The following is a 72,089-nucleotide window of genomic DNA, read 5'->3' as shown; positions in this document are numbered from 1 at the left end:
CCTGAGATCCTTCCTATAACATGAGATGTGATATCCAACTCCTTCCCATTCCAATCCTGAGACACTTCCTATAGCATGAGATGTGATATCTCACTGCTTATACCAAACCTGAGACCCTTCCCATAGCAGGAGATGTGATATCCAACTCCTTCCCATTCCAATCCTCAGACCCTTCCTATAGCATGAGATGTGATATCTCAATGCTTCTAATGTCAAACTTGAGACCCTACCTATAGCATGAGATGTGATATCCAAGTCCTTCCCATTCCAATCCTAAGACACTTCCTATAGCATGAGATGTGATATCTCAATGCTTCTAATACCAAACTTGAGACTCTTCCTATAACATGAGATGGGATATCCAACTCCTTCCCATTCCAATCCTGAGACCCTTTTGATAGCAGAGATGTGATATCTCAATGTTTATACCAAACCTGAGACCCTTCCTACGGCATGAGATGTCATATTCAACTCCTTCCCATTCCAATCCTGAGACCCTTCCTATAGCATGAGATTTGATATCCAACTCCTTCCCATTCCAATCCTGAGACCCTTCCTATAGCATGAGATGTGATGTCTCAATGCTTCTAATACCAAACCTGAGATCCTTCCTATAACATGAGATGTGATATCCAACTCCTTCCATTCCAATCCTGAGACCCTTCCTATAGCATGAGATGTGATATATCAATGCTTATACCAAACCTGAGACACTTCCTATAGCATGAGATGTGATATCCAACTCCTTCCCATTCCAATCCTGAGACCCTTCCTATAGCATGAGATGTGATATCTCAATGCTTCTAATACCAAACCTGAGATCCTTCCTCTAACATGAAATGTGAGATCCAACTCCTTCCCTTTCCAAACCTAAGAGCCTATCTATAGCATGAGATGTGATATCCAAGTCCTTCACATTCCAACCCTTAGACCCTTTCTACAGCATGCAATATGATATCTCAATGATTCCAATAACAAACCTGAGACCCGTCCTATAACATGAGATGGGATATCCAACTCCTTCCCATTCCAATCCTGAGACACTTCCGATAGCAGAGATGTGATATCTCAATGTTTATACCAAACCTGAGACCCTTCCTATAACATGAGATGTGATATCCAACTCCTTCCCGTTCCAAACCTGAGACCCTTCCTTTAGCATGAGATGTGATATCCAGCTCCTTCCCATTCCAATCCTGAGACACTTCCGATAGCATGAGATGTGATATCTCAATGCTTCTAATATCAAAACTGAGACCCTCCCTATAGCATGATATGTGATATCTAAGTCCTTCCCATTCCAATCCTGAGACCCTTCCTATATCATGAGATGTGATATCTCAATGCTTCTACCAAACCTGAGACCCTTCCTTTAGCATGAGATGTGATATCCAACTCCTTCCCATTCCAATCCTGAGACCCTTCCTATAGCATGAGATGTGATATCTCAATACTTCTAATACCAAACCTGAGATCCTTCCGATAACATGAGATGTGATATCTCAATACTTCTAATACCAAACCTGAGATCCATACTATAACATGAGATGTGATATCCAACTCCTTCCCTTTCCAAACCTGAGAGCCGTTCTATAGCATGAGATGTGATATCCAGGTCCTTCCCATTCCAATCCTTAGACCCTTCCTACAGCATGCAATATGATATCTCAATGCTTATACCAAACCTGAGAACCTTCCTATGGCCTGAGATGTCATGGCCTGAGATGTCATATACAACTCCTTCCCATTCCAATCCTGAGACCCTTCCTTTAGCATGAGATGTGATATCTCAATGCTTATACCAAATCTGAGACCCTTACTATAGCATGAGATGTGATATCCAATTCCTTCCCATTCCAATCCTGAGACCCTTCCTATAGCATGAGATGTGATATCTCAATGCTTATACCAAACCTGAGAGCCTACCTATAACATGAGATGTGATATCCAAGTCCATCCCATTCCAATCCTTAGACCCTTCCTACAGCATGCGATGTGATATCTCAATGATTCTAATACCAAACCAGAGACTCTTCCTATAACATGAGATGGGATATCCAACTCCTTCCCATTCCAATCCTGAGCCGCTTCCGATAGCAGAGATGTGATATCTCAATGCTTATACCAAACCTGAGACCCTTCCTATAACATGAGATGTGATATCCAACTCCTTCCCGTTCCAAACCTGAGACACTAACTATAGCATATGTGATATCCAACTCCTTCCCATTCCAAACATGAGACCCTTCCTATAGCAAGAAAGTAATATCCAACTCCTACCCATTCCAATCCTGAGACCCTTCCTATAGCAAGAGATGTGATATCCAAATCCTTCCCATTCCAATCCTGAGACCCTTCCTATAACATGAGATGTGATATCCAACTCCTTCCCATTCCAACCTGAGACACTTCCTATAGCATGAGAAGGGATATCCAACTCCTTCCCAATCCAATCCTGAGACCCTTCCGATAGCAGAGATGTGATATCTCAATGCTTATACCAAACCTGAGACCCTTCCTATGGCATGAGATGTGATATCCAACTCCTTGCCATTCAAATCCTGAGACCCTTCCTATAGCATGAGATGTGATATCTCAATGCTTCTAATACCAAACCTGAGATCCTTCCTATAACATGAGATGTGATATCCAATTCCTTCCCATTCCAAACCTGAGACCCTTCCTATTGGATGAGATGTGATATCCAACTCCTTCCCATTCCAACCCTGAGACCCTTCCTATAGCATGAGATGTGATGTCTCAATGCGTCTAATACCAAACCTGAGATCCTTCCTATAACATGAGATGTGATATCCAACTCCTTCCATTCCAATCCTGAGACCCGTCCTATAGCATGAGATGTGATATCTCAATGCTTATACCAAACCTGAGACCCTTCCTATAGCATGAGATGTGATATCCAACTGCTTCCCATTCCAATCCTGAGACCCTTCCTATAGCATGAGATGTGATATCTCAATGCTTCTAATACCAAACCTGAGATCCTTCCTCTAACATGAAATGTGATATCCAACTCCTTCCCTTTCCAAACCTAAGAGCCTATCTATAGCATGAGATGTGATATCCAAGTCCTTCACATTCCAACCCTTAGACCCTTCCTACAGCATGCAATATGATATCTCAATGATTCTAATAACAAACCTGAGACCCGTCCTATAACATGAGATGGGATATCCAACTCCTTCCCATTCCAATCCTGAGACACTTCCGATAGCAGAGATGTGATATCTCAATGCTTATACCAAACCTGAGACCCTTCCTATAACATGAGATGTGATATCCAAATCCTTCCCGTTCCAAACCTGAGACCCTTCCTTTAGCATGAGATGTGATATCCAGCTCCTTCCCATTCCAATCCTGAGACACTTCGGATAGCATGAGATTTGATATCTCAATGCTTCTAATATCAAAACTGAGACCCTCCCTATAGCATGATATGTGATATCTAAGTCCTTCCCATTCCAATCCTGAGACCCTCCCTATAGCATGAGATGTGATATCCAACTCCTTCCCATTCCAATCCTGAGACCCTTCCTATAGCATGAGATATGATATCTCAATACTTCTAATACCAAACGTGAGATCCTTCCGATAACATGAGATGTGATATCCAAATCCTTCCCCTTCCAAACCTGAGACCCTCCCTTTAGCATGAAATGTGATATCCAACTCCTTCCTATTCCAATCCTGAGACTCTTCTGATAGCATGAGATGTGATATCTCAATGCTTCTAATACCAAACCTGAGATCCTTCCGATAGCATGAGATGTGATATCTCAATGCTTCTAATACCAAACCTGAGATCCTTCCTATAACATGAGATGTGATATCCAAATCCTTCCCCTTCCAAACCTGAGACCCTCCCTTTAGCATGAGATGTGATATCTCAATGCCTCTAATACCAAACCTGAGATCCTTCAGATAGCATGAGATGTGATATCTCAATGCTTCTAATACCAAACCTGAGATCCTTCCTATAACATGAGATGTGATATCCAAATCCTTCCCATTCCATTCCTGAGACCCTTCTGATAGCATGAGATGTGATATCTCAATGCCTCTAATACCAAACCTGAGATCCTACCTCTAACATGAAATGAGATATCCAACTCTTTCCCCTTCCAAACCTGAGAGCCTTCCTATAGCATGAGATGTGATATCCAAGTCCTTCCCATTCCAATACTGAGACCCTTCCTATAGCTTGAGATGTGATATCCAACTCCTTCCCATTCCAATTCTGAGACCCTTCCTATAGCATGAGATGTGATATCTCAATGCTTATACCAAACCTGAGAGCCTACCTATAGCATGAGATGTGATATCCAAGTCCATCCCATTCCAATCCTTAGACCCTTCCTACAGCATGCGATGTGATATCTCAATGATTCTAATACCAAACCAGAGACTCTTCCTATAACATGAGATGGGATATTCAACTCCTTCCCATTCCAATTCTGAGACCCTTCCTATACTATGAGACTTGATATCTCAATGCTTCTAATACCAAACCTGAGACCCGTAATATAACATGAGATGTGATATCCAAATCCTTCCCCTTCCAAACCTTAGACCCTTCCTTTATCATGAGATGTGATATCCAACTCCTTCCCATTCCAATCCTGAGACCCTTCCGATATCATGAGATGTGATATCTCAAAGCTTCTAATATCAAACTTGAGACCCTCCCTATAGCATGAGATGTGATATCCAAGTCCTTCCCATTCCAATCCTGAGACCCTTCCTATAGCATGAGATGTGATATCTCAATGCTTCTAATACCAAACCTGAGACCCTTCCTATAACATGAGATGGGAATATCCAACTCCTTCCCATTCCAATCTTGAGACCCTTCCGATGGTAGAGATGTGATATCTCAATGCTTATACCAAACCTGAGATCCTTCCTATAACATGAGATGTGATATCCAACTCCTTCCCATTCCAATCCTGAGACACTTCCTATAGCATGAGATGTGATATCTCACTGCTTATACCAAACCTGAGACCCTTCCCATAGCAGGAGATGTGATATCCAACTCCTTCCCATTCCAACCTGAGACACTTCCTATAGCATGAGAAGGGATATCCAACTCCTTCCCAATCCAATCCTGAGACCCTTCCGATAGCAGAGATGTGATATCTCAATGCTTATACCAAACCTGAGACCCTTCCTATGGCATGAGATGTGATATCCAACTCCTTGCCATTCAAATCCTGAGACCCTTCCTATAGCATGAGAAGGGATATCCAACTCCTTCCCAATCCAATCCTGAGACCCTTCCGATAGCAGCGACGTGATATCTCAATGCTTCTACCAAACCTGAGACCCTTCCTTTAGCATGAGATGTGATATCCAAATCCTTCACATTCCAATCCTGAGACCCTTCCTATAGCATGAGATGTGATATCTCAATGCTTCTAATACCAAACTTGAGATCCTTCCTATAACATGAGATGTGATATCCAATTCCTTCCCATTCCAAACCTGAGACCCTTCCTATTGGATGAGATGTGATATCCAACTCCTTCCCATTCCAACCCTGAGACCCTTCCTATAGCATGAGATGTGATGTCTCAATGCGTCTAATACCAAACCTGAGATCCTTCCTATAACATGAGATGTGATATCCAACTCCTTCCATTCCAATCCTGAGACCCGTCCTATAGCATGAGATGTGATATCTCAATGCTTATACCAAACCTGAGACCCTTCCTATAGCATGAGATGTGATATCCAACTGCTTCCCATTCCAATCCTGAGACCCTTCCTATAGCATGAGATGTGATATCGCAATGCTTCTAATACCAAACCTGAGATCCTTCCTCTAACATGAAATGTGATATCCAACTCCTTCCCTTTCCAAACCTAAGAGCCTATCTATAGCATGAGATGTGATATCCAAGTCCTTCACATTCCAACCCTTAGACCCTTCCTACAGCATGCAATATGATATCTCAATGATTCTAATAACAAACCTGAGACCCGTCCTATAACATGAGATGGGATATCCAACTCCTTCCCATTCCAATCCTGAGACACTTCCGATAGCAGAGATGTGATATCTCAATGCTTATACCAAACCTGAGACCCTTCCTATGACATGAGATGTGATATCCAAATCCTTCCCGTTCCAAACCTGAGACCCTTCCTTTAGCATGAGATGTGATATCCAGCTCCTTCCCATTCCAATCCTGAGACACTTCCGATAGCATGAGATGTGATATCTCAATGCTTCTAATATCAAAACTGAGACCCTCCCTATAGCATGATATGTGATATCTAAGTCCTTCCCATTCAATCCTGAGACCCTTCCTATAGCATGAGATGTGATATCCAACTCCTTCCCATTCCAATCCTGAGACCCTTCCTATAGCATGAGATATGATATCTCAATACTTCTAATACCAAACGTGAGATCCTTCCGATAACATGAGATGTGATATCCAAATCCTTCCCCTTCCAAACCTGAGACCCTCCCTTTAGCATGAAATGTGATATCCAACTCCTTCCTATTCCAATCCTGAGACTCTTCTGATAGCATGAGATGTGATATCTCAATGCTTCTAATACCAAACCTGAGATCCTTCCGATAGCATGAGATGTGATATCTCAATGCTTCTAATACCAAACCTGAGATCCTTCCTATAACATGAGATGTGATATCCAAATCCTTCCCCTTCCAAACCTGAGACCCTCCCTTTAGCATGAGATGTGATATCTAACTCCTTCCCATTCCATTCCTGAGACCCTTCTGATAGCATGAGATGTGATATCTCAATGCCTCTAATACCAAACCTGAGATCCTACCTCTAACATGAAATGAGATATCCAACTCTTTCCCCTTCCAAACCTGAGAGCCTTCCTATAGCATGAGATGTGATATCCAAGTCCTTCCCATTCCAATACTGAGACCCTTCCTATAGCTTGAGATGTGATATCCAACTCCTTCCCATTCCAATTCTGAGACCCTTCCTATAGCATGAGATGTGATATCTCAATGCTTATACCAAACCTGAGAGCCTACCTATAGCATGAGATGTGATATCCAAGTCCATCCCATTCCAATCCTTAGACCCTTCCTACAGCATGCGATGTGATATCTCAATGATTCTAATACCAAACCAGAGACTCTTCCTATAACATGAGATGGGATATCCAACTCCTTCCCATTCCAATTCTGAGACCCTTCCTATACTATGAGACTTGATATCTCAATGCTTCTAATACCAAACCTGAGACCGGTAATATAACATGAGATGTGATATCCAAATCCTTCCCCTTCCAAACCTTAGACCCTTCCTTTATCATGAGATGTGATATCCAACTCCTTCCCATTCCAATCCTGAGACCCTTCCGATATCATGAGATGTGATATCTCAAAGCTTCTAATATCAAACTTGAGACCCTCCCTATAGCATGAGATGTGATATCCAAGTCCTTCCCATTCCAATCCTGAGACCCTTCCTATAGCATGAGATGTGATATCTCAATGCTTCTAATACCAAACCTGAGACCCTTCCTATAACATGAGATGGGAATATCCAACTCCTTCCCATTCCAATCTTGAGACCCTTCCGATAGCAGAGATGTGATATCTCAATGCTTATACCAAACCTGAGATCCTTCTTATAACATGAGATGTGATATCCAACTCCTTCCCATTCCAATCCTCAGACCCTTCCTATAGCATGAGATGTGATATCTCAATGCTTCTAATGTCAAACTTGAGACCCTACCTATAGCATGAGATGTGATATCCAAGTCCTTCCCATTCCAATCCTAAGACACTTCCTATAGCATGAGATGTGATATCTCAATGCTTCTAATACCAAACTTGAGACTCTTCCTATAACATGAGATGGGATATCCAACTCCTTCCCATTCCAATCCTGAGACCCTTTTGATAGCAGAGATGTGATATCTCAATGTTTATACCAAACCTGAGACCCTTCCTACGGCATGAGATGTCATATTCAACTCCTTCCCATTCCAATCCTGAGACCCTTCCTATAGCATGAGATTTGATATCCAACTCCTTCCCATTCCAATCCTGAGACCCTTCCTATAGCATGAGATGTGATGTCTCAATGCTTCTAATACCAAACCTGAGATCCTTCCTATAACATGAGATGTGATATCCAACTCCTTCCATTCCAATCCTGAGACCCTTCCTATAGCATGAGATGTGATATCTCAATGCTTATACCAAACCTGAGACCCTTCCTATAGCATGAGATGTGATATCCAACTCCTTCCCATTCCAATCCTGAGACCCTTCCTATAGCATGAGATGTGATATCTCAATGCTTCTAATACCAATCCTGAGATCCTTCCTCTAACATGAAATGTGAGATCCAACTCCTTCCCTTTCCAAACCTAAGAGCCTATCTATAGCATGAGATGTGATATCCAAGTCCTTCACATTCCAACCCTTAGACCCTTCCTACAGCATGCAATATGATATCTCAATGATTCCAATAACAAACCTGAGACCCGTCCTATAACATGAGATGGGATATCCAACTCCTTCCCATTCCAATCCTGAGACACTTCCGATAGCAGAGATGTGATATCTCAATGTTTATACCAAACCTGAGACCCTTCCTATAACATGAGATGTGATATCCAACTCCTTCCCGTTCCAAACCTGAGACCCTTCCTTTAGCATGAGATGTGATATCCAGCTCCTTCCCATTCCAATCCTGAGACACTTCCGATAGCATGAGATGTGATATCTCAATGCTTCTAATATCAAAACTGAGACCCTCCCTATAGCATGATATGTGATATCTAAGTCCTTCCCATTCCAATCCTGAGACCCTTCCTATAGCATGAGATGTGATATCTCAATGCTTCTACCAAACCTGAGACCCTTCCTTTAGCATGAGATGTGATATCCAACTCCTTCCCATTCCAATCCTGAGACCCTTCCTATAGCATGAGATGTGATATCTCAATACTTCTAATACCAAACCTGAGATCCTTCCGATAACATGAGATGTGATATCTCAATACTTCTAATACCAAACCTGAGATCCATCCTATAACATGAGATGTGATATCCAACTCCTTCCCTTTCCAAACCTGAGAGCGTTCTATAGCATGAGATGTGATATCCAGGTCCTTCCCATTCCAATCCTTAGACCCTTCCTACAGCATGCAATATGATATCTCAATGCTTATACCAAACCTGAGAACCTTCCTATGGCCTGAGATGTCATGGCCTGAGATGTCATATACAACTCCTTCCCATTCCAATCCTGAGACCCTTCCTTTAGCATGAGATGTGATATCTCAATGCTTATACCAAATCTGAGACCCTTCCTATAGCATGAGATGTGATATCCAATTCCTTCCCATTCCAATCCTGAGACCCTCCCTATAGCATGAGATGTGATATCTCAATGCTTATACCAAACCTGAGAGCCTACCTATAACATGAGATGTGATATCCAAGTCCATCCCATTCCAATCCTTAGACCCTTCCTACAGCATGCGATGTGATATCTCAATGATTCTAATACCAAACCAGAGACTCTTCCTATAACATGAGATGGGATATCCAACTCCTTCCCATTCCAATCCTGAGCCGCTTCCGATAGCAGAGATGTGATATCTCAATGCTTATACCAAACCTGAGACCCTTCCTATAACATGAGATGTGATATCCAACTCCTTCCCGTTCCAAACCTGAGACACTAACTATAGCATATGTGATATCCAACTCCTTCCCATTCCAAACATGAGACCCTTCCTATAGCAAGAAAGTAATATCCAACTCCTACCCATTCCAATCCTGAGACCCTTCCTATAGCAAGAGATGTGATATCTTAATCCTTCCCATTCCAATCCTGAGACCCTTCCTATAACATGAGATGTGATATCCAACTCCTTCCCATTCCAACCTGAGACACTTCCTAAAGCATGAGAAGGGATATCCAACTCCTTCCCAATCCAATCCTGAGACCCTTCCGATAGCAGAGATGTGATATCTCAATGCTTATACCAAACCTGAGACCCTTCCTATGGCATGAGATGTGATATCCAACTCCTTGCCATTCAAATCCTGAGACCCTTCCTATAGCATGAGAAGGGATATCCAACTCCTTCCCAATCCAATCCTGAGACCCTTCCGATAGCAGCGACGTGATATCTCAATGCTTCTACCAAACCTGAGACCCTTCCTTTAGCATGAGATGTGATATCCAAATCCTTCACATTCCAATCCTGAGACCCTTCCTATAGCATGAGATGTGATATCTCAATGCTTCTAATACCAAACCTGAGATCCTTCCTATAACATGAGATGTGATATCCAATTCCTTCCCATTCCAAACCTGAGACCCTTCCTATTGGATGAGATGTGATATCCAACTCCTTCCCATTCCAACCCTGAGACCCTTCCTATAGCATGAGATGTGATGTCTCAATGCGTCTAATACCAAACCTGAGATCCTTCCTATAACATGAGATGTGATATCCAACTCCTTCCATTCCAATCCTGAGACCCGTCCTATAGCATGAGATGTGATATCTCAATGCTTATACCAAACCTGAGACCCTTCCTATAGCATGAGATGTGATATCCAACTGCTTCCCATTCCAATCCTGAGACCCTTCCTATAGCATGAGATGTGATATCTCAATGCTTCTAATACCAAACCTGAGATCCTTCCTCTAACATGAAATGTGATATCCAACTCCTTCCCTTTCCAAACCTAAGAGCCTATCTATAGCATGAGATGTGATATCCAAGTCCTTCACATTCCAACCCTTAGACCCTTCCTACAGCATGCAATATGATATCTCAATGATTCTAATAACAAACCTGAGACCCGTCCTATAACATGAGATGGGATATCCAACTCCTTCCCATTCCAATCCTGAGACCCTTCCTATAGCATGAGATGTGATATCTCAATACTTCTAATACCAAACCTGAGATCCTTCCGATAACATGAGATGTGATATCTCAATACTTCTAATACCAAACCTGAGATCCATCCTATAACATGAGATGTGATATCCAACTCCTTCCCTTTCCAAACCTGAGAGCCGTTCTATAGCATGAGATGTGATATCCAGGTCCTTCCCATTCCAATCCTTAGACCCTTCCTACAGCATGCAATATGATATCTCAATGCTTATACCAAACCTGAGAACCTTCCTATGGCCTGAGATGTCATGGCCTGAGATGTCATATACAACTCCTTCCCATTCCAATCCTGAGACCCTTCCTTTAGCATGAGATGTGATATCTCAATGCTTATACCAAATCTGAGACCCTTCCTATAGCATGAGATGTGATATCCAATTCCTTCCCATTCCAATCCTGAGACCCTCCCTATAGCATGAGATGTGATATCTCAATGCTTATACCAAACCTGAGAGCCTACCTATAACATGAGATGTGATATCCAAGTCCATCCCATTCCAATCCTTAGACCCTTCCTACAGCATGCGATGTGATATCTCAATGATTCTAATACCAAACCAGAGACTCTTCCTATAACATGAGATGGGATATCCAACTCCTTCCCATTCCAATCCTGAGCCGCTTACGATAGCAGAGATGTGATATCTCAATGCTTATACCAAACCTGAGACCCTTCCTATAACATGAGATGTGATATCCAACTCCTTCCCGTTCCAAACCTGAGACACTAACTATAGCATATGTGATATCCAACTCCTTCCCATTCCAAACATGAGACCCTTCCTATAGCAAGAAAGTAATATCCAACTCCTACCCATTCCAATCCTGAGACCCTTCCTATAGCAAGAGATGTGATATCCAAATCCTTCCCATTCCAATCCTGAGACCTTTCCTATAACATGAGATGTGATATCCAACTCCTTCCCATTCCAACCTGAGACACTTCCTAAAGCATGAGAAGGGATATCCAACTCCTTCCCAATCCAATCCTGAGACCCTTCCGATAGCAGAGATGTGATATCTCAATGCTTATACCAAACCTGAGACCCTTCCTATGGCATGAGATGTGATATCCAACTCCTTGCCATTCAAATCCTGAGACCCTTCCTATAGCATGAGAAGGGATATCCAACTCCTTCCCAATCCAATCCTGAGACCCTTCCGATAGCAGCGACGTGATATCTCAATGCTTCTACCAAACCTGAGATCCTTCCTTTAGCATGAGATGTGATATCCAAATCCTTCACATTCCAATCCTGAGACCCTTCCTATAGCATGAGATGTGATATCTCAATGCTTCTAATACCAAACCTGAGATCCTTCCTATAACATGAGATGTGATATCCAATTCCTTCCCATTCCAAACCTGAGACCCTTCCTATTGGATGAGATGTGATATCCAACTCCTTCCCATTCCAACCCTGAGACCCTTCCTATAGCATGAGATGTGATGTCTCAATGCGTCTAATACCAAACCTGAGATCCTTCCTATAACATGAGATGTGATATCCAACTCCTTCCATTCCAATCCTGAGACCCGTCCTATAGCATGAGATGTGATATCTCAATGCTTATACCAAACCTGAGACCCTTCCTATAGCATGAGATGTGATATCCAACTGCTTCCCATTCCAATCCTGAGACCCTTCCTATAGCATGAGATGTGATATCTCAATGCTTCTAATACCAAACCTGAGATCCTTCCTCTAACATGAAATGTGATATCCAACTCCTTCCCTTTCCAAACCTAAGAGCCTATCTATAGCATGAGATGTGATATCCAAGTCCTTCACATTCCAACCCTTAGACCCTTCCTACAGCATGCAATATGATATCTCAATGATTCTAATACCAAACCAGAGACTCTTCCTATAACATGAGATGGGATATCCAACTCCTTCCCATTCCAATTCTGAGACCCTTCCTATACTATGAGACTTGATATCTCAATGCTTCTAATACCAAACCTGAGACCCGTAATATAACATGAGATGTGATATCCAAATCCTTCCCCTTCCAAACCTTAGACCCTTCCTTTATCATGAGATGTGATATCCAACTCCTTCCCATTCCAATCCTGAGACCCTTCCGATATCATGAGATGTGATATCTCAAAGCTTCTAATATCAAACTTGAGACCCTCCCTATAGCATGAGATGTGATATCCAAGTCCTTCCCGTTCCAATCCTGAGACCCTTCCTATAGCATGAGATGTGATATCTCAATGCTTCTAATACCAAACCTGAGACCCTTCCTATAACATGAGATGGGAATATCCAACTCCTTCCCATTCCAATCTTGAGACCCTTCCGATAGCAGAGATGTGATATCTCAATGCTTATACCAAACCTGAGATCCTTCCTATAACATGAGATGTGATATCCAACTCCTTCCCATTCCAATCCTGAGACACTTCCTATAGCATGAGATGTGATATCTCACTGCTTATACCAAACCTGAGACCCTTCCCATAGCAGGAGATGTGATATCCAACTCCTTCCCATTCCAATCCTCAGACCCTTCCTATAGCATGAGATGTGATATCTCAATGCTTCTAATGTCAAACTTGAGACCCTACCTATAGCATGAGATGTGATATCCAAGTCCTTCCCATTCCAATCCTAAGACACTTCCTATAGCATGAGATGTGATATCTCAATGCTTCTAATACCAAACTTGAGACTCTTCCTATAACATGAGATGGGATATCCAACTCCTTCCCATTCCAATCCTGAGACCCTTTTGATAGCAGAGATGTGATATCTCAATGTTTATACCAAACCTGAGACCCTTCCTACAGCATGAGATGTCATATTCAACTCCTTCCCATTCCAATCCTGAGACCCTTCCTATAGCATGAGATTTGATATCCAACTCCTTCCCATTCCAATCCTGAGACCCTTCCTATAGCATGAGATGTGATGTCTCAATGCTTCTAATACCAAACCTGAGATCCTTCCTATAACATGAGATGTGATATCCAACTCCTTCCATTCCAATCCTGAGACACTTCCTATAGCATGAGATGTGATATCTCAATGCTTATACCAAACCGGAGACCCTTCCTATAGCATGAGATGTGATATCCAACTCCTTCCCATTCCAATCCTGAGACCCTTCCTATAGCATGAGATGTGATATCTCAATGCTTCTAATACCAAACCTGAGATCCTTCCTCTAACATGAAATGTGAGATCCAACTCCTTCCCTTTCCAAACCTAAGAGCCTATCTATAGCATGAGATGTGATATCCAAGTCCTTCACATTCCAACCCTTAGACCCTTCCTACAGCATGCAATATGATATCTCAATGATTCCAATAACAAACCTGAGACCCGTCCTATAACATGAGATGGGATATCCAACTCCTTCCCATTCCAATCCTGAGACACTTCCGATAGCAGAGATGTGATATCTCAATGTGTATACCAAACCTGAGACCCTTCCTATAACATGAGATGTGATATCCAACTCCTTCCCGTTCCAAACCTGAGACCCTTCCTTTAGCATGAGATGTGATATCCAGCTCCTTCCCATTCCAATCCTGAGACACTTCCGATAGCATGAGATGTGATATCTCAATGCTTCTAATATCAAAACTGAGACCCTCCCTATAGCATGATATGTGATATCTAAGTCCTTCCCATTCCAATCCTGAGACCCTTCCTATAGCATGAGATGTGATATCTCAATGCTTCTACCAAACCTGAGACCCTTCCTTTAGCATGAGATGTGATATCCAACTCCTTCCCATTCCAATCCTGAGACCCTTCCTATAGCATGAGATGTGATATCTCAATACTTCTAATACCAAACCTGAGATCCTTCCGATAACATGAGATGTGATATCTCAATACTTCTAATACCAAACCTGAGATCCATCCTATAACATGAGATGTGATATCCAACTCCTTCCCTTTCCAAACCTGAGAGCCGTTCTATAGCATGAGATGTGATATCCAGGTCCTTCCCATTCCAATCCTTAGACCCTTCCTACAGCATGCAATATGATATCTCAATGCTTATACCAAACCTGAGAACCTTCCTATGGCCTGAGATGTCATGGCCTGAGATGTCATATACAACTCCTTCCCATTCCAATCCTGAGACCCTTTCTTTAGCATGAGATGTGATATCTCAATGCTTATACCAAATCTGAGACCCTTCATATAGCATGAGATGTGATATCCAATTCCTTCCCATTCCAATCCTGAGACCCTCCCTATAGCATGAGATGTGATATCTCAATGCTTATACCAAACCTGAGAGCCTACCTATAACATGAGATGTGATATCCAAGTCCATCCCATTCCAATCCTTAGACCCTTCCTACAGCATGCGATGTGATATCTCAATGATTCTAATACCAAACCAGAGACTCTTCCTATAACATGAGATGGGATATCCAACTCCTTCCCATTCCAATCCTGAGCCGCTTCCGATAGCAGAGATGTGATATCTCAATGCTTATACCAAACCTGAGACCCTTCCTATAACATGAGATGTGATATCCAACTCCTTCCCGTTCCAAACCTGAGACACTAACTATAGCATATGTGATATCCAACTCCTTCCCATTCCAAACATGAGACCCTTCCTATAGCAAGAAAGTAATATCCAACTCCTACCCATTCCAATCCTGAGACCCTTCCTATAGCAAGAGATGTGATATCCAAATCCTTCCCATTCCAATCCTGAGACCCTTCCTATAACATGAGATGTGATATCCAACTCCTTCCCATTCCAACCTGAGACACTTCCTAAAGCATGAGAAGGGATATCCAACTCCTTCCCAATCCAATCCTGAGACCCTTCCGATAGCAGAGATGTGATATCTCAATGCTTATACCAAACCTGAGACCCTTCCTATGGCATGAGATGTGATATCCAACTCCTTGCCATTCAAATCCTGAGACCCTTCCTATAGCATGAGAAGGGATATCCAACTCCTTCCCAATCCAATCCTGAGACCCTTCCGATAGCAGCGACGTGATATCTCAATGCTTCTACTAAACCTGAGACCCTTCCTTTAGCATGAGATGTGATATCCAAATCCTTCACATTCCAATCCTGAGACCCTTCCTATAGCATGAGATGTGATATCTCAATGCTTCTAATACCAAACCTGAGATCCTTCCTATAACATGAGATGTGATATCCAATTCCTTCCCATTCCAAACCTGAGACCCTTCCTATTGGATGAGATGTGATATCCAACTCCTTCCCATTCCAACCCTGAGACCCTTCCTATAGCATGAGATGTGATGTCTCAATGCGTCTAATACCAAACCTGAGATCCTTCCTATAACATGAGATGTGATATCCAACTCCTTCCATTCCAATCCTGAGACCCGTCCTATAGCATGAGATGTGATATCTCAATGCTTATACCAAACCTGAGACCCTTCCTATAGCATGAGATGTGATATCCAACTGCTTCCCATTCCAATCCTGAGACCCTTCCTATAGCATGAGATGTGATATCTCAATGCTTCTAATACCAAACCTGAGATCCTTCCTCTAACATGAAATGTGATATCCAACTCCTTCCCTTTCCAAACCTAAGAGCCTATCTATAGCATGAGATGTGATATCCAAGTCCTTCACATTCCAACCCTTAGACCCTTCCTACAGCATGCAATATGATATCTCAATGATTCTAATAACAAACCTGAGACCCGTCCTATAACATGAGATGGGATATCCAACTCCTTCCCATTCCAATCCTGAGACACTTCCGATAGCAGAGATGTGATATCTCAATGCTTATACCAAACCTGTGACCCTTCCTATAACATGAGATGTGATATCCAAATCCTTCCCGTTCCAAACCTGAGACCCTTCCTTTAGCATGAGATGTGATATCCAGCTCCTTCCCATTCCAATCCTGAGACACTTCCGATAGCATGAGATGTGATATCTAAGTCCTTCCCATTCCAATCCTGAGACCCTCCCTATAGCATGAGATGTGATATCCAACTCCTTCCCATTCCAATCCTGAGACCCTTCCTATAGCATGAGATATGATATCTCAATACTTCTAATACCAAACGTGAGATCCTTCCGATAACATGAGATGTGATATCCAAATCCTTCCCCTTCCAAACCTGAGACCCTCCCTTTAGCATGAAATGTGATATCCAACTCCTTCCTATTCCAATCCTGAGACTCTTCTGATAGCATGAGATGTGATATCTCAATGCTTCTAATACCAAACCTGAGATCCTTCCGATAGCATGAGATGTGATATCTCAATGCTTCTAATACCAAACCTGAGATCCTTCCTATAACATGAGATGTGATATCCAAATCCTTCCCCTTCCAAACCTGAGACCCTCCCTTTAGCATGAGATGTGATATCTAACTCCTTCCCATTCCATTCCTGAGACCCTTCTGATAGCATGAGATGTGATATCTCAATGCCTCTAATACCAAACCTGAGATCCTACCTCTAACATGAAATGAGATATCCAACTCTTTCCCCTTCCAAACCTGAGAGCCTTCCTATAGCATGAGATGTGATATCCAAGTCCTTCCCATTCCAATACTGAGACCCTTCCTACAGCTTGAGATGTGATATCCAACTCCTTCCCATTCCAATTCTGAGACCCTTCCTATAGCATGAGATGTGATATCTCAATGCTTATACCAAACCTGAGAGCCTACCTATAGCATGAGATGTGATATCCAAGTCCATCCCATTCCAATCCTTAGACCCTTCCTACAGCATGCGATGTGATATCTCAATGATTCTAATACCAAACCAGAGACTCTTCCTATAACATGAGATGGGATATCCAACTCCTTCCCATTCCAATTCTGAGACCCTTCCTATACTATGAGACTTGATATCTCAATGCTTCTAATACCAAACCTGAGACCCGTAATATAACATGAGATGTGATATCCAAATCCTTCCCCTTCCAAACCTTAGACCCTTCCTTTATCATGAGATGTGATATCCAACTCCTTCCCATTCCAATCCTGAGACCCTTCCGATATCATGAGATGTGATATCTCAAAGCTTCTAATATCAAACTTGAGACCCTCCCTATAGCATGAGATGTGATATCCAAGTCCTTCCCATTCCAATCCTGAGACCCTTCCTATAGCATGAGATGTGATATCTCAATGCTTCTAATACCAAACCTGAGACCCTTCCTATAACATGAGATGGGAATATCCAACTCCTTCCCATTCCAATCTTGAGACCCTTCCGATAGCAGAGATGTGATATCTCAATGCTTATACCACACCTGAGATCCTTCCTATAACATGAGATGTGATATCCAACTCCTTCCCATTCCAATCCTGAGACACTTCCTATAGCATGAGATGTGATATCTCACTGCTTATACCAAACCTGAGACCCTTCCCATAGCAGGAGATGTGATATCCAACTCCTTCCAATTCCAATCCTGAGACCCTTTTGATAGCAGAGATGTGATATCTCAATGTTTATACCAAACCTGAGACCCTTCCTACGGCATGAGATGTCATATTCAACTCCTTCCCATTCCAATCCTGAGACCCTTCCTATAGCATGAGATTTGATATCCAACTCCTTCCCATTCCAATCCTGAGACCCTTCCTATAGCATGAGATGTGATGTCTCAATGCTTCTAATACCAAACCTGAGATCCTTCCTATAACATGAGATGTGATATCCAACTCCTTCCATTCCAATCCTGAGACCCTTCGTATAGCATGAGATGTGCTATCTCAATGCTTATACCAAACCTGAGACCCTTCCTATAGCATGAGATGTGATATCCAACTCCTTCCCATTCCAATCCTGAGACCCTTCCTATAGCCTGAGATGTGATATCTCAATGCCTCTAATACCAAACCTGAGATCCTTCCTCTAACATGAAATGTGATATCCAACTCCTTCACTTTCCAAACCTGAGAGCCTATCTATAGCATGAGATGTGATATCCAAGTCCTTCGCATTCCAATCCTTAGACCCTTCCTACAGCATGCAATATGATATCTCAATGATTCTAATAAAAAACCTGAGACCCGTCCTATAACATGAGATGGGATATCCAACTCCTTCCCATTCCAATCCTGAGACACTTCCGATAGCAGAGATGTGATATCTCAATGTTTATACCAAACCTGAGACCCTTCCTATAACATGAGATGTGATATCCAACTCCTTCCCGTTCCAAACCTGAGACCCTTCCTTTAGCATGAGATGTGATATCCAGCTCCTTCCCATTCCAATCCTGAGACACTTCCGATAGCATGAGATGTGATATCTCAATGCTTCTAATATCAAAACTGAGACCCTCCCTATAGCATGATATGTGATATCTAAGTCCTTCCCATTCCAATCCTGAGACCCTTCCTATAGCATGAGATGTGATATCTCAATGCTTCTACCAAACCTGGACCCTTCCTTTAGCATGAGATGTGATATCCAACTCCTTCCCATTCCAATCCTGAGACCCTTCCTATAGCATGAGATGTGATATCTAAATACTTCTAATACCAAACCTGAGATCCTTCCGATAACATGAGATGTGATATCTCAATACTTCTAATACCAAACCTGAGATCCATCCTATAACATGAGATGTGATATCCAAATCCTTCCCCTTCCAAACCTGAGACCCTCCCTTTAGCATGAGATGTGATATCCAACTCCTTCCCATTCCAATCCTGAGACCCTTCTGATAGCATAAGATATGATATCTCAATGCTTCTATACCAAACCTGAGATCCTTCCGATAGCATGAGATGTGATATCTCAATACTTCTAATACCAAACCTGAGATCCTTCCTATAACATGAGATGTGATATCCAAATCCTTATCTTCCAAACCTGAGACCCTCCCTTTACCATGAGATGTGATATCCAACTCCTTCCCATTCCAATCCTGAGACTCTTCTGATAGCATAAAATATGATATCTCAATGCTTCTATACCAAACCTGAGATCCTTCTGATAGCATGAGATGTGATATCTCAATGCTTCTAATACCAAACCTGAGATCCTACCTCTAACATGAAATGTGATATCCAACTCTTTCCCCTTGCAAACCTGAGAGCCTTCCTATAGCATGAGATGTGATATCCAACTCCTTCCCATTCCAATCCTGAGACTCTTCTGATAGCATAAAATATGATATCTCAATGCTTCTATACCAAACCTGAGATCCTTCTGATAGCATGAGATGTGATATCTCAATGCTTCTAATACCAAACCTGAGATCCTACCTCTAACATGAAATGTGATATCCAACTCTTTCCCCTTGCAAACCTGAGAGCCTTCCTATAGCATGAGATGTGATATCCAAGTCCTTCCCATTCCAATCCTGAGACCCTTCCTATAACATGAGATGTGATATCCAACTCCTTCCCATTCCAACCTGAGACCCTTCCTATAGCATGAGATGGGATATCTAACTCCTTCCAAATCCAATCCCGATACCCTTCCGATAGCATGAGATGTGATAACCCAATGCTTCTACCAAACCTGAGAGCCATATTATGGCATGAGATGTGATATCAAACTCCTTCCCATTCTAATCCTGAGACCCTTCCTATAGCTTGAAATGTGATATCCAACTCCTTCCCATTCCAATTCTGAGACCCTTCCTATACCATGAGACTTGATATCTCAATGCTTCTAATACCAAACCTGAGACCCGTCCTATAACATGAGATGTGATATCCAAATCCTTCCCCTTCCAAACCTTAGACCCTTCCTTTATCATGAGATGTGATATCCAACTCCTTCCCATTCCAATCTTGAGACCCTTCCGATATCATGAAATGTGATATCTCAATGCTTCTATCAAACTTGAGACCCTCCCTATAGCATGAGATGTGATATCCAACTCCTTCCCATTCCAATCCTGAGACCCTTCTGATAGCATAAGATATGATATCTCAATGCTTCTATACCAAACCTGAGATCCTTCCGATAGCATGAGATGTGATATCTCAATACTTCTAATACCAAACCTGAGATCCTTCCTATAACATGAGATGTGATATCCAAATCCTTATCTTCCAAACCTGAGACCCTCCCTTTACCATGAGATGTGATATCCAACTCCTTCCCATTCCAATCCTGAGACTCTTCTGATAGCATAAGATATGATATCTCAATGCTTCTATACCAAACCTGAGATCCTTCTGATAGCATGAGATGTGATATCTCAATGCTTCTAATACCAAACCTGAGATCCTACCTCTAACATGAAATGTGATATCCAACTCTTTCCCCTTGCAAACCTGAGAGCCTTCCTATAGCATGAAATGTGATATCCAAGTCCTTCCCATTCCAATCCTGAGACCCTTCCTATAACATGAGATGTGATATCCAACTCCTTCCCATTCCAACCTGAGACCCTTCCTATAGCATGAGATGGGATATCCAACTCCTTCCAAATCCAATCCCGATACCCTTCCGATAGCATGAGATGTGATAACCCAATGCTTCTACCAAACCTGAGACCCATATTATGGCATGAGATGTGATATCAAACTACTTCCCATTCTAATCCTGAGACCCTTCCTATAGCATGAGATGTGATATCTCAATGCTTCTAATACCAAACCTGAGACCCGTCCTATAACCTGAGATGTGATATCCAAATCCTTCCCCTTCCAAACCTTAGACCCTTCCTTTATCATGAGATGTGATATCCAACTCCTTCCCATTCCAATCTTGAGACCCTTCCGATATCATGAAATGTGATATCTCAATGCTTCTATCAAACTTGAGACCCTCCCTATAGCATGAGATGTGATATCCAAGTCCTTCCCATTCCAATCCTGAGACCCTTCCTATAGCATGAGATGTGATATCTCAATGCTTCTAATACCAAACCTGAGACCCTTCCTATAACATGAGATGGGAATATCCAACTCCTTCCCATTCCAATCCTTAGACCCTTCCTACAGCATGCAATATGATATCTCAATGATTTTAATAAAAAACCTGAGACCCGTCCTATAACATGAGATGGGATATCCAACTCCTTCCCATTCCAATCCTGAGACACTTCCGATAGCAGAGATGTGATATCTCAATGTTTATACCAAACCTGAGACCCTTCCTATAACATGAGATGTGATATCCAACTCCTTCCCATTCCAATCCTGAGACCCTTCCTATAGCATGAGATGTGATATCCAACTCCATCCCATTTCAATCCTGAGACCCTTCCTATAGCATGAGATGTGATGTCTCAATGCTTCTAATACCAAACCTGAGATCCTTCCTTTAACATGAGATGTGATATCCAACTCCTTCCATTCCAATCCTTAGACCCTTCCTACAGCATGCAATATGATATCTCAATGATTTTAATAAAAAACCTGAGACCCGTCCTATAACATGAGATGGGATATCCAACTCCTTCCCATTCCAATCCTGAGACACTTCCGATAGCAGAGATGTGATATCTCAATGTTTATACCAAACCTGAGACCCTTCCTATAACATGAGATGTGATATCCAACTCCTTCCCGTTCCAAACCTGAGACCCTTCCTTTAGCATGAGATGTGATATCCAGCTCCTTCCCATTCCAATCCTGAGACACTTCCGATAGCATGAGATGTGATATCTTAATGCTTCTAATATCAAAACTGAGACCCTCCCTATAGCATATGTGATATCTAAATCCTTCCCATTCCAATCCTGAGACCCTATAGCATGAGATGTGCTATCTCAATGCTTATCCTTGATTCCTGTAGTAAATTGATTTCCTTTGCAGGCCGACTCCTGTCACGAATGCCTTGTCTGCATGCATTCTCTCCTGGCCATTCGCTCACCGTGGCTATTTGCCTACCCCCTTCCTCTCTCAGTGGATGGACTTCTCCATCCTAGCCTCCTACCACTCAACTCCGCCTACTTGGAGAATTCAACATGAACCTGTATGCTTCCTGACCTGGACTTTTACGAGATCTGCAACTCTTCATGTCGCTGGCCCTACACACTGCAGGGAATACTCAGGATTTTCTGATCTCAGCCCTCCCCCTCTGTAACCCTCTCAACAATCCTCTCCCGTGGTGATCAAGTTCTCATCTCCAAAGAAGGCTAACTGCCAGCTATTCCTCCTCAGAGGAGTTCTCCCTTTCTGTCCCTGCTCCCTGCACAGTTTCGCGATGCAAACACTCGCTTTCCTGCTCTCTGGCTTAGACGCTTTTCCTTCTCAGAGGCCTTCTTCCTTTCTGCCCTTTTCGCGTTGCAAGTACTCGCTTCCCAGCTCTCTGGTTTAGACGCGTGTTCCCTGCCTTCTCTCCTCTTCCCGCTGCCTTCAAATCAAAAAATGAGCTCCAAAAGATACACAGTGCTCAGAATGCTCTATAACACCCATTATTCAACATAAAGCCGTAACCCGCTAGACGTATTGAAACGTGCTGTAAACTAGCAAAAACAGCTAGAAAATGTACTTTCCTCGCGTTTTTGTAAATGCTAATTCTGATGGGTTCCCATGTATGTACTGTCCGTGCGTTTGTTGTCGAATCCTGAAGTTTTTAACCACTGTTCTCCCATACAAGGGGGGGTCAACGTCTACTGCTGTTCACAGGCTGAATGTATACGGCTGAAATCTTCAAGGCATTATCAGCTTTCCTGACTGTTTTGGAACGTGTATTTGCCATCTGTTAATGCAGTCGCCCTTTGTTCATCGTTCCTTCTAGTTTACAGGCTGCACTCCCCTAGTGATCACATTCTTCTCTCCTATGCAGGCTAACTACCAGCTGCTCCTCCTCATAGGTGTTCATCTTTTCTGTCCCTGCTCCCTGCACCGTTTCGCGTTGCATGTACTCGCTTCCCAGCTCTCTGGTTGAGATGCGTGTTCCCTGCCTTCTCTCCTCTTGCTACAGCCTTCCAATTTGCTCCACAAGATACAGTGTTCAGAATGCTTTATAACACCCATTATTCAACATATAGCTGTAACCCGATAGACGTATTGAAACGTGCTAAAAACTAGCAAAAACAGCTAGAAAATGTACTTCCCTCGCGTTTTGGTAAATGCAGGGTACACACGTCTAAACCAGAGAGCAGGGAAGCGAGCATTTCAGCAGTATAAATTCAGCCTGTCAACAACACATTTTGACCCTCCCTTGTATGGGAGAAGAGTGGTTCAAAAGACCAGGATTCGACTGAACAAACGCACGAACAGAGTACAAAATGGGAATCCACCAGAATTCGCATTTACCAAAACGCGAGGAAAGTACATGTTCTAGCTGTTTCTGCTCGTTTTTAGCACGTTTCAATACGTCTAGCGGGTTACAGCTATATGTTGAATAATGGGTGTTATAAAGCATTCTGAACACTGTATCTTGTGGAGCTCATTGGAAGGCTGTAGGAAGAGGAGAGAAGGCAGGGAACACGCATCTAAACCAGAGAGCTGGGAAGCGAGTACATGCAACGCGAAACGGTGCAGGGAGCAGGGACAGAAAGGATGAACGCCTATGAGGAGGAGCAGCTGGTAGTCAACCTGCTCTGGAGAGGAGAATGTGATCACCAGGGGAGTGCAGCCTGTAAAGTAGAAGGGACTATGAACACAGGGCGACTGCATTAACAGATGGCAAATACACGTTCCAAAACAGTCAGGAAAGCTGATAATGCCTTGAAGATTTCAGCCGTATACATTCAGCCTATGAACAGCAGTAGACGTTGACCCCCCCCCCCCCCCTTGTATGGGAGAACAGTGGTTAAAAACTTCAGCATTCGACAACAAACGCACGGACAGTATACATGGGAACCCATCAGAATTAGCATTTACAAAAACGCGAGGAAAGTACATTTTCTAGCTGTTTTTGCTAGTTTACAGCACGTATCAATACGTCTAGCGGGTTACGGCTATATGTTGAATAATGGGTGTTATAGAGCATTCTGAGCACTGTGTATCTTTTGGAGCTCATTTTTTGATTTGAAGGCAGCGGGAAGAGGAGAGAAGGCAGGGAACACGCGTCTAAACCAGAGAGCTGGGAAGCGAGTACTTGCAACGCGAAAAGGGCAGAAAGCAAGAAGGCCTCTGAGAAGGAAAAGCGTCTAAACAAGAGAGCAGGGAAGCGAGTGTTTGCAACGCGAAACGGTGCAGGGAGCAGGGACAGAAAGGGAGAACTCCTCTGAGGAGGAACAGCTGGCAGTTAGCCTTCTTTGAAGATGAGAACTTGATCACCACGGGAGAGGATTGTTGAGAGGGTTACAGAGGGGGAGGTCTGAGATCAGAAAATCCTGAGTATTCCCTGCAGTGTGTAGGGCCAGCGACATGAAGAGTTGCAGATCTCGTAAAAGTCCAGGTCAGGAAGCATACAGGTTCATGTTGAATTCTCCAAGTAGGCGGAGTTGAGTGGTAGGAGGCTAGGACGGAGAAGTCCATCCACTGAGAGAGGAAGGGGGTAGGCAAATAGCCACGGTGAGAGAATGGCCAGGAGAGAATGCATGCAGACAAGGCATTCGTGACAGGAGTCGGCCTGCAAAGGAAATCAATTTACTACAGGAATCAAGGATAAGCATTGAGATATCACATCTCATGCTATAGGAAGGGTCTCAGAATTGGAATGGGAAGGACTTAGATATCACATATGCTATAGGGAGGGTCTCAGTTTAGATATTAGAAGCATTGAGATATCACATCTCATGCTATCGGAAGTGTCTCAGGATTGGAATGGGAAGGAGCTGGATATCACATCTCATGCTAAAGGAAGGGTCTCAGGTTTGGAACGGGAAGGAGTTGGATATCACATCTCATGTTATAGGAAGGGTCTCAGGTTTGGTATAAACATTGAGATATCACATCTCAGGCTATAGGAAGGGTCTCAGGATTGGAATGGGAAGGAGTTGGATATCACATCTCATGCTATAGGAAGGGTCTCAGGATTGGAATGGGAAGGAGTTGGATATCACATTGGATATTCCCATCTCACGTTATAGGAAGGATTTCAGGTTTGGTATTAGAAGCATTGAGATATCACATCTCATGCTATAGGAAGGGTCTCAGGATTGGAATGGGAAGGACTTGGATATCACATCTCATGCTATAAGGAGGGTCTCAAGTTTGATATTAGAAGCATTGAGATATCACATTTCATGATATCGGAAGGGTCTCAAGATTGGAATGGGAAGGAGTTGGATATCACATCTCATGATAAAGGAAGGGTCTAAGGTTTGGAAGGGGAAGGATTTGGATATCACATCTCATGTTATAGGACGGGTCTCAGGTTTGGTATTAGAAGCATTGAGATATCAAGTCTCATGGTATAGGAAGGGTCTCAGAATTGGAATGGGAAGGAGTTGGATATCACATCTCAAGCTATAGGAAGGGTCTCAGGATTAGAATGGGAAGGAGTTTGATATCACATCTCATGCCATAGTATGGGTCTCAGGTTTGGTAGAAGCATTGGGATATCACATCTCATGCTATCGGAAGGTTATCAGGATTGGATTTGGAAGGAGTTGGATATCCCATCTCATGCTATAGGAAGGGTCTCAGGTTGGAATGGGAAGGAGTTGGATATCACATCTCATGTTATAGGACGGGTCTCAGGATTGGAATGGGAAGGACTTGGATATCACATCTCATGCTATAGGAAGGCTCTCAGGTTTGCAAGGGGAAAGAGTTGGATATCACATTTCATGTTAGAGGTAGGATCTCAGGTTTGGTATTAGAAGTATTGAGATATCACATCTCATGCTATCAGAAGGATCTCAGGTTTGGTATAGAAGCATTGAGATATCATATCTTATGCTATCAGAAGAGTCTCAGGATTGGAATGGGAAGGAGTTGGATATCACATCTCATGGTAAAGGAAGGGTCTCAGGTTTGGAAGATAAGGATTTGGATATCACATCTCATGTTATAGGAAGGATCTCAGGTTTGGTATTAGAAGTATTGAGATATCACATCTCATGCTATCGGAAGGATCTCAGGTTTCGTATAGAAGCATTGAGATATATCTTATGCTATCAGAAGGGTCTCAGGATTGGAATGGGAAGGAGTTGGATATCACATCTCATGCTAAAGGGAGGGTCTCAGGTTTGGAAGGGGAAGGATTTGGATATCACATCTCATGTTATAGGATGGATCTCAGGTTTGGTATTAGAAGTATTGAGATATCACATCTCATGTTATCGGAAGGATCTCAGGTTTGGTATTAGAAGTATTGAGATATCACATCTCATGCTATAGGAAGGGTCTCAGGATTGGAATGGGAAGGAGTTGGATATCACATCTCATGCTAAAGGAAGGGTCTCAGGTTTGGTAGAAGCATTGAGGTATCACATCTCATGCTATAGGAAGGCTCTCAGGATTGGAATGGGAAGGACTTAGATATCAAATATCATGCTATAGGGAGGGTCTCGTTTTTTGATATTAGAAGCATTGAGATATCACATCTCATGCTATCGGAAGTGTCTCAGGATTGGAATGGGAAGGAGCTGGATATAACATCTCATGCTAAAGGAAGGGTCTCAGGTTTGGAACGGGAAGGAGTTGGATATCACATCTCATGTTATAGGAAGGGTCTCAGGTTTGGTATAAACATTGAGATATCACATCTCTGCTATCGGAAGTGTCTCAGGATTGGAATGGGAAGGAGTTGAATATCCCATCTCATGTTATAGGACGGGTCTCAGGTTTTTTATTAGAATCATTGAGATATCATATTGCATGATGTAGGAAGGGTCTAAGGATTGGAATGGGAAGGACTTAGATCTCACATCTCATGCTATAGATAGGCTCTCAGGTTTGGAAAGTGAAGGAGTTGGATATCACATTTCATGTTAGAGGAAGGATCTCAGGTTTGGTATTAGGGGCATTGAGATATCACATCTCAGGCTATAGGAAGGGTCTTAGGATTGGAATGGGAAGGAGTTGGATATCACATCTCATGCTATAGGAAGGGTCTCAGGTTTGGTAGAACCATTGAGATATCACATCCCATGCTATAGGAAGGGTCTCAGGATTCGAATGGAAGGAGTTGGATATCACATCTCATGTTATAGGAAGGATATCAGGTTTGGTATTAGAAGCATTGAGACATCACATCTCATGCTATAGGAAGGGTCTCAGGATTGGAATGGGAAGGAGTTGGATATCACATCTCATGCTATAGGAAGGGTCTCAGGATTGGAATGGGAAGGAGTTGAATATGACAACTCATGCCGTAGGAAGGGTCTCAGGTTTGGTATAAACATTGAGATATCACATCTCTGCTATCAAAAGGGTCTCAGGATTGGAATGGGAAGGAGTTGGATTCCCCATCTCATGTTATAGGAAGAGTCTCAGGTTTGGTATTAGAAGCATTGAGATATCACATCTCATGCTATAGGAAGTGTCTCAGGATTGGAATGGGAAGGACTTGGATATCACATCTCATGCTATGGGAAGGGTCTCAGGTTTGGTATAAGCAGTGAGATATCACATCTCATGCTATAGGAAGTGTCTCAGGACATCTCATGTTATAGGAAGGATCTCAGGTTTGGTATAAGCATTGAGATATCACATCTCTGCTATCGGAAGGGTCTCAGGATTGGAATGGGAAGGAGTTGGATATTCCCATCTCATGTTATAGGAAGGGTCTCAGGTTTGGTATTAGAAGCATTGAGATATCACATCTCATGCTATAGGAAGGGTCTCAGGATTGGAATGGGAAGGACTTGGATATCACATCTCACGCTATAGGGAGGGTCTCAAGTTTGATATTAGAAGCTTTGAGATATCACATCTCATGATATCGGAAGGGTCTCAGGATTGGAATGGGAAGGAGTTGGATATCACATCTCATGCTAAAGGGAGGGTCTCAGGTTTGGAAGGGGAAGGATTTGGATATCACATCTCATGTTATAGGAAGGATCTCAGGTTTGGTATTAGAAGCATTGAGATATCACATCTCATGCTATCGGAAGGATCTCAGGTTTGGTATTAGAAGCATTGAGATATCACATCTCATGCTATCAGAAGAGTCTCAGGATTGGAATAGGAAGGAGTTGGATATCACATCTCATGCTAAAGGGAGGGTCTCAGGTTTGGAAGGGGAAGGATTTGGATATCACATCTCATGTTATCGGAAAGATCTCACGTTTGGTATTAGAAGTATTGAGATATCATATCTCATGCTAAAGGAAGGGTCTCAGGATTGGAATGGGAAGGAGTTGGATATCACATCTCATGCTATAGGGAGGGTCTTAGGATTGGAATGGGAAGGACTTAGATATCACATATCATGCTATAGGGAGGGTCTCAGTTTTGATATTAGAAGCATTGAGATATCACATCTCATGCTATCGGAAGTGTCTCAGGATTGGAATGGGAAGGAGCTGGATATCACATCTCATGCTAAAGGAAGGGTCTCAGGTTTGGAACGGGAAGGATTTGGATATCACATCTCATGTTATAGGAAGGGTCTCAGGTTTGGTATAAGCATTGAGATATCACATCTCTGCTATCGGAAGTGTCTCAGGATTGGAATGGGAAGGAGTTGGATATCCCATCTCATGTTATAGGACGGGTCTCAGGTTTGTTATTAGAATCATTGAGATATCATATTGCATGCTGTAGGAAGGGTCTAAGGGTTGGAATGTGAAGGACTTGGATATCACATCTCATGCTATAGATAGGCTCTTAGGTTTGGAAAGGGAAGGAATTGGATATCACATTTCATGTTAGAGGAAGGATCTCAGGTTTGGTATTAGAAGCATTGAGATATCACATCTCATGCTATAGGAAGGGTCTCAGGATTGGAATGGGAAGCAGTTGGATATCACATCTCATGCTATAGGAAGGGTCTCAGGTTTGGTATAAGCATTGAGATATCACATCTCATGCTATAGGACGGGTCTCAGGATTGGAATGGAAGGAGTTGGATATCACATCTCATGTTATAAGGAAGGATCTCAGGTTTGGTATTAGAAGCATTGAGACATCACATCTCATGCTATAGGAAGGGTCTCAGGGTTGGAATGGGAAGGAGTTGGATATCACATCTCATCCAATAGGAAGGGTCTCAGGTTTGGAATGGGAAGGAATTGGATATCAAATCTCATGTTATAGGAAGGATCTCAGGTTTGGTATTAGAAGCATTGAGATATCACATCTCATGCTATAGGAAGGGTCTCAGGATTGGAATGTGAAGGATTTGGATATCACATCTCATGCTAAAGGAAGGGTCTCAGGTTTGGTAGAAGCATTGAGATATCACGTCTCTGCTATCGGAAGGGTCTCAGGATTGGATTGGGAAGGAGTTGGATATCCCTTCTCATGCTATAGGAAGAGTCTCAGGATTTGAATGGCAAGGAGTTGGATATCACATCTCATGCCATAGGAAGGGTCTCAGGTTTGTTATAAGCATTGAGATATCACATCTCTGCTATCGGAAGGGTCTCAGGATTGGATTGGGAAGGAGTTGGATATCCCTTCTCATGCTATAGGAAGTGTCTCAGGTTGGAATGGGAAGGAGTTGGATATCACATCTCATGTTATAGGAAGGGTCTCAGGATTGGAATGGGAAGGATTTGGATATCACATCCCTTGCTATAGGAAGGGTCTCAGGATTGGAATGGGTAGGAGTTGGATATTACTTTCTTGCTATTGGAAGGGTCTCATGTTTGGAATGGGAAGGAGTTGGATATCACATATGCTATAGTTAGTGTCTCAGGTTTGGAACGGGAAGGAGTTGGATATCACATCTCATGTTATAGGAAGGGTCTCAGGTTTGGTATAAGCATTGAGATATCACATCTCTGCTATCGGAAGCGGCTCAGGATTGGAATGGGAAGGAGTTGGATATCCCATCTAATGTTATAGGAAGGGTCTCAGGATTAGAATGGGAAGGAGTTTGATATCACATCTCATGCCATAGTATGGGTCTCAGGTTTGGTAGAAGCATTGGGATATCACATCTCATGCTATCGGAAGGTTATCAGGATTGGATTTGGAAGGAGTTGGATATCCCATCTCATGCTATAGGAAGGGTCTCAGGTTGGAATGGGAAGGAGTTGGATATCACATCTCATGTTATAGGACGGGTCTCAGGATTGGAATGGGAAGGACTTGGATATCACATCTCATGCTATAGGAAGGGTCTCAGGATTAGAATGGGAAGGAGTTTGATATCACATCTCATGCCATAGTATGGGTCTCAGGTTTGGTAGAAGCATTGGGATATCACATCTCATGCTATCGGAAGGTTATCAGGATTGGATTTGGAAGGAGTTGGATATCCCATCTCATGCTATAGGAAGGGTCTCAGGTTGGAATGGGAAGGAGTTGGATATCACATCTCATGTTATAGGACGGGTCTCAGGATTGGAATGGGAAGGACTTGGATATCACATCTCATGCTATAGGAAGGCTCTCAGGTTTGCAAGGGGAAAGAGTTGGATATCACATTTCATGTTAGAGGTAGGATCTCAGGTTTGGTATTAGAAGTATTGAGATATCACATCTCATGCTATCAGAAGGATCTCAGGTTTGGTATAGAAGCATTGAGATATCATATCTTATGCTATCAGAAGAGTCTCAGGATTGGAATGGGAAGGAGTTGGATATCACATCTCATGGTAAAGGAAGGGTCTCAGGTTTGGAAGATAAGGATTTGGATATCACATCTCATGTTATAGGAAGGATCTCAGGTTTGGTATTAGAAGTATTGAGATATCACATCTCATGCTATCGGAAGGATCTCAGGTTTCGTATAGAAGCATTGAGATATATCTTATGCTATCAGAAGGGTCTCAGGATTGGAATGGGAAGGAGTTGGATATCACATCTCATGCTAAAGGGAGGGTCTCAGGTTTGGAAGGGGAAGGATTTGGATATCACATCTCATGTTATAGGATGGATCTCAGGTTTGGTATTAGAAGTATTGAGATATCACATCTCATGTTATCGGAAGGATCTCAGGTTTGGTATTAGAAGTATTGAGATATCACATCTCATGCTATAGGAAGGGTCTCAGGATTGGAATGGGAAGGAGTTGGATATCACATCTCATGCTAAAGGAAGGGTCTCAGGTTTGGTAGAAGCATTGAGGTATCACATCTCATGCTATAGGAAGGCTCTCAGGATTGGAATGGGAAGGACTTAGATATCAAATATCATGCTATAGGGAGGGTCTCGTTTTTTGATATTAGAAGCATTGAGATATCACATCTCATGCTATCGGAAGTGTCTCAGGATTGGAATGGGAAGGAGCTGGATATAACATCTCATGCTAAAGGAAGGGTCTCAGGTTTGGAACGGGAAGGAGTTGGATATCACATCTCATGTTATAGGAAGGGTCTCAGGTTTGGTATAAACATTGAGATATCACATCTCTGCTATCGGAAGTGTCTCAGGATTGGAATGGGAAGGAGTTGAATATCCCATCTCATGTTATAGGACGGGTCTCAGGTTTTTTATTAGAATCATTGAGATATCATATTGCATGATGTAGGAAGGGTCTAAGGATTGGAATGGGAAGGACTTAGATCTCACATCTCATGCTATAGATAGGCTCTCAGGTTTGGAAAGTGAAGGAGTTGGATATCACATTTCATGTTAGAGGAAGGATCTCAGGTTTGGTATTAGGGGCATTGAGATATCACATCTCAGGCTATAGGAAGGGTCTTAGGATTGGAATGGGAAGGAGTTGGATATCACATCTCATGCTATAGGAAGGGTCTCAGGTTTGGTAGAACCATTGAGATATCACATCCCATGCTATAGGAAGGGTCTCAGGATTCGAATGGAAGGAGTTGGATATCACATCTCATGTTATAGGAAGGATATCAGGTTTGGTATTAGAAGCATTGAGACATCACATCTCATGCTATAGGAAGGGTCTCAGGATTGGAATGGGAAGGAGTTGGATATCACATCTCATGCTATAGGAAGGGTCTCAGGATTGGAATGGGAAGGAGTTGAATATGACAACTCATGCCGTAGGAAGGGTCTCAGGTTTGGTATAAACATTGAGATATCACATCTCTGCTATCAAAAGGGTCTCAGGATTGGAATGGGAAGGAGTTGGATTCCCCATCTCATGTTATAGGAAGAGTCTCAGGTTTGGTATTAGAAGCATTGAGATATCACATCTCATGCTATAGGAAGTGTCTCAGGATTGGAATGGGAAGGACTTGGATATCACATCTCATGCTATGGGAAGGGTCTCAGGTTTGGTATAAGCAGTGAGATATCACATCTCATGCTATAGGAAGTGTCTCAGGACATCTCATGTTATAGGAAGGATCTCAGGTTTGGTATAAGCATTGAGATATCACATCTCTGCTATCGGAAGGGTCTCAGGATTGGAATGGGAAGGAGTTGGATATTCCCATCTCATGTTATAGGAAGGGTCTCAGGTTTGGTATTAGAAGCATTGAGATATCACATCTCATGCTATAGGAAGGGTCTCAGGATTGGAATGGGAAGGACTTGGATATCACATCTCACGCTATAGGGAGGGTCTCAAGTTTGATATTAGAAGCTTTGAGATATCACATCTCATGATATCGGAAGGGTCTCAGGATTGGAATGGGAAGGAGTTGGATATCACATCTCATGCTAAAGGGAGGGTCTCAGGTTTGGAAGGGGAAGGATTTGGATATCACATCTCATGTTATAGGAAGGATCTCAGGTTTGGTATTAGAAGCATTGAGATATCACATCTCATGCTATCGGAAGGATCTCAGGTTTGGTATTAGAAGCATTGAGATATCACATCTCATGCTATCAGAAGAGTCTCAGGATTGGAATAGGAAGGAGTTGGATATCACATCTCATGCTAAAGGGAGGGTCTCAGGTTTGGAAGGGGAAGGATTTGGATATCACATCTCATGTTATCGGAAAGATCTCACGTTTGGTATTAGAAGTATTGAGATATCATATCTCATGCTAAAGGAAGGGTCTCAGGATTGGAATGGGAAGGAGTTGGATATCACATCTCATGCTATAGGGAGGGTCTTAGGATTGGAATGGGAAGGACTTAGATATCACATATCATGCTATAGGGAGGGTCTCAGTTTTGATATTAGAAGCATTGAGATATCACATCTCATGCTATCGGAAGTGTCTCAGGATTGGAATGGGAAGGAGCTGGATATCACATCTCATGCTAAAGGAAGGGTCTCAGGTTTGGAACGGGAAGGATTTGGATATCACATCTCATGTTATAGGAAGGGTCTCAGGTTTGGTATAAGCATTGAGATATCACATCTCTGCTATCGGAAGTGTCTCAGGATTGGAATGGGAAGGAGTTGGATATCCCATCTCATGTTATAGGACGGGTCTCAGGTTTGTTATTAGAATCATTGAGATATCATATTGCATGCTGTAGGAAGGGTCTAAGGGTTGGAATGTGAAGGACTTGGATATCACATCTCATGCTATAGATAGGCTCTTAGGTTTGGAAAGGGAAGGAATTGGATATCACATTTCATGTTAGAGGAAGGATCTCAGGTTTGGTATTAGAAGCATTGAGATATCACATCTCATGCTATAGGAAGGGTCTCAGGATTGGAATGGGAAGCAGTTGGATATCACATCTCATGCTATAGGAAGGGTCTCAGGTTTGGTATAAGCATTGAGATATCACATCTCATGCTATAGGACGGGTCTCAGGATTGGAATGGAAGGAGTTGGATATCACATCTCATGTTATAAGGAAGGATCTCAGGTTTGGTATTAGAAGCATTGAGACATCACATCTCATGCTATAGGAAGGGTCTCAGGGTTGGAATGGGAAGGAGTTGGATATCACATCTCATCCAATAGGAAGGGTCTCAGGTTTGGAATGGGAAGGAATTGGATATCAAATCTCATGTTATAGGAAGGATCTCAGGTTTGGTATTAGAAGCATTGAGATATCACATCTCATGCTATAGGAAGGGTCTCAGGATTGGAATGTGAAGGATTTGGATATCACATCTCATGCTAAAGGAAGGGTCTCAGGTTTGGTAGAAGCATTGAGATATCACGTCTCTGCTATCGGAAGGGTCTCAGGATTGGATTGGGAAGGAGTTGGATATCCCTTCTCATGCTATAGGAAGAGTCTCAGGATTTGAATGGCAAGGAGTTGGATATCACATCTCATGCCATAGGAAGGGTCTCAGGTTTGTTATAAGCATTGAGATATCACATCTCTGCTATCGGAAGGGTCTCAGGATTGGATTGGGAAGGAGTTGGATATCCCTTCTCATGCTATAGGAAGTGTCTCAGGTTGGAATGGGAAGGAGTTGGATATCACATCTCATGTTATAGGAAGGGTCTCAGGATTGGAATGGGAAGGATTTGGATATCACATCCCTTGCTATAGGAAGGGTCTCAGGATTGGAATGGGTAGGAGTTGGATATTACTTTCTTGCTATTGGAAGGGTCTCATGTTTGGAATGGGAAGGAGTTGGATATCACATATGCTATAGTTAGTGTCTCAGGTTTGGAACGGGAAGGAGTTGGATATCACATCTCATGTTATAGGAAGGGTCTCAGGTTTGGTATAAGCATTGAGATATCACATCTCTGCTATCGGAAGCGGCTCAGGATTGGAATGGGAAGGAGTTGGATATCCCATCTAATGTTATAGGAAGAGTCTCTGGTTTGGTATTAGAATCATTGAGATATCACATCGCATGCTGTAGGAAGGGTCTAAGGATTGGAATGGGATGGACTTGGATATCACATCTCATGCTATAGGTAGGCTCTCAGGTTTGGTATAAGCATTGAGATATCACATCTCATGCTATAGGAAGGGTCTCAGGATTGGAATGGGAAGGAATTGGATATCACATCATGCTATAGGAAGGGTCTCAGATTTGGTATAAGCATTGAGATATCACATCTCATGCTAAAGGAAGGGTCTCAGGATTGGAATGGGAAGGAGTTGTATATGACATCTCAGGCCATAGGAAGGTTCTCAGGTTTGGTATAAGCATTGAGATATCACATCTCTGCTATCGGAAGTGTCTCAGGATTGGAATGGGAAGGAGTTGGATATCCCATCTCATGTTATAGGACGGGTCTCAGGTTTGTTATTAGAATCATTGAGATATCATATTGGATGCTGTTGGAAGGTTCTAAGGGTTGGAATGGGAAGGACTTGGATATCACATCTCATGCTATAGATAGGCTCTTAGGTTTGGAAAGGGAAGGAGTTGGATATCACATTTCATGTTAGAGGAAGGATCTCAGGTTTGGTATTAGAAGCATTGAGATATCACATCTCATGCTATAGGAAGGGTCTCAGGATTGGAATGGGAAGCAATTGGATATCACATCTCATGCTATAGGAAGGGTCTCAGGTTTGGTATAAGCATTGAGATATCACATCTCATGCTATAGGATGGGTCTCAGGATTGGAATGGAAGGAGTTGGATATCACATCTCATGTTATAGGAAGGATCTCAGGTTTGGTATTAGAAGCATTGAGACATCACATCTCATGCTATAGGAAGGGTCTCAGGGTTGGAATGGGAAGGAGTTGGATATCACATCTCATCCAATAGGAAGGGCCTCAGGTTTGGAATGGGAAGGAATTGGATATCACATCTCATGTTATAGGAAGGATCTCAGGTTTGGTATTAGAAGCATTGAGATATCACATCTCATGCTATAGGAAGGGTCTCAGGATTGGAATGTGAAGGATTTGGATATCACATCTCATGCTAAAGGAAGGGCCTCAGGTTTGGTAGAAGCATTGAGATATCACGCCTCTGCTATCGGAAGGGTCTCAGGATTGGATTGGGAAGGAGTTGGATATCACATCTCATGCCATAGGAAGGGTCTCAGGTTTGGTATAAGCATTGAGATATCACATCTCTGCTATCGGAAGGGTCTCAGGTTTGGATTGGGAAGGAGTTGGATATCCCTTCTCATGCTATAGGAAGTGTCTCAGGTTGGAATGGGAAGGAGTTGGATATCACATCTCATTCATGTTATAGGAAGGGTCTCAGGATTGGAATGGGAAGGATTTGGATATCACATCTCTTGCTATAGGAAGGGTCTCAGGATTGGAATGGGTAGGAGTTGGATATTACTTTCTTGCTATAGGAGGGGTCTCATGTTTGGAATGGGAAGGAGTTGGATATCACATATGCTATAGTTAGTGTCTCAGGTTTGCAACGGGAAGGAGTTGGATATCACATCTCATGTTATAGGAAGGGTCTCAGGTTTGGTATAAGCATTGAGATATCACATCTCTGCTATCGGAAGCGGCTCAGGATTGGAATGGGAAGGAGTTGGATATCCCATCTCATGTTATAGGAAGAGTCTCTGGTTTGGTATTAGAATCATTGAGATATCACATCGCATGCTGTAGGAAGGGTCTAAGGATTGGAATGGGATGGACTTGGATATCACATCTCATGCTATAGGTAGGCTCTCAGGTGGTTTGGTATAAGCATTGAGATATCACATCTCATGCTATAGGAAGGGTCTCAGGATTGGAATGGGAAGGAATTGGATATCACATCTCATGCTATAGGAAGGGTCTCAGATTTGGTATAAGCATTGAGATATCACATCTCATGCTAAAGGAAGGGTCTCAGGATTGGAATGGGAAGGAGTTGTATATGACATCTCAGGCCATAGGAAGGTTCTCAGGTTTGGTATAAGCATTGAGATATCACATCTCTGCTATCGGAAGGGTCTCAGGATTGGAATGGGAAGGAGTTGGATATCCCATCTCATGTTATAGGAAGGGTCTCAGGTTTGGTATTAGAAGCATAGAGATATCACATCTCATGCTATAGGAAGGGTCTCAGGATTTGAATGGCAAGGAGTTGGATATCACATCTCATGCCATAGGAAGGGTCTCAGGTTTGGTATAAGCATTGAGATATCACATCTCTGCTATCGGAAGGGTCTCAGGATTGGATTGGGAAGGAGTTGGATATCCCTTCTCATGCTATAGGAAGTGTCTCAGGTTGGAATGGGAAGGAGTTGGATATCACATCTCATGTTATAGGAAGGGTCTCAGGATTGGAATGGGAAGGATTTGGATATCACATCTCTTGCTATAGGAAGGGTCTCAGGATTGGAATGGGTAGGAGTTGGATATTACTTTCTTGCTATAGGAAGGGTCTCATGTTTGGAATGGGAAGGAGTTGGATATCACATATGCTATAGTTAGTGTCTCAGGTTTGCAACGGGAAGGAGTTGGATATCACATCTCATGTTATAGGAAGGGTCTCAGGTTTGGTATAAGCATTGAGATATCACATCTCTGCTATCGGAAGCGGCTCAGGATTGGAATGGGAAGGAGTTGGATATCCCATCTCATGTTATAGGAAGAGTCTCTGGTTTGGTATTAGAATCATTGAGATATCACATCGCATGCTGTAGGAAGGGTCTAAGGATTGGAATGGGATGGACTTGGATATCACATCTCATGCTATAGGTAGGCTCTCAGGTGGTTTGGTATAAGCATTGAGATATCACATCTCATGCTATAGGAAGGGTCTCAGGATTGGAATGGGAAGGAATTGGATATCACATCTCATGCTATAGGAAGGGTCTCAGATTTGGTATAAGCATTGAGATATCACATCTCATGCTAAAGGAAGGGTCTCAGGATTGGAATGGGAAGGAGTTGTATATGACATCTCAGGCCATAGGAAGGTTCTCAGGTTTGGTATAAGCATTGAGATATCACATCTCTGCTATCGGAAGGGTCTCAGGATTGGAATGGGAAGGAGTTGGATATCCCATCTCATGTTATAGGAAGGGTCTCAGGTTTGGTATTAGAAGCATAGAGATATCACATCTCATGCTATAGGAAGGGTCTCAGGATTTGAATGGCAAGGAGTTGGATATCACATCTCATGCCATAGGAAGGGTCTCAGGTTTGGTATAAGCATTGAGATATCACATCTCTGCTATCGGAAGGGTCTCAGGATTGGATTGGGAAGGAGTTGGATATCCCTTCTCATGCTATAGGAAGTGTCTCAGGTTGGAATGGGAAGGAGTTGGATATCACATCTCATGTTATAGGAAGGGTCTCAGGATTGGAATGGGAAGGATTTGGATATCACATCTCTTGCTATAGGAAGGGTCTCAGGATTGGAATGGGTAGGAGTTGGATATTACTTTCTTGCTATAGGAAGGGTCTCATGTTTGGAATGGGAAGGAGTTGGATATCACATATGCTATAGTTAGTGTCTCAGGATTGGAACGGGAAGGAGTTGGATATCACATCTCATGTTATAGGAAGGGTCTCAGGTTTGGTATAAGCATTGAGATATCACATCTCTGCTATCAGAAGCGGCTCAGGATTGGAATGGGAAGGAGTTGGATATCCCATCTCATGTTATAGGAAGAGTCTCTGGTTTGGTATTAGAATCATTGAGATATCACATCGCATGCTGTAGGAAGGGTCTAAGGATTGGAATGGGATGGACTTGGATATCACATCTCATGCTATAGGTAGGCTCTCAGGTTTGGTATAAGCATTGAGATATCACATCTCATGCTATAGGAAGGGTCTCAGGATTGGAATGGGAAGGAATTGGATATCACATCTCATGCTATAGGAAGGGTCTCAGATTTGGTATAAGCATTGAGATATCACATCTCATGCTAAAGGAAGGGTCTCAGGATTGGAATGGGAAGGAGTTGTATATGACATCTCAGGCCATAGGAAAGTTCTCAGGTTTGGTATAAGCATTGAGATATCACATCTCTGCTATCGGAAGGGTCTCAGGATTGGAATGGGAAGGAGTTGGATATCCCATCTCATGTTATAGGAAGGGTCTCAGGTTTGGTATTAGAAGCATAGAGATATCACATCTCATGCTATAGGAAGGGTCTCAGGATTTGAATGGCAAGGAGTTGGATATCACATCTCATGCCTTAGGAAGGGTCTCAGGTTTGGTATAAGCATTGAGATATCACATCTCTGCTATCGGAAGGGTCTCAGGATTGGATTGGGAAGGAGTTGGATATCCCTTCTCATGCTATAGGAAGTGTCTCAGGTTGGAATGGGAAGGAGTTGGATATCACATCTCATGTTATAGGAAGGGTCTCAGGATTGGAATGGGAAGGATTTGGATATCACATCTCTTGCTATAGGAAGGGTCTCAGGATTGGAATGGGTAGGAGTTGGATATTACTTTCTTGCTATAGGAAGGGTCTCATGTTTGGAATGGGAAGGAGTTGGATATCACATATGCTATAGTTAGTGTCTCAGGTTTGGAATGGGATGGACTTGGATATCACATCTCATGCTATAGGAAGGGTCTCAGATTTGGTATAAGCATTGAGATATCACATCTCATGCTAAAGGAAGGGTCTCAGGATTGGAATGGGAAGGAGTTGTATATGACATCTCAGGCCATAGGAAGGTTCTCAGGTTTGGTATAAGCATTGAGATATCACATCTCTGCTATCGGAAGTGTCTCAGGATTGGAATGGGAAGGAGTTGGATATCCCATCTCATGTTATAGGAAGGGTCTCAGGTTTGGTATTAGAAGCATTGAGATATCACATCTCATGCTATAGGAAGGGTCTCAGGATTGGAATGTGAAGGATTTGGATATTACATCTTGTGCTAAAGGAAGGGTCTCAGGTTTGGTAGAAGCATTGAGATATCATGTCTCTGCTATCGGAAGGGTCTCAGGATTGGATTGGGAAGGAGTTGGATATCCCTTCTCATGCTATAGGAAGGGTCTCAGGATTTGAATGGCAAGGAGTTGGATATCACATCTCATGCCATAGGAAGGGTCTCAGGTTTGGTATAAGCATTGAGATATCACATCTCTGCTATCGGAAGGGTCTCAGGATTGGATTGGGAAGGAGTTGGATATCCCTTCTCATGCTATAGGAAGTGTCTCAGGTTGGAATGGGAAGGAGTTGGATATCACATCTCATGTTATAGGAAGGGTCTCAGGATTGGAATGGGAAGGATTTGGATATCACATCTCTTGCTATAGGAAGGGTCTCAGGATTGGAATGGGTAGGAGTTGGATATTACTTTCTTGCTATAGGAAGGGTCTCATGTTTGGAATGGGAAGGATTTGGATATCACATATGCTATAGTTAGTGTCTCAGGTTTGGAACGGGAAGGAGTTGGATATCACATCTCATGTTATAGGAAGGGTCTCAGGTTTGGTATAAGCATTGAGATATCACATCTCTGCTATCGGAAGCGGCTCAGGATTGGAATGGGAAGGAGTTGGATATCCCATCTCATGTTATAGTAAGAGTCTCTGGTTTGGTATTAGAATCATTGAGATATCACATCACATGCTGTAGGAAGGGTCTAAGGATTGGAATGGGATGGACTTGGATATCACATCTCATGCTATAGGAAGGGTCTCAGATTTGGTATAAGCATTGAGATATCACATCTCATGCTAAAGGAAGGGTCTCAGGATTGTAGGCTCTCAGGTTTGGTATAAGCATTGAGATATCACATCTCATGCTATAGGAAGGGTCTCAGGATTGGAATGGGAAGGAATTGGATATCACATCTCATGCTATAGGAAGGGTCTCAGATTTGGTATAAGCATTGAGATATCACATCTCATGCTAAAGGAAGGGTCTCAGGATTGGAATGGGAAGGAGTTGTATATGACATCTCAGGCCATAGGAAGGGTCTCAGGTTTGGTATAAGCATTGAGATATCACATCTCTGCTATCGGAAGGGTCTCAGGATTGGAATAGGAAGGAGTTGGATATCCCATCTCATGTTATAGGAAGGGTCTCAGGTTTGGTATTAGAAGTATAGAGATATCACATATCATGCTATAGGAAGGGTCTCAGGATTGGAATGGGAAGGACTTGGATGTCACATCTCATGCTATAGGGAGGGTCTCAAGTTTGATATTAGAAGCATTGAGATAACAAATCTCATGATATCGGAAGGGTCTCAGGATTGGAATGGGAAGGAGTTGGATACCACATCTCATGATAAAGGAAGGGTCTAAGGTTTGGAAGGGGAAGGATTTGGATATCACATCTCATGTTATAGGACGGGTCTCAGGTTTGGTATTAGAAGCATTGAGATATCAAGTCTCATGGTATAAGAAGGGTCTCAGAATTGGAATGGGAAGGAGTTGGATATCACACCTCAAGCTATAGGAAGGGTCTCAGGATTGGAATGGGAAGGAGTTTGATATCACATCTCATGCCATAGTATGGGTCTCAGGTTTGGTAGAAGCATTGGGACATCACATCTCATGCTATCGGAAGGGTATCAGTATTGGATTTGGAAGAAGTTGGATATCCCATCTCATGCTATAGGAAGGGTCTCAGGTTGGAATGGGAAGGAGTTGGATATCACATTTCATGTTATAGGAAGGGTCTCAGGATTGGAATGGGAAGGACTTGGATATCATATCTCATGCTATAGGACGGGTCTCAGGTTTGTTATTAGAATCATTGAGATATCATATTGCATGCTGTAGGAAGGGTCTAAGGTTTGGAAAGGGAAGGAGTTGGATATCACATTTCATGTTAGAGGAAGGATCTCAGGTTTGGTATTAGAAGCATTGAGATATCACATCTCATGCTATAGGAAGGGTCTCAGGATTGGAATGGGAAGTAGTTGGATATCACATCTCATGCTATAGGAAGGGTCTCAGGTTTGGTATAAGCATTGAGATATCACATCTCATGCTATAGGACGGGTCTCAGGATTGGAATGGAAGGAGTTGGATATCACATCTCATGTTATAGGAAGGATCTCAGGTTTGGTATTAGAAGCATTGAGACATCACATCTCATGCTATAGGAAGGGTCTCAGGGTTGGAATGGGAAGGAGTTGGATATCGCATCTCATCCAATAGGAAGGGTCTCAGGTTTGGAATGGGAAGGAATTGGATATCACATCTCATGTTATAGGAAGGATCTCAGGTTTGGTATTAGAAGCATTGAGATATCACATCTCATGCTATAGGAAGGGTCTCAAGATTGGAATGTGAATGATTTGGATATCACATCTCATGCTAAAGGAAGGGTCTCTGGTTTGGTAGAAGCATTGAGATATCAGATCTCTGCTATCGGAAGGGTCTCAGGATTGGATTGGGAAGGAGTTGGATATCCCTTCTCATGCTATAGGAAGGGTCTCAGGATTTGAATGGGAAGGAGTTGGATATCACATCTCATGTTATAGGAAGGGTCTCAGGATTGGAATGGGAAGGATTTGGATATTACTTTCTTGCTATAGGAAGGGTCTCATGTTTGGAATGGGAAGGAGTTGGATATCACATATGCTATAGTTAGTGTCTCAGGTTTGGAATGGGAAGGAGTTGGATATCACATCTCATGTTATAGGAAGGGTCTCATGTTTGGTATAAGCATTGAGATATCACATCTCTGCTATCGGAAGCGGCTCAGGATTGGAATGGGAAGGAGTTGGATATCCCATCTCATGTTATAGTAAGAGTCTCTGGTTTGGTATTAGAATCATTGAGATATCACATCGCATGCTATAGGAAGGGTCTCAGGATTGGAATGGGAAGGATTTGGATATCACATCTCATGCTATAGGAAGGGTCTCAGATTTGGTATAAGCATTGAGATATCACATCTCATGCTAAAGGAAGGGTCTCAGGATTGGAATGGGAAGGAGTTGTATATGACATCTCAGGCCATATGAAGGGTCTCATGTTTGGTATAAGCATTGAGATATCACATCTCTGCTATCGGAAGGGTCTCAGGATTGGAATGGGAAGGAGTTGGATATCCCATCTCATGTTATAGGAAGGGTCTCAGGTTTGGTATTAGAAGCATAGAGATATCACATCTCATGCTATAGGAAGGGTCTCAGGATTGGAATGGGAAGGACTTGGATGTCACATCTCATGCTATAGGGAGGGTCTCAAGTTTGATATTAGAAGCATTGAGATAACAAATCTCATGATATCGGAAGGGTCTCAGGATTGGAATGGGAAGGAGTTGAATACCACATCTCATGATAAAGGAAGGGTCTAAGGTTTGGAAGGGGAAGGATTTGGATATCACATCTCATGTTATAGGACGGGTCTCAGGTTTGGTATTAGAAGCATTGAGATATCAAGTCTCATGGTATAAGAAGGGTCTCAGAATTGGAATGGGAAGGAGTTGGATATCACACCTCAAGCTATAGGAAGGGTCTCAGGATTGGAATGGGAAGGAGTTTGATATCACATCTCATGCCATAGTATGGGTCTCAGGTTTGGTAGAAGCATTGGGATATCACATCTCATGCTATCGGAAGGGTATCAGTATTGGATTTGGAAGAAGTTGGATATCCCATCTCATGCTATAGGAAGGGTCTCAGGTTGGAATGGGAAGGAGTTGGATATCACATTTCATGTTATAGGAAGGGTCTCAGGATTGGAATGGGAAGGACTTGGATATCATATCTCATGCTATAGGACAGGTCTCAGGTTTGTTATTAGAATCATTGAGATATCATATTGCATGCTGTAGGAAGGGTCTAAGGATTGGAACGGGAAGGACTTGGATATCACATCTCATGCTATAGATAGGCTCTTAGGTTTGGAAAGGGAAGGAGTTGGATATCACATTTCATGTTAGAGGAAGGATCTCAGGTTTGGTATTAGAAGCATTGAGATATCACATCTCATGCTATAGGAAGGGTCTCAGGATTGGAATGGGAAGTAGTTGGATATCACATCTCATGCTATAGGAAGGGTCTCAGGTTTGGTATAAGCATTGAGATATCACATCTCATGCTATAGGACGGGTCTCAGGATTGGAATGGAAGGAGTTGGATATCACATCTCATGTTATAGGAAGGATCTCAGGTTTGGTATTAGAAGCATTGAGACATCACATCTCATGCTATAGGAAGGGTCTCAGGGTTGGAATGGGAAGGAGTTGGATATCACATCTCATCCAATAGGAAGGGTCTCAGGTTTGGAATGGGAAGGAATTGGATATCACATCTCATGTTATAGGAAGGATCTCAGGTTTGGTATTAGAAGCATTGAGATATCACATCTCATGCTATAGGAAGGGTCTCAGGATTGGAATGTGAAGGATTTGGATATCACATCTCATGCTAAAGGAAGGGTCTCAGGATTGGTAGAAGCATTGAGATATCACGTCTCTGCTATCGGAGGGGTCTCAGGATTGGATTGGGAAGGAGTTGGATATCCCTTCTCATGCTATAGGAAGGGTCTCAGGATTTGAATGGCAAGGAGTTGGATATCACATCTCATGCCATAGGAAGGGTCTCAGGTTTGGTATAAGCATTGAGATATCACATCACTGCTATCGGAAGGGTCTCAGGATTGGAATGGGAAGGAGTTGGATATTCCCATCTCATGTTATAGGAAGGGTCTCAGGTTTGGTATTAGAAGCATTGAGATATCACATCTCATGCTATAGGAAGGGTCTCAGGATTGGAATGGGAAGGACTTGGATATCACATCTCATGCTATAGGGAGGGTCTCAAGTTTGATATTAGAAGCTTTGAGATATCACATCTCATGATATCGGAAGGGTCTCAGGATTGGAATGGGAAGGAGTTGGATATCACATCTCATGATAAAGGAAGGGTCTAAGGTTTGGAAGGGGAAGGATTTGGATATCACATCTCATGTTATATTACGGGTCTCAGGTTTAGTATTAGAAGCATTGAGATATCAAGTCTCAGAGTATAGGAAGGGTCTCAGAATTGGAATGGGAAGGAGTTGGATATCACATCTCAAGCTATAGGAAGGGTCTCAGGATTGGAATGGGAAGGACTTGGATATCACATCTCATGCTATTGGAAGGCTCTCAGGTTTGGAAGGGGAAAGAGTTGGATATCACATTTCATGTTAGAGGTAGGATCTCAGGTTTGGTATTAGAGGCATTGAGATATCACATCTCATGCTATCAGAAGGGTCTCAGGAATGGAATGGGAAGGAGTTGGATATCACATCTCATGCTAAAGGGAGGGTCTCAGGTTTGGAAGGGGAAGGATTTGGATATCACATCTCATGTTATAGGAAGGATCTCAGGTTTGGTATTAGAACCATTGAGATATCACATCTCATGCTATCGGAAGGATCTCAGGTTTGGTATTAGAAGTATTGAGATATCATATCTCATGCTATAGGAAGGGTCTCAGGATTGGAATGGGAAGGACTTAGATATCACATATCATGCTATAGGGAGGGTCTCAGTTTTGATATTAGAAGCATTGAGATATCACATCTCATGCTATCGGAAGTGTCTCAGGATTGGAATGGGAAGGAGCTGGATATCACATCTCATGCTAAAGCAAGGGTCTCAGGTTTGGAACGGGAAGGATTTGGATATCACATCTCATGTTATAGGAAGGGTCTCAGGATTGGAATGTGAAGGATTTGGATATCACATCTCATGCTAAAGGAAGGGTCTCAGGATTGGTAGAAGCATTGAGATATCACATCTCATGCTATAGGAAGGGTCTCAGGATTGGAATGTGAAGGATTTGGATATCACATCTCATGCTAAAGGAAGGGTCTCAGGATTGGTAGAAGCATTGAGATATCACGTCTCTGCTATCGGAGGGGTCTCAGGATTGGATTGGGAAGGAGTTGGATATCCCTTCTCATGCTATAGGAAGGGTCTCAGGATTTGAATGGCAAGGAGTTGGATATCACATCTCATGCCATAGGAAGGGTCTCAGGTTTGGTATAAGCATTGAGATATCACATCTCTGCTATCGGAAGGGTCTCAGGATTGGAATGGGAAGGAGTTGGATATTCCCATCTCATGTTATAGGAAGGGTCTCAGGTTTGGTATTAGAAGCATTGAGATATCACATCTCATGCTATAGGAAGGGTCTCAGGATTGGAATGGGAAGGACTTGGATATCACATCTCATGCTATAGGGAGGGTCTCAAGTTTGATATTAGAAGCTTTGAGATATCACATCTCATGATATCGGAAGGGTCTCAGGATTGGAATGGGAAGGAGTTGGATATCACATCTCATGATAAAGGAAGGGTCTAAGGTTTGGAAGGGGAAGGATTTGGATATCACATCTCATGTTATATTACGGGTCTCAGGTTTAGTATTAGAAGCATTGAGATATCAAGTCTCAGAGTATAGGAAGGGTCTCAGAATTGGAATGGGAAGGAGTTGGATATCACATCTCAAGCTATAGGAAGGGTCTCAGGATTGGAATGGGAAGGACTTGGATATCACATCTCATGCTATTGGAAGGCTCTCAGGTTTGGAAGGGGAAAGAGTTGGATATCACATTTCATGTTAGAGGTAGGATCTCAGGTTTGGTATTAGAGGCATTGAGATATCACATCTCATGCTATCAGAAGGGTCTCAGGAATGGAATGGGAAGGAGTTGGATATCACATCTCATGCTAAAGGGAGGGTCTCAGGTTTGGAAGGGGAAGGATTTGGATATCACATCTCATGTTATAGGAAGGATCTCAGGTTTGGTATTAGAACCATTGAGATATCACATCTCATGCTATCGGAAGGATCTCAGGTTTGGTATTAGAAGTATTGAGATATCATATCTCATGCTATAGGAAGGGTCTCAGGATTGGAATGGGAAGGACTTAGATATCAAATATCATGCTATAGGGAGGGTCTCAGTTTTGATATTAGAAGCATTGAGATATCACATCTCATGCTATCGGAAGTGTCTCAGGATTGGAATGGGAAGGAGCTGGATATCACATCTCATGCTAAAGCAAGGGTCTCAGGTTTGGAACGGGAAGGATTTGGATATCACATCTCATGTTATAGGAAGGGTCTCAGGTTTGGTATAAGCATTGAGATATCACATCTCTGCTATCGGAAGTGTCTCAGGATTGGAATGGGAAGGAGTTGGATATCCCATCTCATGTTATAGGACGGGTCTCAGGTTTGTTATTAGAATCATTGAGATATCATATTGCATGCTGTAGGAAGGGTCTAAGGGTTGGAATGGGAAGGACTTGGATATCACATCTCATGCTATAGATAGGCTCTTAGGTTTGGAAAGGGAAGGAGTTGGATATCACATTTCATGTTAGAGGAAGGATCTCAGGTTTGGTATTAGAAGCATTGAGATATCACATCTCATGCTATAGGAAGGGTCTCAGGATTGGAATGGGAAGGAGTTGGATATCACATCTCATGCTAAAGGGAGGGTCTCAGGTTTGGAAGGGGAAGGATTTGGATATCACATCTCATGTTATAGGAAGGATCTCAGGTTTGGTATTAGAACCATTGAGATATCACATCTCATGCTATCGGAAGGATCTCAGGTTTGGTATTAGAAGCATTGAGATATCACATCTCATGCTATCAGAAGGGTCTCAGGATTGGAATGGGAAGGAGTTGGATATCACATCTCATGCTAAAGGGAGGGTCTCAGGTTTGGAAGGGGAAGGATTTGGATATCACATCTCATGTTATCGGAAGGATCTCACGTTTGGTATTAGAAGTATTGAGATATCATATCTCATGCTATAGGAAGGGTCTCAGGATTGGAATGGGAAGGACTTAGATATCACATATCATGCTATAGGGAGGGTCTCAGTTTTGATATTAGAAGCATTGAGATATCACATCTCATGCTATCGGAAGTGTCTCAGGATTGGAATGGGAAGGAGCTGGATATCACATCTCATGCTAAAGGAAGGGTCTCAGGTTTGGAACGGGAAGGATTTGGATATCACATCTCATGTTATAGGAAGGGTCTCATGTTTGGTATAAGCATTGAGATATCACATCTCTGCTATCGGAAGCGGCTCAGGATTGGAATGGGAAGGAGTTGGATATCCCATCTCATGTTATAGTAAGAGTCTCTGGTTTGGTATTAGAATCATTGAGATATCACATCGCATGCTGTAGGAAGGGTCTAAGGATTGGAATGGGATGGACTTGGATATCACATCTCATGCTATAGGTAGGCTCTCAGGTTTGATATAAGCATTGAGATATCACATCTCATGCTATAGGAAGGGTCTCAGGATTGGAATGGGAAGGATTTGGATATCACATCTCATGCTATAGGAAGGGTCTCAGATTTGGTATAAGCATTGAGATATCACATCTCATGCTAAAGGAAGGGTCTCAGGATTGGAATGGGAAGGAGTTGTATATGACATCTCAGGCCATAGGAAGGGTCTCATGTTTGGTATAAGCATTGAGATATCACATCTCTGCTATCGGAAGGGTCTCAGGATTGGAATGGAAAGGAGTTGGATATCCCATCTCATGTTATAGGAAGGGTCTCAGGTTTGGTATTAGAAGCATAGAGATATCACATCTCATGCTATAGGAAGGGTCTCAGGATTGGAATGGGAAGGACTTGGATGTCACATCTCATGCTATAGGGAGGGTCTCAAGTTTGATATTAGAAGCATTGAGATAACAAATCCCATGATATCGGAAGGGTCTCAGGATTGGAATGGGAAGGAGTTGAATACCACATCTCATGATAAAGGAAGGGTCTAAGGTTTGGAAGGGGAAGGATTTGGATATCACATCTCATGTTATAGGACGGGTCTCAGGTTTGGTATTAGAAGCATTGAGATATCAAGTCTCATGGTATAAGAAGGGTCTCAGAATTGGAATGGGAAGGAGTTGGATATCACACCTCAAGCTATAGGAAGGGTCTCAGGATTGGAATGGGAAGGAGTTTGATATCACATCTCATGCCATAGTATCGGTCTCAGGTTTGGTAGAAGCATTGGGATATCACATCTCATGCTATCGGAAGGGTATCAGTATTGGATTTGGAAGAAGTTGGATATCCCATCTCATGCTATAGGAAGGGTCTCAGGTTGGAATGGGAAGGAGTTGGATATCACATTTCATGTTATAGGAAGGGTCTCAGGATTGGAATGGGAAGGACTTGGATATCATATCTCATGCTATAGGACAGGTCTCAGGTTTGTTATTAGAATCATTGAGATATCATATTGCATGCTGTAGGAAGGGTCTAAGGATTGGAACGGGAAGGACTTGGATATCACATCTCATGCTATAGATAGGCTCTTAGGTTTGGAAAGGGAAGGAGTTGGATATCACATTTCATGTTAGAGGAAGGATCTCAGGTTTGGTATTAGAAGCATTGAGATATCACATCTCATGCTATAGGAAGGGTCTCAGGATTGGAATGGGAAGTAGTTGGATATCACATCTCATGCTATAGGAAGGGTCTCAGGTTTGGTATAAGCATTGAGATATCACATCTCATGCTATAGGACGGGTCTCAGGATTGGAATGGAAGGAGTTGGATATCACATCTCATGTCATAGGAAGGATCTCAGGTTTGGTATTAGAAGCATTGAGACATCACATCTCATGCTATAGGAAGGGTCTCAGGGTTGGAATGGGAAGGAGTTGGATATCACATCTCATCCAATAGGAAGGGTCTCAGGTTTGGAATGGGAAGGAATTGGATATCACATCTCATGTTATAGGAAGGATCTCAGGTTTGGTATTAGAAGCATTGAGATATCACATCTCATGCTATAGGAAGGGTCTCAGGATTGGAATGTGAAGGATTTGGATATCACATCTCATGCTAAAGGAAGGGTCTCAGGATTGGTAGAAGCATTGAGATATCACGTCTCTGCTATCGGAGGGGTCTCAGGATTGGATTGGGAAGGAGTTGGATATCCCTTCTCATGCTATAGGAAGGGTCTCAGGATTTGAATGGCAAGGAGTTGGATATCACATCTCATGCCATAGGAAGGGTCTCAGGTTTGGTATAAGCATTGAGATATCACATCTCTGCTATCGGAAGGGTCTCAGGATTGGAATGGGAAGGAGTTGGATATTCCCATCTCATGTTATAGGAAGGGTCTCAGGTTTGGTATTAGAAGCATTGAGATATCACATCTCATGCTATAGGAAGGGTCTCAGGATTGGAATGGGAAGGACTTGGATATCACATCTCATGCTATAGGGAGGGTCTCAAGTTTGATATTAGAAGCTTTGAGATATCACATCTCATGATATCGGAAGGGTCTCAGGATTGGAATGGGAAGGAGTTGGATATCACATCTCATGATAAAGGAAGGGTCTAAGGTTTGGAAGGGGAAGGATTTGGATATCACATCTCATGTTATATTACGGGTCTCAGGTTTGGTATTAGAAGCATTGAGATATCAAGTCTCAGAGTATAGGAAGGGTCTCAGAATTGGAATGGGAAGGAGTTGGATATCACATCTCAAGCTATAGGAAGGGTCTCAGGATTGGAATGGGAAGGACTTGGATATCACATCTCATGCTATTGGAAGGCTCTCAGGTTTGGAAGGGGAAAGAGTTGGATATCACATTTCATGTTAGAGGTAGGATCTCAGGTTTGGTATTAGAGGCATTGAGATATCACATCTCATGCTATCAGAAGGGTCTCAGGAATGGAATGGGAAGGAGTTGGATATCACATCTCATGCTAAAGGGAGGGTCTCAGGTTTGGAAGGGGAAGGATTTGGATATCACATCTCATGTTATAGGAAGGATCTCAGGTTTGGTATTAGAACCATTGAGATATCACATCTCATGCTATCGGAAGGATCTCAGGTTTGGTATTAGAAGTATTGAGATATCATATCTCATGCTATAGGAAGGGTCTCAGGATTGGAATGGGAAGGACTTAGATATCACATATCATGCTATAGGGAGGGTCTCAGTTTTGATATTAGAAGCATTGAGATATCACATCTCATGCTATCGGAAGTGTCTCAGGATTGGAATGGGAAGGAGCTGGATATCACATCTCATGCTAAAGCAAGGGTCTCAGGTTTGGAACGGGAAGGATTTGGATATCACATCTCATGTTATAGGAAGGGTCTCAGGTTTGGTATAAGCATTGAGATATCACATCTCTGCTATCGGAAGTGTCTCAGGATTGGAATGGGAAGGAGTTGGATATCCCATCTCATGTTATAGGACGGGTCTCAGGTTTGTTATTAGAATCATTGAGATATCATATTGCATGCTGTAGGAAGGGTCTAAGGGTTGGAATGGGAAGGACTTGGATATCACATCTCATGCTATAGATAGGCTCTTAGGTTTGGAAAGGGAAGGAGTTGGATATCACATTTCATGTTAGAGGAAGGATCTCAGGTTTGGTATTAGAAGCATTGAGATATCACATCTCATGCTATAGGAAGGGTCTCAGGATTGGAATGGGAAGGAGTTGGATATCACATCTCATGCTAAAGGGAGGGTCTCAGGTTTGGAAGGGGAAGGATTTGGATATCACATCTCATGTTATAGGAAGGATCTCAGGTTTGGTATTAGAACCATTGAGATATCACATCTCATGCTATCGGAAGGATCTCAGGTTTGGTATTAGAAGCATTGAGATATCACATCTCATGCTATCAGAAGGGTTCCAGGATTGGAATGGGAAGGAGTTGGATATCACATCTCATGCTAAAGGGAGGGTCTCAGGTTTGGAAGGGGAAGGATTTGGATATCACATCTCATGTTATCGGAAGGATCTCACGTTTGGTATTAGAAGTATTGAGATATCATATCTCATGCTATAGGAAGGGTCTCAGGATTGGAATGGGAAGGACTTAGATATCACATATCATGCTATAGGGAGGGTCTCAGTTTTGATATTAGAAGCATTGAGATATCACATCTCATGCTATCGGAAGTGTCTCAGGATTGGAATGGGAAGGAGCTGGATATCACATCTCATGCTAAAGGAAGGGTCTCAGGTTTGGAACGGGAAGGATTTGGATATCACATCTCATGTTATAGGAAGGGTCTCAGGTTTGGTATAAGCATTGAGATATCACATCTCTGCTATCGGAAGTGTCTCAGGATTGGAATGGGAAGGAGTTGGATATCCCATCTCATGTTATAGGACGGGTCTCAGGTTTGTTATTAGAATCATTGAGATATCATATTGCATGCTGTAGGAAGGGTCTAAGGGTTGGAATGGGAAGGACTTGGATATCACATCTCATGCTATAGATAGGCTCTTAGGTTTGGAAAGGGAAGGAGTTGGATATCACATTTCATGTTAGAGGAAGGATCTCAGGTTTGGTATTAGAAGCATTGAGATATCACATCTCATGCTATAGGAAGGGTCTCAGGATTGGAATGGGAAGTAGTTGGATATCACATCTCATGCTATAGGAAGTGTCTCAGGTTTGGTATAAGCATTGAGATATCACATCTCATGCTATAGGACGGGTCTCAGGATTGGAATGGAAGGAGTTGGATATCACATCTCATGTTATAGGAAGGATCTCAGGTTTGCTATTAGAAGCATTGAGACATCACATCTCATGCTATAGGAAGGGTCTCAGGGTTGGAATGGGAAGGAGTTGGATATCACATCTCATCCAATAGGAAGGGTCTCGGGTTTGGAATGGGAAGGAATTGGATATCACATCTCATGTTATAGGAAGGATCTCAGGTTTGGTATTAGAAGCATTGAGATATCACATCTCATGCTATAGGAAGGGTCTCAGGATTGGAATGTGAAGGATTTGGATATCACATCTCATGCTAAAGGAAGGGTCTCAGGTTTGGTAGAAGCATTGAGATATCACGTCTCTGCTATCGGAAGGGTCTCAGGATTGGATTGGGAAGGAGTTGGATATCCCTTCTCATGCTATAGGAAGGGTCTCAGGATTTGAATGGCAAGGAGTTGGATATCACATCTCATGCCATAGGAAGGGTCTCAGGTTTGGTATAAGCATTGAGATATCCCATCTCTGCTATCGGAAGGGTCTCAGGATTGGATTGGGAAGGAGTTGGATATCCCTTCTCATGCTATAGGAAGTGTCTCAGGTTGGAATGGGAAGGAGTTGGATATCACATCTCATGTTATAGGAAGGGTCTCAGGATTGGAATGGGAAGGATTTGGATATCACATCTCTTGCTATAGGAAGGGTCTCAGGATTGGAATGGGTAGGAGTTGGATATTACTTTCTTGCTATAGGAAGGGTCTCATGTTTGGAATGGGAATGAGTTGGATATCACATATGCTATAGTTAGTGTCTCAGGTTTGGAACGGGAAGGAGTTGGAAATCACATCTCATGTTATAGGAAGGGTCTCAGGTTTGTTATAAGCATTGAGATATCACATCTCTGCTATCGGAAGCGGCTCAGGATTGGAATGGGAAGGAGTTGGATATCCCATCTCATGTTATAGTAAGAGTCTCTGGTTTGGTATTAGAATCATTGAGATATCACATCACATGCTGTAGGAAGGGTCTAAGGATTGGAATGGGATGGACTTGGATATCACATCTCATGCTATAGGTAGGCTCTCAGGTTTGGTATAAGCATTGAGATATCACATCTCATGCTATAGGAAGGGTCTCAGATTTGGTATAAGCATTGAGATATCACATCTCATGCTAAAGGAAGGGTCTCAGGATTGGAATGGGAAGGAGTTGTATATGACATCTCAGGCCATAGGAAGGGTCTCAGGTTTGGTATAAGCATTGAGATATCACATCTCTGCTATCGGAAGGGTCTCAGGATTGGAATGGGAAGGAGTTGGATATCCCATCTCATGTTATAGGAAGGGTCTCAGGTTTGGTATTAGAAGCATAGAGATATCACATCTCATGCTATAGGAAGGGTCTCAGGATTGGAATGGGAAGGACTTGGATGTCACATCTCATGCTATAGGGAGGGTCTCAAGTTTGATATTAGAAGCATTGAGATAACAAATCTCATGATATCGGAAGGGTCTCAGGATTGGAATGGGAAGGAGTTGGATACCACATCTCATGATAAAGGAAGGGTCTAAGGTTTGGAAGGGGAAGGATTTGGATATCACATCTCATGTTATAGGACGGGTCTCAGGTTTGGTATTAGAAGCATTGAGATATCAAGTCTCATGGTATAAGAAGGGTCTCAGAATTGGAATGGGAAGGAGTTGGATATCACACCTCAAGCTATAGGAAGGGTCTCAGGATTGGAATGGGAAGGAGTTTGATATCACATCTCATGCCATAGTATGGGTCTCAGGTTTGGTAGAAGCATTGGGACATCACATCTCATGCTATCGGAAGGGTATCAGTATTGGATTTGGAAGAAGTTGGATATCCCATCTCATGCTATAGGAAGGGTCTCAGGTTGGAATGGGAAGGAGTTGGATATCACATTTCATGTTATAGGAAGGGTCTCAGGATTGGAATGGGAAGGACTTGGATATCATATCTCATGCTATAGGACGGGTCTCAGGTTTGTTATTAGAATCATTGAGATATCATATTGCATGCTGTAGGAAGGGTCTAAGGCTTGGAATGGGAAGGACTTGGATATCACATCTCATGCTATAGATAGGCTCTTAGGTTTGGAAAGGGAAGGAGTTGGATATCACATTTCATGTTAGAGGAAGGATCTCAGGTTTGGTATTAGAAGCATTGAGATATCACATCTCATGCTATAGGAGGGGTCTCAGGATTGGAATGGGAAGTAGTTGGATATCACATCTCATGCTATAGGAAGGGTCTCAGGTTTGGTATAAGCATTGAGATATCACATCTCATGCTATAGGACGGGTCTCAGGATTGGAATGGAAGGAGTTGGATATCACATCTCATGTTATAGGAAGGATCTCAGGTTTGGTATTAGAAGCATTGAGACATCACATCTCATGCTATAGGAAGGGTCTCAGGGTTGGAATGGGAAGGAGTTGGATATCGCATCTCATCCAATAGGAAGGGTCTCAGGTTTGGAATGGGAAGGAATTGGATATCACATCTCATGTTATAGGAAGGATCTCAGGTTTGGTATTAGAAGCATTGAGATATCACATCTCATGCTATAGGAAGGGTCTCAGGATTGGAATGTGAAGGATTTGGATATCACATCTCATGCTAAAGGAAGGGTCTCAGGTTTGGTAGAAGCATTGAGATATCAGATCTCTGCTATCGGAAGGGTCTCAGGATTGGATTGGGAAGGAGTTGGATATCCCTTCTCATGCTATAGGAAGGGTCTCAGGATGTGAATGGGAAGGAGTTGGATATCACATCTCATGTTATAGGAAGGGTCTCAGGATTGGAATGGGAAGGATTTGGATATTACTTTCTTGCTATAGGAAGGGTCTCATGTTTGGAATGGGAAGGAGTTGGATATCACATATGCTATAGTTAGTGTCTCAGGTTTGGAACGGGAAGGAGTTGGATATCACATCTCATGTTATAGGAAGGGTCTCATGTTTGGTATAAGCATTGAGATATCACATCTCTGCTATCGGAAGCGGCTCAGGATTGGAATGGGAAGGAGTTGGATATCCCATCTCATGTTATAGTAAGAGTCTCTGGTTTGGTATTAGAATCATTGAGATATCACATCGCATGCTGTAGGAAGGGTCTAAGGATTGGAATGGGATGGACTTGGATATCACATCTCATGCTATAGGTAGGCTCTCAGGTTTGATATAAGCATTGAGATATCACATCTCATGCTATAGGAAGGGTCTCAGGATTGGAATGGGAAGGATTTGGATATCCCATCTCATGCTATAGGAAGGCTCTCAGGTTTGGAAGGGGAAGGAGTTGGATATCACATTTTATGTTAGAGGACGGATCTCAGGTTTGGTATTAGAGGCCTTGAGATATCACATCTCATGCTATAGGAAGGGTCTCAGGATTGGAATGGGAAGGAGTTGGATATCACATCTCAAGCTTTAGGAAGGGTCTCAGGTTTGGTATAAGCATTGAGATAGCACATCTCATGCTATAGGAAGGGTCTCAGGATTGGAATGGGAAGGAGTTGGATATCACATCTCATGTTATAGGAAAGATCTCAGGTTTGGTATTAGAAGCATTGAGACATCACATCTCATGTTATAGGAAGGGTCTCAGGATTGGAATGGGAAGAAGTTGGATATCACATCTCATGCTATAGGAAGGGTCTCAGGTTTGGAAGGGGAAGGAGTTGGATATCCAATCTCATGTTATAGGACTGGTCTCAGGTTTGGTATTAGAAGCATTGAGATATCACATCGCATGCTGTAGGAAGGTTCTCAGGTTTGGTATTAGAAGCATTGAGACATCACATCTCATGCTATAGGAAGGGTCTCAGGATTGGAATGGGAAGGAGTTGGATATGACATCTCATGTTATAGGAAGGATCTCAGGTTTGGTATTAGAAGCATTGAGACATCACATCTCATGCTATAGGAAGGGTCTCAGGATTGAAAGGGAAGGAGTTGGATATCACATCTCATGCTATAGGAAGGGTCTCAGATTTGGTATAAGCATTGAGATATCACATCTCATGCTATAGGAAGGGTCTCAGGATTGGATTGGGAAGGAGTTGTATATGACATCTCAGGCCATAGGAAGGGTCTCAGGATTGGTATAAGCATTGAGATATCACATCTCTGCTATCGGAAGGGTCTCAGGATTGGAATGGGAAGGAGTTGGATATCCCATCTCATGTTAAAGGAAGGGTCTCAGGTTTGGTATTAGAAGCATTGTGATATCACATCTCATGCTATAGGAAGGGTCTCAGGATTGGAATGGGGAGGACTTGGATGTCACATCTCATGCTATAGTGAGGGTCTCAAGTTTGATATTAGAAGCATTGAGATAACAAATCTCATGATATCGGAAGGGTCTCAGGATTGGAATGGGAAGGAGTTGGATATCACATCTCATGATAAAGGAAGGGTCTAAGGTTTGGAAGGGGAAAGATTTGGATATCACATCTCATGTTATAGGACGGGTCTCAGGTTTGGTATTAAAAGCATTGAGATATCAAGTCTCATGGCATAGGAAGGGTCTCAGAATTGGAATGTGAAGGAGTTGGATATCACATCTTAAGCTATAGGAAGAGTCTCAGGATTGGAATGGGAAGGAGTTTCTCACATCTCATGCCATAGTATGGGTCTCAGGTTTGGTAGAAGCATTGGGATATCACATCTCATGCTATTGGAAGGGTATCAGTATTGGATTTGGAAGGAGTTGGATATCCCATCTCATGCTATAGGAAGGGTCTCAGGTTGGAATGGGAAGGAGTTGGATATCACATTTCATGTTATAGGAAGGGTCTCAGGATTGGAATGGGAAGGACTTGGATATCATATCTCATGCTATAGGAAGGCTCTCAGGTTTGGAAGGGGAAGGAGTTGGATATCACATTTCATGTTAGAGGAAGGATCTCAGGTTTGGTATTAGAGGCCTTGAGATATCACATCTCATGCTATAGGAAGGGTCTCAGGATTGGAATGGGAAGGAGTTGGATATCACATCTCAAGCTTTAGGAAGGGTATCAGGTTTGGTATAAGCATTGAGATAGCACATCTCATGCTATAGGAAGGGTCTCAGGATTGGAATGGGAAGGAGTTGGATATCACATCTCATGTTATAGGAAGGATCTCAGGTTTGGTATTAGAAGCATTGAGACATCACATCTCATGCTATAGGAAGGGTCTCAGGATTGGAATGGGAAGGAGTTGGATATCACATCTCATGCTATAGGAAGGGTCTCAGATTTGGTATAAGTATTGAGATATCACATCTCTGCTATCGGAAGGGTCTCAGGATTGGAATGGGAAGGAGTTGGATATCCCATCTCATGCTATAGGGAGGGTCTCAATTTTGATATTAGAAGCATTGAGATAACAAATCTCATGATATCGGAAGGGTCTCAGGATTGGAATGGGAAGGAGTTGGATATCACATCTCATGATAAAGGAAGGGTCTAAGGTTTGGAAGGGGAAAGATTTGGATATCACATCTCATGTTATAGGACGGGTCTCAGGTTTGGTATTAGAAGCATTGAGATATCAAGTCTCATGGTATAGGAAGGGTCTCAGAATTGGAATGGGAAGGAGTTGGATATCACATCTCAAGCTATAGGAAGAGTCTCAGGATTGGAATGGGAAGGAGTTTGATATCACATCTCAAGCTTTAGGAAGGGTCTCAGGTTTGGTATAAGCATTGAGATAGCACATCTCATGCTATAGGAAGGGTCTCAGGATTGGAATGGGAAGGAGTTGGATATCACATCTCATGTTATAGGAAAGATCTCAGGTTTGGTATTAGAAGCATTGAGACATCACATCTCATGTTATAGGAAGGGTCTCAGGATTGGAATGGGAAAAAGTTGGATATCACATCTCATGCTATAGGAAGGGTCTCAGGTTTGGAAGGGGAAGGAGCTGGATATCCAATCTCATGTTATAGGACTGGTCTCAGGTTTGGTATTAGAAGCATTGAGATATCACATCGCATGCTGTAGGAAGGTTCTCAGGTTTGGAATGGGGAGGAATTGGATATCACATCTCATGTCATAGGAAGGATCTCAGGTTTGGTATTAGAAGCATTGAGATATCACATCTCATGCTATAGGAATGGTCTCAGGATTGGAATGGGAAGGAGTTGGATATTACATTCCTGCTATAGGAAGGGTCTCATGTTTGGAATGGGAATGTGTTGGATATCACATATGCTATAGGAAGGGTCTCAGGTTTGGAACGGGAACGAGTTGGATATCACATCTCATGTTATAGGAAGGGTCTCAGGTTTGGTATAAGCATTGAGATATCACATCTCTGCTATCGGGAATGTCTCAGGATTGGAATGGGAAGGTGTTGGATATCCCATCTCATGTTATAGGACGGGTCTCAGGTTTGTTATTAGAATCATTGAGATATCATATTGCATGCTGTAGGAAGGGTCTAAGGATTGGAATGGGAAGGAGTTGGATATCCCATCTCATGTTATAGGAAGAGTCTCAAGTTTGGTATTAGAAGCATTTAGCTATCACATCTCATGCTATAGGAAGTGTCTCAGGATTGGAATGGGAAGGAGCTGGATATCACATCTCATGCTAAAGGAAGGGTCTCAGGTTTGGAACGGGAAGGATTTGGATATCACATCTCATGTTATAGGAAGGGTCTCAGGTTTGGTATAAGCATTGAGATATCACATCTCTGCTATCGGAAGTGTCTCAGGATTGGAATGGGAAGGAGTTGGATATCCCATCTCATGTTATAGGACGGGTCTCAGGTTTGTTATTAGAATCATTGAGATATCATATTGCATGCTGTAGGAAGGGTCTAAGGGTTGGAATGGGAAGGACTTGGATATCACATCTCATGCTATAGATAGGCTCTTAGGTTTGGAAAGGGAAGGAGTTGGATATCACATTTCATGTTAGAGGAAGGATCTCAGGTTTGGTATTAGAAGCATTGAGATATCACATCTCATGCTATAGGAAGGGTCTCAGGATTGGAATGGGAAGTAGTTGGATATCACATCTCATGCTATAGGAAGTGTCTCAGGTTTGGTATAAGCATTGAGATATCACATCTCATGCTGTAGGAAGGGTCTCAGGATTGGAATGGAAGGAGTTGGATATCACATCTCATGTTATAGGAAGGATCTCAGGTTTGCTATTAGAAGCATTGAGACATCACATCTCATGCTATAGGAAGGGTCTCAGGGTTGGAATGGGAAGGAGTTGGATATCACATCTCATCCAATAGGAAGGGTCTCAGGTTTGGAATGGGAAGGAATTGGATATCACATCTCATGTTATAGGAAGGATCTCAGGTTTGGTATTAGAAGCATTGAGATATCACATCTCATGCTATAGGAAGGGTCTCAGGATTGGAATGTGAAGGATTTGGATATCACATCTCATGCTAAAGGAAGGGTCTCAGGTTTGGTAGAAGCATTGAGATATCAAGTCTCTGCTATCGGAAGGGTCTCAGGATTGGATTGGGAAGGAGTTGGATATCCCTTCTCATGCTATAGGAAGGGTCTCAGGATTTGAATGGCAAGGAGTTGGATATCACATCTCATGCCATAGGAAGGGTCTCAGGTTTGGTATAAGCATTGAGATATCACATCTCTGCTATCGGAAGGGTCTCAGGATTGGATTGGGAAGGAGTTGGATATCCCTTCTCATGCTATAGGAAGTGTCTCAGGTTGGAATGGGAAGGAGTTGGATATCACATCTCATGTTATAGGAAGGGTCTCAGGATTGGAATGGGAAGGATTTGGATATCACATCTCTTGCTATAGGAAGGGTCTCAGGATTGGAATGGGAAGGAGTTGGATATCACATATGCTATAGTTAGTGTCTCAGGTTTGGAACGGGAAGGAGTTGGATATCACATCTCATGTTATAGGAAGGGTCTCAGGTTTGTTATAAGCATTGAGATATCACATCTCTGCTATCGGAAGCGGCTCAGGATTGGAATGGGAAGGAGTTGGATATCCCATCTCATGTTATAGTAAGAGTCTCTGATTTGGTATTAGAATCATTGAGATATCACATCGCATGCTGTAGGAAGGGTCTAAGGATTGGAATGGGATGGACTTGGATATCACATCTCATGCTATAGGTAGGCTCTCAGGTTTGATATAAGCATTGAGATATCACATCTCATGCTATAGGAAGGGTCTCAGGATTGGAATGGGAGGGATTTGGATATCCCATCTCATGCTATAGGAAGGCTCTCAGGTTTGGAAGGGGAAGGAGTTGGATATCACATTTTATGTTAGAGGACGGATCTCAGGTTTGGTATTAGAGGCCTTGAGATATCACATCTCATGCTATAGGAAGGGTCTCAGGATTGGAATGGGAAGGAGTTGGATATCACATCTCAAGCTTTAGGAAGGGTCTCAGGTTTGGTATAAGCATTGAGATAGCACATCTCATGCTATAGGAAGGGTCTCAGGATTGGAATGGGAAGGAGTTGGATATCACATCTCATGTTATAGGAAAGATCTCAGGTTTGGTATTAGAAGCATTGAGACATCACATCTCATGTTATAGGAAGGGTCTCAGGATTGGAATGGGAAGAAGTTGGATATCACAGCTCATGCTATAGGAAGGGTCTCAGGTTTGGAAGGGGAAGGAGTTGGATATCCAATCTCATGTTATAGGACTGGTCTCAGGTTTGGTATTAGAAGCATTGAGATATCACATCGCATGCTGTAGGAAGGTTCTCAAGTTTGGTATTAGAAGCATTGAGACATCACATCTCATGCTATAGGAAGGGTCTCAGGATTGGAATGGGAAGGAGTTGGATATGACATCTCATGTTATAGGAAGGATCTCAGGTTTGGTATTAGAAGCATTGAGACATCACATCTCATGCTATAGGAAGGGTCTCAGGATTGGAATGGGAAGGAGTTGGATATCACATCTCATGCTATAGGAAGGGTCTCAGATTTGGTATAAGCATTGAGATATCCCATCTCATGCTATAGGAAGGGTCTCAGGATTGGATTGGGAAGGAGTTGTATATGACATCTCAGGCCATAGGAAGGGTCTCAGGATTGGTATAAGCATTGAGATATCACATCTCTGCTATCGGAAGGGTCTCAGGATTGGAATGGGAAGGAGTTGGATATCCCATCTCATGTTAAAGGAAGGGTCTCAGGTTTGGTATTAGAAGCATTGAGATATCACATCTCATGCTATAGGAAGGGTCTCAGGATTGGAATGGGGAGGACTTGGATGTCACATCTCATGCTATAGTGAGGGTCTCAAGTTTGATATTAGAAGCACATCTCATGTTATAGGAAGGATCTCAGGTTTGGTATTAGAAGCATTGCGATATCACATCTCATGCTATCGGAAGGATCTCAGGTTTGGTATTAGAAGTATTGAGATATCACATCTCATGCTATAGGAAGGGTCTCAGGATTGGAATGGGAAGGAGTTGGATATCACATCTCATGCTAAAGGAAGGGTCTCAGGTTTGGTAGAAGCATTGAGATATCACATCTCATGCTATAGGAAGGGTCTCAGGATTGGAATGGGAAGGACTTAGATATCACATATCATGCTATAGGGAGGGTCTCAGTTTTGATATTAGAAGCATTGAGATATCACATCTCATGCTATCGGAAGTGTCTCAGGATTGGAATGGGAAGGAGCTGGATATCACATCTCATGCTAAAGGAAGGGTCTCAGGTTTGGAACGGGAAGGAGTTGGATATCACATCTCATGTTATAGGAAGGGTCTCAGGTTTGGTATAAACATTGAGATATCACATCTCTGCTAAACCAGAGACTCTTACTATAACATGAGATGGGATATCCAACTCCTTCCCATTCCAATCCTGAGCCGCTTCCGATAGCAGAGATGTGATATCTCAATGCTTATACCAAACCTGAGACCCTTCCTATAACATGAGATGTGATATCCAACTCCTTCCCGTTCCAAACCTGAGACACTAACTATAGCATATGTGATATCCAACTCCTTCCCATTCCAAACATGAGACCCTTCCTATAGCAAGAAAGTAATATCCAACTCCTACCCATTCCAATCCTGAGACCCTTCCTATAGCAAGAGATGTGATATCCAAATCCTTCCCATTCCAATCCTGAGACCCTTCCTATAACATGAGATGTGATATCCAACTCCTTCCCATTCCAACCTGAGACACTTCGTATAGCATGAGAAGGGATATCCAACTCCTTCCCAATCCAATCCTGAGACCCTTCCGATAGCAGAGATGTGATATCTCAATGCTTATACCAAACCTGAGACCCTTCCTATGGCATGAGATGTGATATCCAACTCCTTGCCATTCAAATCCTGAGACCCTTCCTATAGCATGAGAAGGGATATCCAACTCCTGCCCAATCCAATCCTGAGACCCTTCCGATAGCAGAGACGTGATATCTCAATGCTTCTACCAAACCTGAGACCCTTCCTTTAGCATGAGATGTGATATCCAAATCCTTCACATTCCAATCCTGAGACCCTTCCTATAGCATGAGATGTGATATCTCAATGCTTCTAATACCAAACCTGAGATCCTTCCTATAACATAAGATGTGATATCCAATCCCTTCCCATTCCAAACCTGAGACCCTTCCTATTGGATGAGAGGTGATATCCAACTCCTTCCCATTCCAACCCTGAGACCCTTCCTATAGCATGAGATGTGATGTCTCAATGCTTCTAATACCAAACCTGAGATCCTTCCTATAACATGAGATGTGATATCCAACTCCTTCCATTCCAATCCTGAGACCCGTCCTATAGCATTAGATGTGATATCTCAATGCTTATACCAAACCTGAGACCCTTCCTATAGCATGAGATGTGATATCCAACTACTTCCCATTCCAATCCCGAGACCCTTCCTATAGCATGAGATGTGATATCTCAATGCTTCTAATACCAAACCTGAGATCCTTCCTCTAACATGAAATGTGATATCCAACTCCTTCCCTTTCCAAACCTAAGAGCATATCTATAGCATGAGATGTGATATCCAAGTCCTTCCCATTCCAACCTTTAGACCCTTCCTACAGCATGCAATATGATATCTCAATGATTCTAATAACAAACCTGAGACCCGTCCTATAACATGAGATGGGATATCCAACTCCTTCCCATTCCAATCCTGAGACACTTCCGATAGCAGAGATGTGATATCTCAATGCTTATACCAAACCTGAGACCCTTCCTATAACATGAGATGTGATATCCAAATCCTTCCCGTTCCAAACCTGAGACCCTTCCTTTAGCATGAGATGTGATATCCAGCTCCTTCCCATTCCAATCCTGAGACACTTCCGATAGCATGAGATGTGATATCTCAATGCTTCTAATATCAAAACTGAGACCCTCCCTATAGCATGATATGTGATATCTAAGTCCTTCCCATTCCAATCCTGAGACACTCCCTATAGCATGAGATGTGATATCCAACTCTTTCCCATTCCAATCCTGAGACCCTTCCTATAGCATGAGATATGATATCTCAATACTTCTAATACCAAACGTGAGATCCTTCCGATAACATGAGATGTGATATCCAAATCCTTCCCCTTCCAAACCTGAGACCCTCCCTTTAGCATGAGATGTGATATCCAACTCCTTCCCATTCCAATCCTGAGACCCTTCTGATAGCATGAGATGTGATATCTCAATGCTTCTAATACCAAACCTGAGATCCTTCCGATAGCATGAGATGTGATATCTCAATGCTTCTAATACCAAACCTGAGATCCTTCCTATAACATGAGATGTGATATCCAAATCCTTCCCCTTCCAAACCTGAGACCCTCCCTTTAGCATGAGATGTGATATCCAACTCCTTCCCATTCCATTCCTGAAACCCTTCTGATAGCATGAGATGTGATATCTCAATGCCTCTAATACCAAACCTGAGCTCCTACCTCTAACATGAAATGTGATATCCAACTCTTTCCCCTTCCAAACCTGAGAGCCTTCCTATAGCATGAGATGTGATATCCAAGTTCTTCCCATTCCAATCCTGAGACCCTTCCTATAGCTTGAGATGTGATATCCAACTCCTTCCCATTCCAATTCTGAGACCCTTCCTATACTCTGAGACTTGATATCTCAATGCTTCTAATACCAAACCTGAGACCCGTAATATAACATGAGATGTGATATCCAACTCCTTGCCATTCAAATCCTGAGACCCTTCCTATAGCATGAGAAGGGATATCCAACTCCTGCCCAATCCAATCCTGAGACCCTTCCGATAGCAGAGACGTGATATCTCAATGCTTCTACCAAACCTGAGACCCTTCCTTTAGCATGAGATGTGATATCCAAATCCTTCACATTCCAATCCTGAGACCCTTCCTATAGCATGAGATGTGATATCTCAATGCTTCTAATACCAAACCTGAGATCCTTCCTATAACATAAGATGTGATATCCAATCCCTTCCCATTCCAAACCTGAGACCCTTCCTATTGGATGAGAGGTGATATCCAACTCCTTCCCATTCCAACCCTGAGACCCTTCCTATAGCATGAGATGTGATGTCTCAATGCTTCTAATACCAAACCTGAGATCCTTCCTATAACATGAGATGTGATATCCAACTCCTTCCATTCCAATCCTGAGACCCGTCCTATAGCATTAGATGTGATATCTCAATGCTTATACCAAACCTGAGACCCTTCCTATAGCATGAGATGTGATATCCAACTACTTCCCATTCCAATCCCGAGACCCTTCCTATAGCATGAGATGTGATATCTCAATGCTTCTAATACCAAACCTGAGATCCTTCCTCTAACATGAAATGTGATATCCAACTCCTTCCCTTTCCAAACCTAAGAGCATATCTATAGCATGAGATGTGATATCCAAGTCCTTCCCATTCCAACCTTTAGACCCTTCCTACAGCATGCAATATGATATCTCAATGATTCTAATAACAAACCTGAGACCCGTCCTATAACATGAGATGGGATATCCAACTCCTTCCCATTCCAATCCTGAGACACTTCCGATAGCAGAGATGTGATATCTCAATGCTTATACCAAACCTGAGACCCTTCCTATAACATGAGATGTGATATCCAAATCCTTCCCGTTCCAAACCTGAGACCCTTCCTTTAGCATGAGATGTGATATCCAGCTCCTTCCCATTCCAATCCTGAGACACTTCCGATAGCATGAGATGTGATATCTCAATGCTTCTAATATCAAAACTGAGACCCTCCCTATAGCATGATATGTGATATCTAAGTCCTTCCCATTCCAATCCTGAGACACTCCCTATAGCATGAGATGTGATATCCAACTCTTTCCCATTCCAATCCTGAGACCCTTCCTATAGCATGAGATATGATATCTCAATACTTCTAATACCAAACGTGAGATCCTTCCGATAACATGAGATGTGATATCCAAATCCTTCCCCTTCCAAACCTGAGACCCTCCCTTTAGCATGAGATGTGATATCCAACTCCTTCCCATTCCAATCCTGAGACCCTTCTGATAGCATGAGATGTGATATCTCAATGCTTCTAATACCAAACCTGAGATCCTTCCGATAGCATGAGATGTGATATCTCAATGCTTCTAATACCAAACCTGAGATCCTTCCTATAACATGAGATGTGATATCCAAATCCTTCCCCTTCCAAACCTGAGACCCTCCCTTTAGCATGAGATGTGATATCCAACTCCTTCCCATTCCATTCCTGAAACCCTTCTGATAGCATGAGATGTGATATCTCAATGCCTCTAATACCAAACCTGAGCTCCTACCTCTAACATGAAATGTGATATCCAACTCTTTCCCCTTCCAAACCTGAGAGCCTTCCTATAGCATGAGATGTGATATCCAAGTTCTTCCCATTCCAATCCTGAGACCCTTCCTATAGCTTGAGATGTGATATCCAACTCCTTCCCATTCCAATTCTGAGACCCTTCCTATACTCTGAGACTTGATATCTCAATGCTTCTAATACCAAACCTGAGACCCGTAATATAACATGAGATGTGATATCCAAATCCTTCCCCTTCCAAACCTTAGACCCTTCCTTTATCATGAGATGTGATATCCAACTCCTTCCCATTCCAATCCTGAGACCCTTCCGATATCATGAGATGTGATATCTCAAAGCTTCTAATATCAAACTTGAGACCCTCCCTATAGCATGAGATGTGATATCCAAGTCCTTCCCATTCCAATCCTGAGACCCTTCCTATAGCATGAGATGTGATATCTCAATGCTTCTAATACCAAACCTGAGACCCTTCCTATAACATGAGATGGGAATATACAACTCCTTCCCATTCCAATCCTGAGACCCTTCCGATAGCAGAGATGTGGTATCTCAATGCTTATACCAAACCTGAGACCCTTCCTATGGCATGAGATGTGATATCCAACTCCTTGCCATTCAAATCCTGAGACCCTTCCTATAGCATGAGAAGGGATATCCAACTCCTTCCCAATCCAATCCTGAGACCCTTCCGATAGCAGAGACGTGATATCTCAATGCTTCTACCAAACCTGAGACCCTTCCTTTAGCATGAGATGTGATATCCAAATCCTTCACATTCCAATCCTGAGACCCTTCCTATAGCATGAGATGTGATATCTCAATGCTTCTAATACCAAACCTGAGATCCTTCCTATAACATGAGATGTGATATCCAATTCCTTCCCATTCCAAACCTGAGACCCTTCCTATTGGATGAGATGTGATATCCAACTCCTTCCCATTCCAACCCTGAGACCCTTCCTATAGCATGAGATGTGATGTCTCAATGCTTCTAATACCAAACCTGAGATCCTTCCTATAACATGAGATGTGATATCCAACTCCTTCCATTCCAATCCTGAGACCCGTCCTATAGCATGAGATGTGATATCTCAATGCTTATACCAAACCTGAGACCCTTCCTATAGCATGAGATGTGATATCCAACTACTTCCCATTCCAATCCTGAGACCCTTCCTATAGCATGAGATGTGATATCCAAGTCCTTCCCATTCCAACCCTGAGACCCTTCCTATAGCATGAGATGTGATGTCTCAATGCTTCTAATACCAAACCTGAGATCCTTCCTATAACATGAGATGTGATATCCAACTCCTTCCATTCCAATCCTGAGACCCGTCCTATAGCATTAGATGTGATATCTCAATGCTTATACCAAACCTGAGACCCTTCCTATAGCATGAGATGTGATATCCAACTACTTCCCATTCCAATCCTGAGACCCTTCCTATAGCATGAGATGTGATATCTCAATGCTTCTAATACCAAACCTGAGATCCTTCCTCTAACATGAAATGTGATATCCAACTCCTTCCCATTCCAAACCTAAGAGCCTATCTATAGCATGAGATGTGATATCCAAGTCCTTCCCATTCCAACCCTTAGACCCTTCCTACAGCATGCAATATGATATCTCAATGATTCTAATAACAAACCTGAGACCCGTCCTATAACATGAGATGGGATATCCAACTCATTCCCATTCCAATCCTGAGACACTTCCGATAGCAGAGATGTGATATCTCAATGCTTATACCAAACCTGAGACCCTTCCTATAACATGAGATGTGATATCCAAATCCTTCCCGTTCCAAACCTGAGACCCTTCCTTTAGCATGAGATGTGATATCCAGCTCCTTCCCATTCCAATCCTGAGACACTTCCGATAGCATGAGATGTGATATCTCAATGCTTCTAATATCAAAACTGAGACCCCCCCTATAGCATGATATGTGATATCTAAGTCCTTCCCATTCCAATCCTGAGACACTCCCTATAGCATGAGATGTGATATCCAACTCTTTCCCATTCCAATCCTGAGACCCTTCCTATAGCATGAGATATGATATCTCAATACTTCTGATACCAAACCTGAGATCCTTCCTCTAACATGAGATGTGATATCCAAATCCTTCCCCTTCCAAACCTGAGACCCTCCCTTTAGCATGAGATGTGATATCCAACTCCTTCCCATTCCAATCCTGAGACCCTTCTGATAGCATGAGATGTGATATCTCAATGCTTCTAATACCAAACCTGAGATCCTTCCGATAGCATGAGATGTGATATCTCAATGCTTCTAATACCAAACCTGAGATCCTTCCTATAACATGAGATGTGATATCCAAATCCTTCCCCTTCCAAACCTGAGACCCTCCCTTTAGCATGAGATGTGATATCCAACTCCTTCCCATTCCATTCCTGAGACCCTTCTGATAGCATGAGATGTGATATCTCAATGCCTCTAATACCAAACCTGAGACCTCTAACATGAAATGTGATATCCAACTCTTTCCCCTTCCAAACCTGAGAGCCTTCCTATAGCATGAGATGTGATATCCAAGTCCTTCCCATTCCAATCCTGAGACCCTTCCTATAGCTTGAGATGTGATATCCAACTCCTTCCCATTCCAATTCTGAGACCCTTCCTATACTCTGAGACTTGATATCTCAATGCTTCTAATACCAAACCTGAGACCCGTAATATAACATGAGATGTGATATCCAAATCCTTCCCCTTCCAAACCTTAGACCCTTCCTTTATCATGAGATGTGATATCCAACTCCTTCCCATTCCAATCCTGAGACCCTTCCGATATCATGAGATGTGATATCTCAAAGCTTCTAATATCAAACTTGAGACCCTCCCTATAGCATGAGATGTGATATCCAAGTCCTTCCCATTCCAATCCTGAGACACTTCCTATAGCATGAGATGTGATATCTCAATGCTTCTAATACCAAACCTGAGACCCTTCCTATAACATGAGATGGGAATATCCAACTCCTTCCCATTCCAATCCTGAGACCCTTCCGATAGCAGAGATGTGATATCTCAATGCTTATACCAAACCTGAGACCCTTCCTATTGCATGAGATGTGATATCCAACTCCTTGCCATTCAAATCCTGAGACCCTTCCTATAGCATGAGAAGGGATATCCAACTCCTTCCCAATCCAATCCTGAGACCCTTCCGATAGCAGAGACGTGATATCTCAATGCTTCTACCAAACCTGAGACCCTTCCTTTAGCATGAGATGTGATATCCAAATCCTTCACATTCCAATCCTGAGACCCTTCCTATAGCATGAGATGTGATATCTCAATGCTTCTAATACCAAACCTGAGATCCTTCCTATAACATGAGATGTGATATCCAATTCCTTCCCATTCCAAACCTGAGACCCTTCCTATTGGATGAGATGTGATATCCAACTCCTTCCCATTCCAACCCTGAGACCCTTCCTATAGCATGAGATGTGATGTCTCAATGCTTCTAATACCAAACCTGAGATCATTCCTATAACATGAGATGTGATATCCAACTCCTTCCATTCCAATCCTGAGGCCCGTCCTATAGCATGAGATGTGATATCTCAATGCTTATACCAAACCTGAGACCCTTCCTATAGCATGAGATGTGATATCCAACTACTTCCCATTCCAATCCTGAGACCCTTCCTATAGCATGAGATGTGATATCTCAATGCTTCTAATACCAAACCTGAGATCCTTCCTCTAACATGAAATGTGATATCCAACTCCTTCCCTTTCCAAACCTAAGAGCCTATCTATAGCATGAGATGTGATATCCAAGTCCTTCCCATTCCAATCCTTAGACCCTTCCTACAGCATGCAATATGATATCTCAATGATTATAATAACAAACCTGAGACCCGTCCTATAGCATGAGATATGATATCCAAGTCCTTCCCATTCCAATCCTGAGACCCTTCCTATAACATGAAATGTGATATCCAACTCCTTCCCATTCCAACCTGAGACCCTTCCTATAGCATGAGATGGGATATCCAACTTCTTCCAAATCCAATACTGATACCCTTCCGATAGCATGAGATGTGATATCCCAATGCTTCTACCAAACCTGAGACCCATACTATGGCATGAGATGTGATATCAAACTCCTTTCCATTCCAATCCTGAGACCCTTCCTATAGCTTGAGGTGTGATATCCAACTCCTTCCCATTCCAATTCTGAGACCCTTCTTATACCATGAGACTTGATATCTCAATGCTTCTAATACCAAACCTGAGACCCGTCCTATAACATGAGATGTGATATCCAAATCCTTCCCCTTCCAAACCTTAGGCCCTTCCTTTATCATGAGATGTGGTATCCAACTCCTTCCCATTCCAATCCTGAGACCCTTCTGATAGCATGAGATGTGATATCTCAATGCTTCTAATACCAAACCTGAGATCCTTCCGATAGCATGAGATGTGATATCTCAATGCTTCTAATACCAAACCTGAGATCCTTCCTATAACATGAGATGTGATATCCAAATCCTTCCCCTTCCAAACCTGAGACCCTCCCTTTAGCATGAGATGTGATATCCAACTCCTTCCCATTCCATTCCTGAGACCCTTCTGATAGCATGAGATGTGATATCTCAATGCCTCTAACACCAAACCTGAGATCCTACCTCTAACATGAAATGTGATATCCAACTCTTTCCCCTTCCAAACCTGAGAGCCTTCCTATAGCATGAGATGTGATATCCAGGTCCTTCCCATTCCAATCCAGAGACCCTTCCTATAGCTTGAGATGTGATATCCAACTCCTTCCCATTCCAATTCTGAGACCCTTCCTATACTCTGAGACTTGATATCTCAATGCTTCTAATACCAAACCTGAGACCCGTAATATAACATGAGATGTGATATCCAAATCCTTCCCCTTCCAAACCTTAGACCCTTCCTTTATCATGAGATGTGATATCCAACTCCTTCCCATTCCAATCCTGAGACCCTTCCGATATCATGAGATGTGATATCTCAAAGCTTCTAATATCAAACTTGAGACCCTCCCTATAGCATGAGATGTGATATCCAAGTCCTACCCATTCCAATCCTGAGACCCTTCCTATAGCATGAGATGTGATATCTCAATGCTTCTAATACCAAACCTGAGACCCTTCCTATAACATGAGATGGGAATATCCAACTCCTTCCCATTCCAATCCTGAGACCCTTCCGATAGCAGAGATGTGATATCTCAATGCTTATACCAAACCTGAGACC

Source organism: Ambystoma mexicanum, chromosome 1q (genome assembly GCF_040938575.1).
Source record: "Ambystoma mexicanum isolate Mex_15411 chromosome 1q, UKY_AmexF1_1, whole genome shotgun sequence".
NCBI classification, from domain to species: domain Eukaryota; kingdom Metazoa; phylum Chordata; class Amphibia; order Caudata; family Ambystomatidae; genus Ambystoma; species Ambystoma mexicanum.
Note: the sequence above shows the minus strand (reverse complement) of the source record.